The 72,089-nt window shown below is 42.2% G+C and overlaps 2 protein-coding genes across 4 annotated transcripts; both read right to left on the bottom strand.

The window, feature by feature from the left end:
- Positions 1-5,199: 5,199 nt before the first annotated feature.
- On the bottom strand, positions 5,200-7,569 carry LOC308395308 (uncharacterized protein). The gene is made up of 2 exons (XM_080880100.1): positions 6,147-7,569; positions 5,200-5,921 (listed from the first exon to the last, which is right to left on the bottom strand). Exons 1-2 carry the CDS (start codon positions 7,542-7,544, stop codon positions 5,403-5,405), a joined length of 1,917 nt encoding a protein of 638 aa, XP_080736226.1. The 5' UTR covers positions 7,545-7,569; the 3' UTR covers positions 5,200-5,402.
- A 19,839-nt stretch (positions 7,570-27,408) lies between these two features.
- LOC308395692 (atlastin-2) lies at positions 27,409-65,731 on the bottom strand. Of its 3 annotated transcripts, none has more exons than XM_080880628.1 (14): positions 65,653-65,731; positions 52,595-52,881; positions 51,400-51,534; positions 48,257-48,361; positions 48,074-48,124; positions 38,841-38,897; positions 38,462-38,554; positions 38,111-38,249; positions 35,673-35,800; positions 35,488-35,544; positions 35,115-35,186; positions 34,391-34,822; positions 31,483-31,497; positions 27,409-28,031 (listed from the first exon to the last, which is right to left on the bottom strand). In XM_080880628.1, the coding sequence occupies exons 1-14, from the start codon at positions 65,711-65,713 to the stop codon at positions 27,921-27,923; spliced, it is 1,743 nt and encodes a 580-aa protein (XP_080736754.1). In that variant the 5' UTR covers positions 65,714-65,731; the 3' UTR covers positions 27,409-27,920. The 3 variants fall into 3 exon arrangements, with proteins under 3 accessions (XP_080736754.1, XP_080736756.1, XP_080736755.1); XM_080880630.1 differs by lacking the exon at positions 65,653-65,731 and adding an exon at positions 61,446-61,594; XM_080880629.1 differs by lacking the exon at positions 31,483-31,497.
- Between the last annotated feature and the right edge of the window lie 6,358 nt (positions 65,732-72,089).

The raw sequence follows: 72,089 nt of genomic DNA, 5'->3' as shown, positions 1-72,089 counted from the left end.
AGAAAAATAGATGAATACTGTAATCCCAAAGTTAATGAGACTGTCGAGAGATACAGATTTTTTGCACGCAATAAGGCTCCTGGAGAAAATATTGATAAATATGTTACGGACCTGAGAATGCAACTGCAACTTTGGACAATTAAAAGACTCACTGATCAGAGACATGATCATCTGTGGCACGAACAGCTCCAGTTGGAGGGAAAGGTTGCTCAGAGAAGAGAACCTCACATTAGACAGATGTCTAGATATTTGTAGAGCAATGGAGATTTCAAGAGAATACAACAAAACAATAGCGGGACAGGCTGTAGAAGAACTGCATGCAGTAAAACAAAAAGAGAGAAAAAGACTGGATAAAGAGATATCATGATGATGAGATGAGATGAGATAGCCTTTATTTGTCAGTTGCAGGTCTGTCATCTCGGTCCACAACCGAGATGACAGACCTTGCCGACCGTACATACAATACAAACATCACATTGGGGAGACAGGTCAGGCCAGGTAGCGAGGAAAAAAAACATTGAAATGTGCAACACAAAAGGATAATACAGGAATGCACAGGTATCAACACACCATAACACAATAAACACAGACAAGCAACATGGGAAAGAGTTCCAGTGTGTACATCTGATCTGGGACCGCTACAATCTTTCGACTGCGCCTTCAGCTGACCCGATGTCCACATCATGGGGGAGGTAAGCGTTGGAGGTGGTGTTGGATCCAGGGTAGGGAGGGTGATGCGTCAGTGAGTGCGTATCAGTATCAGTATATGTATGTGTGTGCGTGTCCATAGTTCAGCTGAGACAGTGTCCTTCGCCCTGCCAGGCTAAGTAAACAGTCTTTCAGCCAACCCAGGTGGCCTTGTAGGGAATGGGAAGGAACAGACTCAACACAGTCGTTATCAGGGAGTTGTTGTTCGGCTCCAGCCTTGAGCTGGCGCCGAAGGGGTAGCCGGGTTATGATGGTAATTGAGAATTTCAAGCTGTTTTTTAACACTCCGACACTGGTCTCTCAGTCTCCCGTTAATAGCTGCGAGCTTCTCCGTGATGTTATTAGCCGTCGATTCTGTGGTCTTGTCACTCTTTTTGCTCACATAGCAGATTCTGAGACCTCACAACCGCAGCCAACTGATCCGAGGTGTAATCCAGCTCCACCCAGAGATGTTGTTCTGAGTTGATTCTTTCCTGATGTAATCCAACATACATACGCTCAAAGGTGTTATTCTGAGCATTCACTGCAGTCGTAAGCGCCTCCAAGCTCTTAACCATGCTGCCTTCAGTGAGCCCTTTCTGAGAAGTTGCACCTGTCGTTCCAATCCCAGCGGGCACCCGTCCATTGTGTATCCGGCAGGGAAAGTCCCTCCAGGGCACTCGGGTTCTCCCGAGCCCAGACTTCTCATTAAAGGGTGTCAATAGTGTAGCCGGATGGGCTACTCGCCCTTCTTTTTCTCTCTCTCTCGCTCGCTCTACCACCCTCGCTCTCTTTCCGCTGCACTCGCTCCTTGTATCATGTGATTGGGTTAATTAGGAACTGTTGTGTGGTGTTAGTTCAGCAAGTATTACACACACACGCAGGTAGGAACAGAGGATTACCGGAGTTGACTCCTTTCTTTATTTTTCTTTTTTTCTTCTCCAAAACCACAACCAGAACAACATACTCACTAGCGCCCTCTAGCGCTTCTGGTAAATGCATCTACAGAACAAATGCAATAGTATGTGTGGACACAACATCTCCCCCTTTGAACAAGGACTTCTTATGTGAACCTGACTTCATCATTCTGATGTATGTCACCTAATACACTTTTAACATATTTCACATTACTCAGTAACATTCACTTTCCCATGACAAAGTCTTGGGTCCAGCAAGGTGGGTTCCTCATCCTGGTGGGCCTAAGCCTACTATCAGACTCAGAGTTAGATGCTAGATCAGTTCCTGGTTTATGACAGTCCATTGTTGTGTCAGAATCAGTACCTGCGTTCAGCTCTGACAGAGCCGATAAGTGTGAGGCATTCCAGGTCCGTCCATCATCCAGCAAATAAGTGTTTGGTCCTTTCCTTGTCATGACAGTCCTTGGTTTGGAAAACTTTAACTCGCCTTTCTTTACCTTCCACGGCTTCCTAACCCGTACCTTGTCACCAGGCTGAAAGTTGGATGGTTTGGCGTGTCTGCGAGCATCAGTGTATTCTTTCATTTTCATTTGCTTATTCTTAACTCTTTCGCACATGGTATGCCTCTCTGTCTGAGGAACAGGCATATCCATTACCTGTAACTTTGTTCTCATTCGTCGTCCATGGAGCAGTTCTGAAGGGGAAACTCCAGTTGTTGAATGAGGGGTTGCTCTGTAGTCCATCAGGTAAGTTCTCAGGAACGATTTCCAGGGTTGTCCTTGAATCGAGGCAGTCTGTAGGCAGTCTTTAATGCATCTATTGAATCTCTCAACTTCCCCATTAGCTCTTGGGTAATACACTGAGGATCTCAGGTGTTGGATTCCCCTGCTTTTCAGGAAGTCAGTGAACTCAGCAGAGAGAAATTGAGAGCCATTGTCACTTATCAGTGTCTTTGGATTCCCTTCACGAGAGAAAACTACAGAAAGGAATTGAATGATAGTAGCTGCATCAGCTCGGGGAGCAAAAGCTACTTCAGGCCACTTGCTAAAGTAGTCTACCAATGTGATGGCAAATCTACAGTCAGAAGGGGCTATTTCAAAAGGGCCTATGATGTCCACAGACACCTTTTCCCAAGCAGCAGCTGGTAAAGGAATGGGTTGGAGTGGAGCATCATGGGTGACAGCGGACTTGTCATTCTGTCTGCACGTTGCACAGTTCTTTATCAGTGTCTCTATATGACAATCCATTTTGGGCCACCAGTACATTTCCCTCAGGCGTTGTTTGGTACGGACGATGCCTTGGTGAGTTTCATGAGCTATATCAGTGAGTTTTTTCTGCAACGACTCAGGCACTAGCAATCGATGTGTACCTCTGATGATGCACTCGTTCAAGACCGCGAGTTCATGGCGGATTGGGAAGTACGGCTGTAAGTCAGGATCCAGTGACGTCTTCCTAGCAGGCCAGCCTTTCTGTATCTGCACACGGAGCTTTGTGAACACTGGACAGTCTTTGCACCCTGACTGGAAGTCATCCTCAGACACAGCACTCAGATCAGTGAGGATGGCTGCAACTGACTCCACATCCTCTGCACATGCCATGTCTGTCTCGGAAAGTGGAAGCCTAGAAAGACAATCAGCAACATGGTTCAGTGACCCAGTTCTATATTCCACTTCATAATCAAACTCCAACAGGCGAGCTGACCATCTGGCTATGCGTAGACCAGCTCTGTTATTGCCCTTAGTAGTCAGCAGTGTTGTCAGTGCTTGGTGATCTGTTCGTAGGAGGAATTTTCTGCCCCAGAGCCATGTGCGCCATTTTTCAGCAGCCCAGACGCAAGCTAGAGCTTCCTTCTCAACGATTGAGTATTTCCTCTCTGCATCAGACAAGCTGCGAGATGCAAATGCAACAGTATGTTCTGCATCATTTCCGTCAAGTTGAGTCAAAACAGCACCTACACCGTAGTCTGAGGCATCTGTTGAGACTATGGTTGGCTTACTGGGGTCGAACATCACCAGGGCAGGGCTGTGCACGCTTGACTTGATCAAACGCTGCTTGAGCTGCTTCGTTCCAGTGGAATGAACAGTCCTTACGCAGAAGAGCTCTCATAGGTTCAACAACAGTCGCGTAATTTGGCACAAACTTGCTGTACCATGCACTCAAGCCAAGAAATGAGCGCAGGGTTGCAGGATCAGTAGGGGGCGGAGCATGCAGGATGGCAGTGACATGAGAGTCATCTGGCAGCAGACCTTCTGGACCGATCTTTTGACCCAAAAAGCCCCTTTCTGGCCGCGTAGGATTTGTGTCATCATCTTTTGGAAGGCTGCAGGTGCTGAACTCAACCCATAGGGAACTCTGCAGTACTGGTACAGTCCTTCATGTGTAATGAAAGCAGTGAGCCCTCTACTCTCTTCATGTAGTTTCAGCTGATGGTAGGCGGATTTAAGATCCAGGGTGGAGAACATGACAGCCCCACGCAGCTCAGACAGTATGTCCTCTATCAGTGGCAAGGGATGACTGTCAGCGACCACCGCTTTGTTAGGTTCTCTCAAATCAACGCACATGCGTATGCCACCAGTCTTCCTTCTAGTGACTACAATCGGGGAGACCCATTCAGATGCATCAATTTTCTCTATGATGCCATGTTCCTCAAGGTTCTTGAGTTCTGCGGAAACAGCATCACGGACTGACAGGGGTAAGCGTCGAAGTTTCTGCTGTATTGGCTTCACTTCAGGTCGCACCTTCACTTTATGTACAAAGTCCTTTGCACATCCGAATGCAACTGGAGACTCACATTCCTGTTTACATTGAGTGGGCAGAGCCGAGGTTTGCTGGAGTGCAGCACAGACCTTGGGACTGTCAAGAACTAATTGTCCCCCTTTTATGTGTAGCTGGAGGGCAGTCACCAAGTCCATTCCCAGTATGGGTGTTCCTGTTCTCACAATGTAGAGATCTGTGGAGGCACTCTTGCCATTGTAAGTAATGTCAGCTCTAAGACACCCTAATACATCCAGTTTCTCTTTTGAATATGTAATAAGCTGAACAGCTGGATTACTTAACTTAACTGAGCCAAAATTTGGGCTGTAAACATGTTCAGGCAGTATGGAAACACCAGACCCTGTGTCTACCAGTGTTGCCACAGTTACTTTGAAAAAGTAATATATTACGGACTACTGATTACTCCTTCCAAAAGTAACTTAGTTACTTTACTGATTACTTTATTTTTTAAAGTAACTAAGTTAGATTACTAGTTACTTTATTAGTTACTTTCAGAAGCTGCCAATAACACTCCCCACTGCCTCAACATAAAAACATCAACCGATTTTGCCAATACTCACTTTATTGGAAGTGTATTTTAACAGTAATGTCAACAATATATCTCCTGACATTTGAAGTTGAACTTAAAACTTTTTTCCTGACAGAAATACTTGTTTGTATGAAAATAAAGACAGTCTTGTTACTTCACTTAACATAAATACTTTTTATAAAAAAAAACAAACAAACAAACAAACAAAGAGTCTTTCTTGACTTCCCTTAAGATACTTTTTATACCATCCACATGTAAGCACTATTGTCCGCTTTTGTAACTTTGGACTAATCTTATGAAAAAAAAAAAAAGAGACTGCAGGTCCAACTTAAATTGCCTTACTTCCTTGCAGGTAATTGTTTTAAGTTAATCAACTTGAAAACTTTAATAAGTTTATTAAGTGACTTTGATAAACTTAATTCAATTACTTGTAAATAGTTATTTAAATTGGATTCCCCATTCTCTGTTTTTTCAGTATATGTTGTCATCGCATGTTATGGGGGAAACAGTAGAGTGGAGCGAGTAAACCAGTGGTTGTACCTCATTAACAGAAGCTTCTCAAACCTTTTGTCAGAAAGTCGATTTCTTTTAGGCGTGAGCACCAAACCTCCCAGACTAAAAAGTCGCTCCACAGGAGCACTTGATGGGGTTGGAGTGTTATACTTTAAAAAAATTGTCTTTATGCTTGAAAATTTATGCAGAATCTGAAGGTCGTAGCCTGACATCAGGTAGTCCATGACTTCTTTTTCTGCAGAATAGGTCTCCTCCTCTGGCTCTGCCTCAAAAGTGAAAAAGTCCATCTCACCTTGGCTGCTAGATGTAGTAGCACTGGGCACACTGGCAGGGTTTTTTGCCAGAGGAGCAGTGGTGCAACACTCTGCTGTCAGAAGCTGTTTTACTCGCTCCCTCCTTCCTGCATCTCTCAGCCATCGGAGTTTGAATTTTGGACAACTGGCAGCTGCAAGAAGGGCATCTTTGTCATCCAGCACACCGGCGAAACGAGTCTGAATAGCCTAAAAAACATAATTGATATTTTTATGCCTACAATTTATTATGTTATTGAATTATTTGCAAACCATGCCTAATATGAGATCAGTATTATGGATTAATTTTGTTTTAGGTTACTTGTAAACATTTTAATTGTTTTAATCTTATTTTTCAATGATAATTAATATTCTGTTCCATGTTTGTGAATTGTATGAAGCAAAAAATCTGACTAATTTCAAGATAGAGCGTACCTGTACAATGGCATCTGGAAGGCCTGCAGTCATCCTGGAGAGGTCATCTTTCACAGCCTGGGTCTTCTGCATCAGAACTTCAAGTGTTGGTAGTAAAGTTCCATATGGACAGTCGCCTTGTAAAATGTCCAGTGCTGCAGTCAGAGGTTTCATGGCCATGCAGTACTCATGCAGGAACTGGTATTCTTGATCTTTGAAGCACTTCAGTCCTAGCTTTGTGCACAGAGTATTCAGCTCACCCATGGGGATTTCTGCAATTCTCTTTACAGCATCAAAAAAGGAATTCCACCTTGTGGATGTTGGTATTAGGAGCTTTCTTTTGCTGATTTCTTCCACTGTTTCTGATGCAAGTGTAGATCTACTCGATTTGGTCCAAAGAGCTGTGCATTTTGCTGTGCTGCTCCTATACACAGCCCTGCTCTCTGCATTGGTTGTTAAATGTTTCTCCACATCACGTGTGCAAATTATGTTGATGGTGTGCGAAGCACACCTGCGGTGCGGGGGAAGAGACAGCTGACCATCACTTTCATTCTCAGCCGAGAGGATTTCTGACAGATCAGAAAAAGTGACATCATCGTCTTTGGGGCTGGACTCTTCCTCCTCCGTCTCATCATCGGACTCCGTGACAGGATGATAAACTTGAAACGCCTTAACAAAGTTGGATCCATTATCAGTAACTGTTGCAACTACTTTGTTGAGTAATCCATAAGAGGAGTGGATGTTTTCGATTTCTGTACCAATGACATCATACGTGTGTCTACCACGAATTCGCCTACATGCTAATGCAACCTTGTGACGCTCTAATGTGGTTCTACTGATCCAGTGGAGCGTTACTCCCATATAGCTTCTGTTGTTAGCAGTCCAAATATCCGCGGTAGTTGAAACAAAGTCAATCTCATTCAGTGTGGCCTTCAAATTTCTCTCCATTTCTGTAAACTCCTTCTCCAAGTAAGAAGTAAAAGTCGTTCGGTGAGGCAGCTCGGCATTAACAGAAGTAGGGATCTTTTTTATTATGGCACGAAACGAGGGCGAGTCAACAGTGTTTATAGGTAGCATTTCTTCTACAATATACTGCGCGACCAACTTCTTCAATTCTTCATCACTTACTGGTTTTGCACCAAAGTCCAACTTTTGTTGTTTGGGGGGTGTAGGACCTTCTGCGGAAGTCACGGCTCTCTGCTTCGGACCACTTGGTGGGACTCTCTCTGTGAGTTTGACTGTGCTGTGCTGCGACTCCAAATGTTTCTTTAAGTTTGACGTAGTGTTTTTGAAGGTAGATAACACTTTTTCGCCAACACAGAGTGTACAACGAACCTTAATATTTAAATCTTTAGTTGACAGAAACTCAAAATAGTGACCATATTTCCAGCTAAAGAACGAACATCTCTCTCCCTCCATTGTTGTTTACACTTTTTTACGTCGCTGGCTGCGCTTGTGAGCGGGAAACGTGACCTGTCGCTTATGTGACGTTTCACGACACGTATGCGTTTGTCATCCGCTGAGACGAAAAGAAAAAACCAAATCTTTTTGCTTAAAAAAAATAGTAACGCACAGTGGTTTGGACAAGTAACTTTAATCTGACTACTGTTATGGAAATAGTAACGCGTTAGATTAGTCGTTACTGAAAAAGGGGTCATATTCGGAGTAACGCGTTACTAAGCAACGCGTTACCGGCATCACTGGTGTCTACTAGTAGCTTAACAGTGCATGCCTGTGCAGTATTTGGTACAGTGACTGCAACAGTGCACATCAATTTAGCCGGATCACCACTGACACAATTGTCAACAGTTAAAACACACATTTCAGGAACAGTCACTTCATTAACAAGCTTATGAGAAGATTTACACACTCTCGAAAAATGTCCGATTTTCCCACACGTATTACATTTGCAGTCTTTTGCGGGGCAGGATTTATCATTGGCTTTGTGATCAGCTGAACCACAACGGTAGCACGTCGGAGCTGTATCCGTTTTTTTAGCTGCTTTGTATTTTGGCTTGCGCATCTTCTTTTGTACTTGAACAGCGGCAACAGGCTTTGTTTCACCGACAGCAATGGCCTTTGCATCAGCTATTGCAGCCTCTGTACGCCTAGCAATTTCCAAAGCTCGATCGAGCGTCAAATCCTCCTCCATTAGCAGTCTTTCACGTATACGAGCATTATTTGTCTTCTCTACAAGTTGATCCCGCAACATTTCATTCTCCATAGCCCCGAACTTACATTGTTTCACGAGCTCACGTAGTGCTGCAACGTAGTGATCTGTAGACTCACCGACAGCTTGGGCTCGTTGCCTGAAACGGTATCTCTCGGCGACAACATTGACTTTAGGATGAAAGTACGTTTCCAAAGCCTTTACGGATCCCTCGTAATCATCCGTAGCGAGTGGTAAGGCGCTGTAGATTCGTTGTCCCTCCGTTCCCAAGCAGTGAATGAGCAGGGCCCTCTTCCTCTCCGTAGCAAAGTCATTACCCCCGATCGCCAGCAAGTAGTTATCGAACAACTTTTTCCACGCAGCAAATGGAATTTTCGGTTCGCCCGGGCAATCCAGGAACACAGCCGGGGGTTGCAAAGAGAGCAGAGCCATAACTTAATCACCACTACTCTCGTCGCCACTTGTTGTGTGGTGTTAGTTCAGCAAGTATTACACACACACGCAGGTAGGAACAGAGGATTACCGGAGTTGACTCCTTTCTTTATTTTTCTTTTTTTCTTCTCCAAAACCACAACCAGAACAACATACTCACTAGCGCCCTCTAGCGCTTCTGGTAAATGTATCTACAGAACAAATGCAATAGTATGTGTGGACACAACAGGAACCCACCTGCATATTGATTACAGGGTGGTGTTTACCTGTATAAAGGGAAGCCGGTTTTTTTTGTTGGATCATTCCTCCCGAGCTTCTGGTGCGATACAGCAGTAAATGCTGGCCTATTGGTTAATTTACCGATACAATCGGATTGTGTGACTGCTACAGCGCGGCTGTTTCTCTTTCTTTACTCCAGCTGTGGTGGAGAGACGTGTGAGTTGCGTTCACCGTACAGTACAGCGCCTCCAGTCTTGGGGTAAGCCGCTTATATTATAGCTGCTAGTATTTGTAAATTAGAGACGATTAAGGTTATCTTTGCCTGTTTTTGTTTGTAGGGTTTGATTGCTGCCGCACCTTCTCAGGGACCAACTGCCTGATTTTTAAGCAAAGAGTCGAGACGCCTGCCTAGCTGCTGTCTTGTCTTGCCCTGTTTCATCTTGTGTTCCGATCTGTTGGCCGTCCAGTTTTATTCCCGCTGCTGGCCTCGCCTCGCCCCTGGGGGCTTTGGGTTTCATGCTAAGCCCTTTTTGGACTATCGTTTTACTCCAGCTTTCCCGGCTGGTCGGGGCGATCTTCAGCTGCATATTGGGCTGGTGTTACAAAAACCAGTACCGCCTCTCTCTTTCCCTCTCCCAGTTGCGGAGAGCTGCGCGAGACTGAGTAGGGCTATGGACAATCGGAACCAGCACCAGCTGTGGGCTGGCTCGCAGAGCACGAGTGTTTCCAATCTGTGCTCTGTGGTGTGTATGTGGGTGTGTTTTATTACAGGTCTCCGTTTTCCTTTTAATTTCTTTCTTTATTTTAGTATATAGAGCGCCTTTTTATGTCCCATGGTTTTTTTTATCCAGTTTAACGTGTATATCTTGTGCTTTTATTTCAGTGAACTGAGGATTTACCAGCGGCCGTGGGACCTTAGGTGGCGGGTCGTTTTCCACACTTTTGTTGTACAGCACCAGGTGAATAGACTATAGTGGGGTTTTTTTGTGTGGTTTTCTTTTGGTCCACCGCTGCTGGTAAGTCCCAGTTGTATGTTTATTTTGTTGTAATTTGGGACACTATTTTAGACATTTAGTGCGCTGTCTTTGTTGTTTTGTTTTTATTTTTTTAATAAATAAAATGCTGTTAATACATTGAGCCGGCCTCAGTGTGCATCCCTGAACCTGTGCAAACGTTGTTTTTTTTTAATTAAATTCCATTTTTAAAGTTTATATTTCCTGGGGGCTAGAATTCCCCCCAGGTGGCGTTGTCATTTTATCATTTCTTTTATAACCCCGCCGACCACTTGGTCACATACTTGGCGTTGGTCGACAGGATGCACATTTGAGGTAGATGTTTGGTCTTGTAAATTGTTTTATTTTTTTTGCAGAGATCACAGTTCACCTGTTTGAAGGCTCTATTTGTTTTAGAGTGTGATTATAGACAAGACAGCAGTATCCAGGTAGGAGGAAGAGTAATAGGATTTTAGCACCTTGCTGATTTAATTTTCCTTTTTTTGGTCAAAATTTATTATGGAGGAAGAATTGCAGCAACTTAGAGACTTGGTAGCGCAGTTAAAGGCAGATAATGAGCAATTGCGCCGGGATGGGGGCGCTGTGCTCGAGTCTGGTGGTGGTGCCGCGTCGTCCTCCTTCGTACCAGCTGGCTGCATACCAAATGTTGGTAGCCAGGCCGCCGTTACAGAGCGATTGGTGGTGGTATAGCTGAATGGGTCGAAGAGGTTCAAGCATGCATGCGTGCCGGCACCTGTCTGTTGCTGATCAAGCTTTCTTTATTTTTGACCATTTAGAGGGAGAAGCAAGGGAGGAGATCAAATTTCGCCCTAATTTAGAGCGAGGGGATCCTGCTCGGGTGTTGACCATTTTAAAGGAACTGTATGGCAATGCGCAGTCCTATGTCACTCTGCAGCAGGCTTTCTTTTTGAGGAGACAGCGGGAGGGAGAGACTAAGGAGTTTTCCTTAGCGCTAATGGCTCTGATGGAGCAAGTAAAACAAAGATCACCTGATGGTATGCGTAATGCAGAGGTGTTGCTCCGAGACCAGTTTGTAGAACATGTTGTTGACAGTGCTCTCCGCAGAGAGCTTAAACAATACGTTCGCCTTGTGCCTACTGCCACCTTGTTAGAGGTGCGCGGGGAAGCAATTAGATGGGAAAGAGAAGGGTTTTCAGGCGGTGTTCGCGACCGTGGCTATTCTCACCCATCGGCATATGGTTTCCAGTGTGGAGTGCACACTAGCCCTAGGTTCGCTCCTGTTGGTACACCCGAGTCCGAGTGGCGTGAGCTAAAGGAACTCCTAAAGCACCAACAAGAGCAGTTAAATCAGCTCACTGAGACAGTGGTTTCTTTACAGAACCCCCGAAGAAGTGTTCGGCCTTCACGGGCTGGCTCGGTGATTTGTCGCCGGTGTCAGCAGCCAGGACACTTTGCTAGGGAGTGCACTGGGGAGCGGGCTTTACGCCGCACCAGAGCAGGTTCTGATTCAGGCCCTCCCTATACCGCAGTTGGCAATCATCTTCCCGCTACCCAGTCGGAAAACTAAAGCCCTCTGAGCTGCAGAGTCACAGTTCAGGTGGGGAGTTCACTGGCTCACAGAAAGATAGGATTGGCAGGCTAATTTCATCGTGTCCAAAGATGGATGTGCTGATTAGTGGGGTAACTGTCCCTTGTTTGGTGGATACTGGGTCCATGGTTTCCACCATCACAGAAAGTTTCTTTTTGGCACATTTTGCCCCTTGGGGACAAGAACGCCTTCAGTCATGCCATTGGCTACAGCTTCGGGCTGCCAATGGGCTTGCCAACCCATTACATTGGCTATTTGGAGCTCAGTGTACTCCTGTGTGGCAAGGAAATACCCTCTTGTAGGATCCTTATAGTGAAGGACCCTCCTGGGGCTACGCCCTCTGTCCCTGGCATCTTAGGAATGAATGTAATCCGCCGCTGTTATCAAGAACTGTTTGGGGATTTCGGTGGCTCCTTGTTTAATTCTCCTTCCGTGTCACAGGCACCGAGACCAGTTTTGGAGGCCTTACATCAGTGTCACCAGTCTGCAGCCCAAGCCCCAGAGGACCCTGTCGGTACCGTCAAGGTACAGGGCCCGCGGGCCGTGCGGATACCTGGTGGTGTCATGCAGCTGGTGGCCACTACCTGTTTTCAGCAGTTGTCAGGTCAGGCTGTGCTTTTTGAGCCTTCTGAGTCCGGGTTGCCAGTTGGGTTGCTGGCCTCTCCATGTTTGGTCCAGGTGGATAAGGGCGTTGCCTACATCCCAGTCACCAATGTGGGGACAGCGGAAGCTGTTCTCCACCCGCGGACCTGTTTGGGAGTGATAAGCAAAGCTACTGTTGTTAGCCTCCCTGCCGGTGTTAGCGAGGAACACTCTTTTCCCGTTACCGTTTCCTCCCATACAACCAGCAGCCCTGCTCAAGAGATGGTGGATACGATTGACCTGTCTGCTCTCGCTGAGTCAGAGCAACATGAGGTACGGTTACTTTTGCAGAAGTACCGCTCTGTTTTCTCCACTTATGAGGGAGACTTGGGCAGCACAAACCTCATTTCGCACGACATACCGCTGCTCGATGAGGCACCTGTCCGGCAGAGGTAGAGGCGAATTCCTCCTTCTGATTATGAGGCTGTCAGGGCCCATATCAACCAGCTACTGGAGGCCCGGGTAATTAGGGAGAGTAGCAGTCCTTATGCCTCTCCCATCGTGTTGGTCCGCAAGAAGGATGGAAGCCTCCGTCTGTGCGTTGACTATCGTTTGCTGAATAGCAAAACAAGAAAGGACGCCTTCCCCTTACCTCGCATCGAGGAAAGTCTGGATGCCCTAGCTGGCGCACGCTGGTTTTCTACCATCGACCTGGCCAGCGGGTACAACCAGGTGCCAGTTTCTGAGCAGGATAAGCCCAAGACCGCTTTTTGCACGCCGTTTGGCCTGTTCAAGTGGAATCGTATGCCATTCGGGCTGTGCAATGCTCCTGGTACCTTCCAGCGCCTAATGCAGAGGATGTTCGGGGATCAGCAGTGCCAGTCGTTACTGCTGTACCTAGACGACATCATTGTGTTCTCCTCGTCTGTCTCTCAGCACCTGCAACGGCTAGAGATGGTGATGGCAAGGCTGCAGCAACAGGGGCTCAAGGCTAAGTTAGAAAAGTGTGCCTTTTTCCAGCAGAAGGTTAACTACTTGGGCCATGTAATCTCCTGTGAGGGTGTCTCTACCAATCCAGCCAAGGTTGACGCAGTAGCCAAATGGCAGTGTCCTCGTTCCGTGTCAGAGTTGCGATCCTTTTTGGGTTTCGCCAGCTATTACCGGCGCTTTGTGGAGGGGTTTGCCGCGCTGGCGTTGGCGGCTGGCACAAAGACAAAGAAGGGCTCGGGACAGAGTTTGAGTGCTATTTGGACCCCTCAGTGTGAGGAGAGCTTTGAGGCCCTGAAAGCAAAGCTTGTGTCTGCACCTGTGCTAGCATATGCTGACTTTACGCGCCCATTTATCTTGGAGATTGACGCCAGCCACAGTGGTTTGGGTGCAGTTCTCTCCCAAGATGTAGAAGGTGTTGTTAGGCCAGTGGCTTATGCTAGTCGAGGTCTTCGGCCACATGAACGCAATATGGACAATTACAGCTCCATGAAGCTGGAGTTTCTTGCGCTTAAGTGGGCCATGGCCGAGAAGTTCCGGGAGTACCTGCTGGGGCAGAAGTGTGTGGTTTACACCGATAACAATCCACTCGGTTACCTCTCTTCAGCTAAGCTGGGTGCCACCGAGCAGAGGTGGGCCTCCCAGCTGGCGGCATTCGATTTTGAGATCAAGTATCGCTCAGGCCACAGTAATAGGAATGCTGATGCTCTCTCTCGACAGTATGAGACGAGCTCCAGCTTGGCCGAGGGTGTGTTGCCTGGGACTCGTGTCCCAATGTCACTTCAGCAGGCTCAGTGCCCAGCCGTTTTGCCCTCCGTTACTCAGTTGGAGATTGGGGCCTTTCCATCTCACTCCCTGGGGGATATTCGTGCTTTGCAGGAGGCTGACCCCCTCCTCAAGGAGTTCTTGGTATACTGGAGGAGGCACACCCCGCCCTCTTCGGAGGAAAGGAGTCAGGTCCCCAAACCAGTCATGGTTCTGCTGCGTCAGTGGGATCGTCTGGTGGAGAAGGATGGCATCCTTTATCGCCGTATTTTGCGTCCAGGTGGAGGTGAGGAAGCCCTCCAACTTGTTCTCCCAGAGGCTCTGAAGCCTGAGACCTTGAGGCAGCTGCACCAGGACCATGGGCACCAAGGTATTGAGCGTACCACTGAACTGGTCAGGCAGCGTTGCTATTGGCCCGGGATGTCCTCTGACATCAAGTAATGGGTTCAGCGTTGTGAACGCTGTCAGGTCGCAAAGGACTCAGAGTTGGGGTCTCATAGTTATATGGGTCACCTGTTGGCGTCTAGGCCAAATGAAATCCTGGCCATAGACTTCACGGTGTTGGAACCTTCCCGTAGTGGAATTTAAAACGTCTTGGTTATGACTGACGTTTTTAGCAAATACACGGTTGCAGTCCCTACCCGGGACCAGCGGGCCTCTACTGTGGCCCAGGGCCTGTTAACAGAGTGGTTTTTTAAGTTTGGCGTTCCAAGCCGCCTCCACTCTGACCAGGGTAGAAACTTTGAGAGTTTGGTGATGCAACAGTTATGCGAGTTGTATCGGGTAGCAAAGTCCCGTACAACGCCTTACCACCCAGCGGGTAATGGGCAGTGCGAACGGTTTAACCGAACCCTCCACAACCTCCTCCGGACCCTGCCATCATCTTGGAAACGCGACTGGGCTGCATGCTTACCGCATGTGCTCTTTTGCTATAATAGCACGCCGCATCAGGGCACTGGAGAGTCACCGTTTTTCTTGATGTTTGGCAGGGATCCTAGGCTGCCTATTGATTTCCTTCTAGGCCGCGTTCAGGACCCAGTGCCTGGAGAGGTACAGGACTGGGTGGCCGAGCACCAAGCCAGGTTAATGGTGGCTTTTGAGGGAGCTCGGGCACGGTTGTCCGTCGCAAGGAGCGGCATGACCAGAGAGTCCACCCTGTTCCTTTAAAGGTCGGTCAGCTGGTGTATCTTCGAGATCACAGCGCCCGGGGCCGGCACAAGATCCAGGACCTTTGGAGCTCCGTGGTCTATCAGGTGTTGAGGGCACCCCAAGAGAACGGGGCTGTTTATACCATTGCCCCGTGGGAGACTTGGAGAAGGTTCGACATGTCCATCGTGACATGTTGAAGGCACAGGTCAGCCTAGGGCCTCCTACACCTGGTCCACAGGTTCCACCCCCACCTGTGCCTGCTGACTCAGAGCAGACCTCTCTGAGTTCAATTCAATTCAATTCAATTCAATTCAATTCAATTCAATTTTATTTATATAGCGCCAAATCACAACATAAGTCGCCTCAAGGCGCTTCATAGATACAGAGAAAAACCCAACAATCATATGACCCCCTATGAGCGAGCACTTTGGCGACAGTGGGAAGGAAAAACTCCCTTTTAACAGGAAGAAACCTCCGGCAGAACCAGGCTCAGGGAGGGGCGGGGCCATCTGCTGCAACCGGTTGGGGTGAGAGAAGGAAGACAGGATAAAAGACATGCTGTGAAAGAGAGACAGAGATTAATAACAGATATGATTCAATGCAGAGAGGTCTGTTAATACATAGTGAGCGAGAAAGGTGACTGGAAAGGAAAAACTCAATGCATCATGGGAATCCCCTGCCAGCCTATGTCTATTGCAGCATAACTAAGGGAGGATTCAGGGTCACCTGGTCCAGCCCTAACTATATGCTTTAGCAAAAAGGAAAGTTTTAAGCCTAATCTTGAAAGAAGAGATAGTGTCTGTCTCCTGAATCCAAACTGGAAGCTGGTTCCACAGAAGAGGGGCCTGAAAACTGAAGGCTCTCCCTTAGGGCTGCTCAATTAATCGAATTTTAATCACGATTACGATCTGGGCTTTCAACGATCATTAAAAATGACTGAGCCGATTATTAGCCCCTCCCTCATTTATCCGCGACACCTTAAAGGCCGGTCCGTGAAAATATTGTCGGGCATAAACCGGTCCGTGGCGCAAAAAAGGTTGGAGACCGCTGATTAAGAGGACCCGAGGGAAGCTCGGAAAGCTAAGCAGAAGTTATTTGGAGAGTGACTGCCGTTGGTTGAAAAGAGAGTTTAAAAAAAAAAAACTTCAGTGGTGTTGCACACCATTTTATATTATTTTTTTAAAGTCATTGTTAACCCTTTAAAGCCGGTCAGAGCTGCATGCTCCGTGTTGTGTAACTATTTTTAAATCCCTGTAGAACCTGAACCGTGTAAGCTAGTGCAATAATTTGTTTTGCATATGAAACCGGAGGAGTTGTACTTACATCTTATGCCATCAGCTTGTCCTCGGTCACGGTTTCGTTCCACATATAGCTTTGCAAAAATTGCATAAAAAGCGCTTGCAGGAACAAAAACATAATATTCCAGAAACACGCTTTGCCGTTCCTATCAGCTGTTCGTAACACTTCCCACAGTGAAATGATGCACATGCTGTTTTCTTTGCAAATTTGCATCATAGGATTGTTTTTTGTTTTTCCTGCAGTATATAAAAATTGCTGTATCTCCAAAATAAAACTATGAAGACACTCAAAATAAATTTCTTGTTGTTGTAAACTATTTTTTGCAACTTTATTGTATTTAAAGTTTTGAGGGATAAGCCTCTTAAATTTCTCCAAGTAGAAATATATGTAAACAAAACAAAAGCGATTTTCAATTTTTTTTGTAGTTTATTGCACTTTTTTGCAATTTATGTAATTACTATGGACTTAATGCATACATATTATTAAAATATGGGCTATAACAGTTGTATTGATGTATAGCAACTTGAAATGCTCCCACAAATGGCACTACAGCATGTAAAAAAATAATATAAGCTCTGGTGGACTTGGTTCTATAGTAGGTCTTAAAGGGTTAAATAAATATCGTCAAATAATCGTGATCTCAATTTCAGTGAAAATAATCGTGATTATCATTTTTGCCATAATCGAGCAGCCCTACTCTGCCTCCCATTCTACTTTTAAATACTCTAGGAACAACAAGTAGGCCTGCAGAGCGAGAGCGAAGTGCTCTAATAGGGTGATATGGTACTACAAGGTCATTAAGATAAGATGGGGCCTGATTATTTAAGACCTTGTATGTGAGGAGCAGGATTTTGAATTCAATTCTGGATTTAACAGGAAGCCAATGAAGGGAAACCAAAACAGGAGAAATATGCTCTCTCTTTCTAGTCCCTGTCAGGACTCTTGCTGCAGCATTTTGGATTAGCTGAAGGCTTTTCAGTGAGTTTTTTGGACATCCTGATAATAATGAATTACAGTAGTCCAGCCTGGAAGTAATAAATGCATGAACTAGTTTTTCAGCGTCACTCTGAGACAGGATATTTCTAATTTTAGAGATGTTGCGCAAATGGAAGAAAGCAGTCTTACATATTTGTTTAATATGTGCGTTGAAGGACATGTCCTGGTCAAAAATGACAAAAATGAGTGACGACGAGTTGTGGCTCCTTGTCCCTGAGGTACCCTCACACCCTGTAGCACCTGTGGTGTCACTTCCCGATGCCTCTAGAGTTCCATCGGTGGAGCTCAGGTCTACTCCCAGTGTGATTGTAGCACCCTCGACCTCTGCTCCCCCAGGTTCTTCCTCAGGCTCTGTTGAACAGTCTGAGGTGAGTGGGCCACACTTGCGGAGAACAGCACGTTCGACAGCAGGTCAGCACTCGAATGTACATCACTTGCCACGTCCTGTTCAGTCTGTACCGGTCGCCAGTGCTCAGCTTGCCATATTCAGGCCATGGTGTTAGGTTTCTTGAGTCATTGTCGGGGCGCCAATGCAAAAAAGGGGGGGTAGATGTAGCCGGATGGGCTACTCGCCCTTCTTTTTCTCTCTCTCTCGCTCGCTCTACCACCCTCGCTCTCTTTCCGCTGCACTCGCTCCTTGTATCATGTGATTGGGTTAATTAGGAACCCACCTGCATATTGATTACAAGGTGGTGTTTACCTGTATAAAGGGAAGCCGGTTTTTTTTGTTGGATCATTCCTCCCGAGCTTCTGGTGCGATACAGCAGTAAATGCTGGCCTATTGGTTAATTTACCGATACAATCGGATTGTGTGACTGCTACAGCGCGGCTGTTTCTCTTTCTTTACTCCAGCTGTGGTGGAGAGACGTGTGAGTTGCGTTCACCGTACAGTACAGCGCCTCCAGTCTTGGGGTAAGCCGCTTATATTATAGCTGCTAGTATTTGTAAATTAGAGACGATTAAGGTTATCTTTGCCTGTTTTTGTTTGTAGGGTTTGATTGCTGCCGCACCTTCTCAGGGACCAACTGCCTGATTTTTAAGCAAAGAGTCGAGACGCCTGCCTAGCTGCTGTCTTGTCTTGCCCTGTTTCATCTTGTGTTCCGATCTGTTGGCCGTCCAGTTTTATTCCCGCTGCTGGCCTCGCCTCGCCCCTGGGGGCTTTGGGTTTCATGCTAAGCCCTTTTTGGACTATCGTTTTACTCCAGCTTTCCCGGCTGGTCGGGGCGATCTTCAGCTGCATATTGGGCTGGTGTTACAAAAACCAGTACCGCCTCTCTCTTTCCCTCTCCCAGTTGCGGAGAGCTGCGCGAGACTGAGTAGGGCTATGGACAATCGGAACCAGCACCAGCTGTGGGCTGGCTCGCAGAGCACGAGTGTTTCCAATCTGTGCTCTGTGGTGTGTATGTGGGTGTGTTTTATTACAGGTCTCCGTTTTCCTTTTAATTTCTTTCTTTATTTTAGTATATAGAGCGCCTTTTTATGTCCCATGGTTTTTTTTATCCTGTTTAACGTGTATATCTTGTGCTTTTATTTCAGTGAACTGAGGATTTACCAGCGGCCGTGGGACCTTAGGTGGCGGGTCGTTTTCCACACTTTTGTTGTACAGCACCAGGTGAATAGACTATAGTGGGGGTTTTTGTGTGGTTTTCTTTTGGTCCACCGCTGCTGGTAAGTCCCAGTTGTATGTTTATTTTGTTGTAATTTGGGACACTATTTTAGACATTTAGTGCGCTGTCTTTGTTGTTTTGTTTTTATTTTTTTAATAAATAAAATGCTGTTAATACATTGAGCCGGCCTCAGTGTGCATCCCTGAACCTGTGCAAACGTTGTTTTTTTAAATTAAATTCCATTTTTAAAGTTTATATTTCCTGGGGGCTAGAATTCCCCCCAGGTGGTGTTGTCATTTTATCATTTCTTTTATAACCCCGCCGACCACTTGGTCACAATAGCATTCAGAGACCATGCAGATTTTGTGGAAGAGCACATGAAATACTCAAATCAAAATGCCCAGCATATGCAAAAAATGTAACAAAGAAAATCATTTTGCTATAGCATGCAGGAGTAAAAGCAGACAGAGTGAAAATGGAAAAAAGGTCCACACAGTGACGGAGCAGGTCTCGGATTCCTGTGAGGACATAATGACTGTCACAGCTATGACACAGACTGCAGTAGAAGTGAACCAGATCAAAGCATCAGACATGAAAAAACGAGAGCAGCTGTTTGCAGGCATGATGATTGGCAACAGCCTGGTCAAGTTTCAAGTTGACTGTGGTGCAACCTGCAACGTTATTCCCATCAACCTGTTGAACCCGAACATCAAAATGGAGCACACAGACAAGGTTCTTGTGATGTACAATAAGTCAAGGCTGTGTCCATTAGGAAAGTGTAAGGTCAAGCTGACAAACCCAAGAAACAACAAAAAGTACAGAGTCGAGTTCCAAGTGGTAGAGGAGGATTGTAAAACACCTCTACTTGGGAGAACAGCTAGTGAAGCGATGAAGCTAATACAAGTTAAATATGATAACATATGTGCTCTGGACAGCTCAGTGACAACAGCTCCATCAGAGAAAAACATGTAGTTGTTGGAAGAGATAAAGACCGAGTTTCAGGATGTGTTTACAGGAGATGGATGTTTGCAAGGTGAATATGAGCTGGAAATCGACACAACAGTGCAGCCCGTCAAACTGCCAAAACGCAGAGTCCCAGTGTCGATGATGAAACCACTGAAAGAGGAACTGATGAGCCTTGCAGACAGACAAATAATAGCACTAGTGGAATGTAGTACTGATTGAATCAGTGGGATGGTGACAGTGCAATGGCAAATGGCAAACCCAGGATATGTATTGACCCGAGACCGCTCAACAAAGCTTTGAAGCATAGTCACTTCCCATTACCAACAACAGATGACATCTTGCCAGATGTGTCAAAAGCGAAAGTTTTCACAATTTGTGATGTGAAACATGGCTTTTGGCATGTGAAGCTTACAGAAGAGTCAAGCTATCTCATGACATTCGCAACACCATTTGGTCGCTTTCGTTGGCTGAGAATGCCGATGGGGATCAGCCCAGCGCCAGAGGTCTTTCAGCGCAAACTGATGCAAGCGTTAGAGAACCTGCCAGGCACATACATCATTGCTGATGACATCCTGATCACTGGAAAATGAGAGACAACTGAGTTGGCAGAAATGGATCATGACAGAAACCTGAGACTTTTCCTGGAACGCTGCAGAGAGAGAGGAACATCAAATTAAATGTGGAAAAACTCAAGCTTAGAAGACAGGAAGTACCATACATCGGACATCTACTCACGGCAGAGGGGCTGAGAGCTGACCCAGAGAAGGTACGGGCCATCACAGAGATGCCAGCACCAACTGAGATAAAAGGGGTGCAGAGACTAGTTGGAATGGTCAACTATTTATCCAAGTTCTACAAGCATCTGTCAGACGACTGTGAGCCTCTCAGACAACTGACGCACAGAGACAGCCTATGGACAGACTTGCAGGAAGATGCATTTAAAAGACTGAAAGAAAAACTAACACAAGTCCCAGTTTTGAAATATTACAGCCATGAAGAAGAGCTGACACTGCAGTGTGATGCCAGCGAAACAGGACTGGGAGCAGCTCTGACTCAACATGGAAAACCAGTGGCATTTGCAAGTCGTGCACTGACGCTCACTGAAAGAGGTTATGCACAAATTGAAAAGGAATGTTTAGCTATTGTGTTTGGGATGGAGAAATTCCACCAATATACATATGGTTGTCTTGTGAGATTGCAATCAGACCACAAGCCACTCGAGAACATTATTAAAAAGCCACTGTTACATGCACCTAAGAGACTGCAAAGGATGTTATTAAGGCTGCAAAAATATGATATAACCATAACATATGTTCCAGGCTGCGACATGCTACTCGCTGATACGCTGAGTAGGGCCTACCTGCAGGACAGCATCAAAAGCCAGATGGAGTTGGAGACAGAATGTGTCAACATGGTGGACTATGTACCTGTTTCAACAGAAAGCATGGACAGAATACGAGCAGGGACAAGAACCGACCACACACTACAAACGCTGATAAAAACAATACAAAAGGGGTGGCCGGTCTGTAAGAAAGATGTACCTGTTGAAATAACTCAGTTCCAATCTTTGCAGGATGAACTGAGCACACAGGATGGACTGGTCTTCAAGGGAGAGAGAGTGGTGATTCCAGAAGCACTCCAGGCAGATATAACACAGCGAATTCACTCAACACACATCAGCACAGAAGGGTGCCTCAGGAGAGCTAGAGACTGTGTCTACTGGCATGGTGTGAACGACCACATCAAAAAGTACATCGCTACATGTGACATATGTCGGTCTGTGGATGCAAAACAACAGAAAGAGACACTAAAACCACACGAGCTGACCACTAGACCATGGACCAAGGTTGGGACAGATTTATTCAACTTTGAGGGTAGGGACTACCTAATAACTGTTGATTATTACTCCAACTTTTGGGAGATAGATTATCTACCTGATACCAAGTCGAATACTGTGATTAGGAAACTAAAGGCTCATTTCGCACGTCAGGGAATCCCAAATATTGTTTTTTCTGACAACGGGCCCCAGTACAGCTCGACAGAGTTTGCCAACTTCAGCCGGAAATGGGAATTTCGACACCATACCTCATCACCTGGCTATCCGCAGAGCAACGGCAAAGCTGAGTATCAAGGTGACCCTGAATCCTCCCTTAGTTGTGCTGCAATAGACGTAGGCTGCCGGGGGATTCCCATGATGCACTTGATTTTCACCTTTCTCACTCACTATGTGTTAATAGACCTCTCTGCATTAAATCATACCTGTTAGTAATCTCTGTCTCTCTTCCACACCATGCCTTTATCCTGTCTTCCTTCTCTCACCACAACTGGTTGCAGCAGATGGCCCCGCCCCTCCCTGAGCCTGGTTCTGCTGGAGGTTTCTTCCTGTTAAAAGGGAGTTTTTCCTTCCCACTGTCACCAAAGTGCTTGCTCATAGGGGGTCATATGATTGTTGGGTTTTTCTCTGTATCTATTATTGTATGATCTACTGTGCAATATAAAGTGCCTTTAGACGACTGTTGTTGTGACTTGGCGCTATATAAATAAAATTGAATTGAAATCATTGATCCTACGCACATCAGTCGATTTAACGTTTTTCTTTTTTAACATTTGTTGTTCTTCTCCCCCCAGTTGCTCTTCCACCTTTCTCAACTGGTTCACACTAAGCAGCAAAACCATTCTTTTTTTTTTTGCCATTTCTCAACATATCTGATACTATCAAGTCCAAACTTTTTTACCATGGAATCAAAAATGGAGTTTTCACCCAGACCACCTAGAGGAATGCCTCCCACAGCCCCACTGGCCATTTTACTGGGCCACTTTCCCATAATGTAACGGAGCGTCCTCCGCTCAGCCTTTCTGCCTTTTTTCACTGGTGCAAAAGTGCTAAAAAAACATACACTAGAACGCCTAACTTGTTGAGCTCCTAAGATCCTGCACTTACTACCGCAACAGGGCGCAATTTCTCACACTAGAATACTCAAACTCATTGAGTTTCTAGGACCCTGCACCCACTTGTTGCAATAATAAGGAGCCGAGGCTCTTCCCGTTGGTCTTGAATCTTGAATGAAAATGCACTCAACAGGCGAGCGTGCCTTTTGAAGTGAGGTAAATGGCCTATATTTGTATAGCACTTTACTTAGTCCCTAGGGACCCCAAAGCGCTTTACACTACATTCAGTCATCCACCCAGTCACACACAGGTGATGGCAGCTACATTGTAGCCACAGCCACCCTGGGGCACACTGACAGAGGCGAGGCTGCCAGACACTGCCGCCACCGGGCCCTCTGATCACCAGCAGTAGGCAACAGGTGAAGTGTCTTGCCCAAGGACACAACGACCGAGACTGTCGGAGCCGGGGCTTGAACCGGCAACCTTCCGATTACAAGACGAACTGCCAACTCTTGAGCCATGATATTAAAAAAGAAAAGAAAAACTGCAGGGGTTAGGAGTGACACTCCTAACCCGTTTTTCTGAGGGAAAGACATCACCCTGAACCCTTTTATACCTCCCAAACAAAGAACATTCCACAGCAGATCAATTATTAGCAGATCCTTATCTCTTCAGTCTAGGAACAGTTCCGACCAACCGTCATCTCCTCTGCAATAAGATGTCCAGAGCCCTCAATAGGAAAATGAGTCTGCTTGCGAAGGTGCAATAAAACTTGGGCCCCACTTGTGATCACATTCCACAGGAGTACAACTGATGTCAAGAGTGAGCTTTCTATACTGAGTACAGAAAGTGTTACTACTATTACTAAAATGATGTGATTAATACACAAACGAAAGAAATTTCCAGTACATCCCAAACTTTTGAGCGGTCGTGCGTATGTGCAAAAAAAAAAAAAAAATCTGTGTAAAATTTACACAAGGGGAAATGTCTGAGACATTTGCTAAACATATGACTTTGTAATGTTAATACTGAAAAAACAATTCACATTCTCTTAAACTCAAATGAAATTTCCTTCATAAAACAAAATGTAAGTATAGAAACATACATATAATCTTCTGGTTGCTAAAGTCAGCATGGACATTAAGCTAATAAACGACAGCAGACGTTTTATCATCTAACAAATATGTTAAGTGATTATGTTACAAATAATGCAGAATCTGGACATGGAAGTACTCTATGGTTTTTATATTTTCTTCTCTACTTTAGACAAAAGTAGTCTATGGTTTAGGTAATTTGATGAAAATGGTATTTTATTGTGCATTTAGTTTGAGTTACAACAGCATTCAGATATCAGTCCAGCTTTTCCATGTTGGCATTGGTTGTGCCAACCTAGAATACCATTAGCATTTTCAGTGTTACCTCTTCATTAAAGGAAAAAAAATGTAAAGACAGAACACCACCGGTATGTGTGTTGAAGAAGTCTGATTTAATAGTGTATTGAAAAATAAGTTAACTTAAATAACTTTAAATACAACATAATGGGGAAAAACAACAGATTATAAACATTCTTTGCCAGCAAGGGGTGAAATTGCAGTGCTCATGTAAGATAAATTTACACACACACACACACACACACACACACATATATATATACATATACACACACACACATATATATACATATATATACGTAGCATTCCTTTACATCTAGTGATTTGAAATGAGGTTTACCACCCAAACGTTCTGCCAGCTAAAAAAGTCTAGAAAATTTATGTTTATAAAGGTTTATATTTCATACACATAGCCTGTGTGTGTGTGTGGCAGTAAAAAGAAGTACACTGTAAAAAAACAAAGAGCACACAGTGGTGACGTTGTGGATGGAATGGTTACAAAAGAAAACTGATCAGTAAAGCAAAGTTTTATGACCTCTGACCCTGAGATCAATGCCAACACTTGGAATGAACCTGCCATTCAATTTACAGATTTTGGCTTTGAAAATAGAAACACTGGACCCACCAATCTGGACCCACAAAGTGTTGTGTTACATATATGCGATGCAACAGATCGAATGGCAAACAATTCAATTTTTTGGTGTTTTACTATGTGGTCTTGGGTGGTTTAGAAACAAGAGGAGCTGACTCAGTCCATCAGATCTGCCAAGATAAAGAGGACAACGAGGAATGATGAAGGGAAGAGAGCTTAAGTTTAATAATAAACCCCCCCAAAGCTAAATAATAAAAATACTCTACATTGCTAACCTGAGCTACACTGGAGAATAAAAATGAAAGTTTTACTCAAATACTGGCAGTCAGGTTAAGAGGACCAAGTAGCAGAAAATGTATAGAAGCTGGAGATCCAGACATAGATAAACTTAATAGCTGAACATTTAGTAAGACATCTTTCTTGGTAGGTCAAGTAGAGAGCTGGAAATGTCTCAGATCTGTTGAACAAATATTTTGGTCACTCTATGCTAGTCTGCACTGCAAACATACATGAGTCTGATACCTCATATCTTGCTGTTGGAAAGCAAGCAGGACTCTGACAAAGCCGAGTATTAAAAATAAAGAGTATCTGGAGGTAAACACGTCAAGTCATAATCCACTTAAAACAGTAAAAAAAAAAAAAAAAAAAAAAAGAACTGACAGACACTGTCTTTTGTCAATCAGTACAATACACCTGCAGATCATTCTACTAAGGTGAATACTTAAGTGCTGAGCTGGTTTTATCAAAACTTTGCTTCCTTTACTTTCAGCTCTTTCCCAGATCCAGACAAACTAATTAAGGTAACTATAGATTACTATCTGAACTAGCTTGATAATAAAATTAAAATCCTTTCTTAACCTCAGAAAATAACAAAAACAAAAAAACAAACAAATTGCTGCATAACTGTCATTTCCATCTTTTTCAGAAAAGGTTCAATTGAAGTAAGACTTTAAAAATCACTTAATAATGAAGAGAACTGGTTGGAGCCCTGACCTGAAATCATGTTTGTTCATGTCACAGGGTTATTTTATTGTATACACCCTACATAATGTGGATTGAAAGTTTTTATGGCTGATATACAGCGGGGAAAATAAGTATTTGACACATCAGCATTTTTATCAGTAAGGGGATTTCCAAGTGGACCATTGACACAACATTTCCACCAGATGTTGCCATCAAGCCAAATATTGAAGTCATACAAACAAATCAGAACATATAAGTATACAAGTTAAACCACAATAAATAAAGTGAAATGACACAGGGAATAAGTATTGAATACATGGAGATAACAAGGGGCAAAATGACATAGAAAGCCAGGAGATCACCTGAAATCTGTCAGTATTGATAGAGAAATCCTGTCCCCTATCAGTACTAATTGATATCAGCTGCTTTAGTCCTAATTGATGGCCTATAAAGGCTCCTCATTACCCAGAAGGCACACAGGAAAGACTTCATGATGGGTAAAAGCAAAGAACTCTCTCAAGATCTTCGTAATCTTATCGTTGAAAAGCATTTTGATGGGAATGGTTATAGGTGCATTTCCAGAATGCTGAATGTTCCTGTGAGCACTGTGGGGGCCATTATCCGGAAATGGAAAGTGCATCAGTTCACCATAAACCTGCCACGATCAGGTGCTCCACGCAAGATCCCTGTCCGAGGAGTCCAAAGAATAATCAGGAGGGTTCTCCAAGAGCCAAGAACCACTCGGACAGAACTTCAGGAAGACCTTGCATCAGCAGGTACTGTTGTTTCAAAGAAAACTATAAGCAATGCACTGAACCGCCATGGCATCCATGCACGCTCACCACGCAAGACTCCATTGCTGAACAAAAAGCATGTCAAGGCTCGGTTAAAATTTGCGCAACAGCATTTGGAGAAGCCTGTGGATTATTGGACGACTATAGTATGGTCAGATGAAAGCAAAATTGAACTTTTTGGCAGTCATTCTACACACCATGTTTGGAGAAGAAATGGCACTGCTCACCACCCCAAGAACACCATACCAACAGTCAAGTTTGGGGGTGGAAGCATCATGGTTTGGGGCTGCTTTTCAGCAAGGGGTACTGGCAGACTTCATATTATTGAAGGCAGGATGAATGGAGAGATGTACCGGGACATTCTGGATAAAAATCTGCTGCCATCTACCAGGAAGCTAAAAATGAAAAGAGGGTGGACATTTCAGCAAGACAATGATCCCAAACACAAGGCCAAGGAAACAATGAAGTGGTTTCAAAGAAAGAAAATCAAGTTGCTTGAATGGCCCAGTCAATCACCTGACCTAAATCCCATAGAAAATCTATGGAGAGAACTGAAGATTAAAGTTCATAAAAGAGGCCCAAGGAACCTTCAAGATTTAAAGACCGTTTGTGTGGAAGAATGGGCCAGAATCACTCCTGAGCAATGCAGACGACTGGTCTATCCATACAAGAGGCGTCTAGAAGCTGTAATCACCAACAAAGGCTTTTCTACAAAGTATTGAATAAAGTGTGTTCAATACTTATTCCCTGTGTCATTTCACTTTATTTATTATGGTTTAACTTGTATACTTATATGTTCTGATTTGATTGTATGACTTCAATATTTGGCTTGATGGCAACATCTGGTGGAAATGTTGTGTCAATAGTCCACTTGGAAATCCCCTTACTGATAAAAATGCTGATGTGTCAAATACTTATTTTCCCCGCTGTATGTTCAGCAGAGTCACAAGAAACACTAAGAGAGTTTCTACGAGTAACACTGTAAACTTTGGTTGTGACAACTATTTGTATTGCCGCCCAGCGACACAGAAACCTGATGAAGACAAGAGGAAGTACCGCAAAGAGAGAAGTGAGGAGGGTCTGGTGACATGCTCTTCATACATACATTCAGATAAACGGGGATTAATAATGTGCAGTCATTATTTGACAGGTAACCACACCTGGTATAATGGTGTAAGAATGGCCACCCACACTAAGAATCATAACCCTCGTTGAGAATAAAATACATCATACCACTTTGTTCAGAACTACAGCGTGCCCTTAAACCCACAGCCAGCATGGCGAGGAACCATCATCTATATCCAAAAAACCAATCTATTTATACATTTCAAATCATTTTAAAACAGGGCAGAAGGTGGATGTGACAGGAAAAGGGAAGAGAGAGGGGGAGAGGAAAAAAAACCCAACATGACAGGGAAAACATGGTGTGCTGCTAATTTTTCTTCTTGATGTTGTTGTTGGAGGTGAGCCGGGGCCGTGGTGTTGGGATAAAGCTTCCAAACAGGACTCGACTTCGGGCCACCTCAAAGACTTTGGAGAAGATCTGGAGGAAAAGGAGAAGGAAGAGGTCACATCAGACTTGAAGTTCTCTATGCATTGGGTAACACAATCTCCACTTTGACCAACTCTGCTCGAGCTCAAAATCCCATCCTCAACGCTGCAGTAATTATTCATCTTTTATCCCATTACAGTTTAATATTTATTTACCAATCACATACAGCCAGCTCTGGCTCATTTTACAGCAGCCTTGATGTCAAAATGTGTGCAAATAATCATGTTGCTAGGCAACCTGGTATGCCACAATAGCTGCTTTATACTGTTATATTGTTTCTATGGTGTGAAAATGATGTCCTGGGTTGTTTTAATTTTTTCTTCTTTTGAACCCTCACCCCTCAAAAATCAGTATTTGATGAATAAGCCCATTTCAGTTTCACTCAACACATAACGTAATGAAATCAAAGCTACTAATTATTACTCCTGTACTGTATGCGCAATCAAAACCGTTTACTTTTGTTAAATTTTATTAGGCTAACTGGACTTGTTTGGAGAGGAGGTAGCTGCTGTCTCAATATAGCAGGATCACTTGAGGCTGGGTCTAAAGGTGAATATTTTAAAAGTGTTATGGACTGTTAAAATGCTGCACAGCATTAAAGAGCATTTTTAGAACCTGGTACAAAGAATGGTGTTAGCCTCTTGCTCCATAACAGCTGTTTTCCAAGTTATCTTGGAGTAATATAGGTAAAGCTTTATGTTGGGTGTGTAGTAGTTTGACAGGTGTGCCACCAAATGGAGCTATAGTCAGCATCTATCTACAAGGATTTTTATACATTATTAAAAAAGGAATTATATGATGCATATTATGGCTCGAGTTTTGGGCAAATCCCCAAGGAAGGCATCACCAAGAAGTGATGACTGTACGTTACAAAGGTTAAAGACTGTTGCAAATATATAATTGGTGGTCAGCGTGACGGATATACTGGCATAAATGCCACGGAATGTCAGGAGAGGAGATCGGAAGAAATTCCAGATGATGAGAGAACTGGAACACTGAGCTCTAGTGAAGCATGCTGTGATTTCTAGCATTGGAGGTAATAAGTTTAGTTTATTTCACTGGATCAACATCGTCCCGTGCCCTTCCCTCCTGCTGCTACTCCTCCCCCTCTCCCTGAATTGTACAGTTTGATGGCTCAGGGAACAAAGAATTTTTAGCCCTGCTGGTTCTGCTGCTGGGGAGGAGCAGCCCGTCGCTGATCCGGTTTCTCTGTGGTTTGATGACAGTTAGCAGAGGAAATTTCCAGAGTACTTTTCTCTGCCACTGTTACCAGAGAGTCAGTCTAGCTTCATGCCAACCACAGAGCCAGCCTACCTTCGCCAGCCTGGAGGAATCCTTTTTGGATGTACCACCCCTCCAGCACGCCACCACGTAAAAGATCAAGCTGGCAACCACTAACTGGTAGAACATCCACAGGAGTTTCCTGCAGATGTTTAAGGAGTGCAGAGACATGCATGACACATCTCTGAGTTGTTAAGTCTAAAGTGCATAGGGTGAAGGGAAGAGGGGCCAGCACTGTGCCCTACGGTGCACCAGTGCTGCTCAGTCCTTCAGCTTGACATACTGTGGTGTCTCAGTGAGGTAGCTGCTTATCCAGGTCACCAGGCAGGGGTCCACTTCAATCCGTTCAAGTTTTTCCTGGAACATAATTGGCTGGATGATATTGAAAGCACTAGAGAAGTCCAGGAAAAGTATCCTGACTGTGCAGCAGCCATGGACACAGCAGGCCCAAAGGCAGGGGGACTTCCTGGGTCAAAGCCAGTTCTCTCCTCACTTGGTCTGCAGTTATGCAGGGAGAGGACTGTGGGGAGGGGAGGAGGAGAGGTATGTCCTCTGTGTCAGGTGAGGGTGCCAGTGAGGGAGAGAGACTGCGATGAGCAGGGTGTGGAGTGTGCAGCAATGTCATGTGGAGAAAGGAGTTGGGGGAGGGCACTGTAGTGAGGTGGGACAGTTGGTTGTTGGTCATACCGATTGAAGAAGGTTACCAAGAGTTACTTGGCTCCTCCAATGTCTCCTCTATTGTACCACCCCTCGTCTTGTGTCCTATCCTTTATTCTGTAGGCCACCTTCTTCCCGTTGAGGATAGCCTTGACCTCCTGTGTTATTCAGGAGGTGTTGTTAGGATAACAGCGTACTGTCTTGACAGGTGAGACCGCGTCCACACTGACAGCCTGCAATCCCTTCACTGTCCTCATCATGTGGATCCAGCAGCATATCCCAGTCAGTGGATTCAAACAGTCTCTCAGGGCACGCTCCACTTTTGGAGACCTATTTCCTGATGCAGTGTGTTGAAGCCGACGGCCTTTTAAACAGGAGGTAGGTGTAACTGTGAGGATTTTCTCCAAGACACATACATCAGTCACGTGGTAGTGCTCTGTCTTTACACTCCCCCGAGTGCAGATGTGAACTCCCTCAGCAGATATCTGTTAGCCTGCGGTCATCCTAAGAGTTTTAGATACCTGCATTCTATGAAGGAGGACTACAGAACAACCCAGCATTCCTTTGGCAGCTGTGCAGTAAAATGGTAATGGAGGAGCAGCTAAAGATGGAACTGCAACTATTTTTCAGCAGGACATGAAATGACGGTAATAGACAGGTTCGAGGAATGATGGACAAGGCTAAACAACTATTATTCACTAGAAGTTGATTCCAAGAAGTTGATTCTGTGTATCTGGCCATGAGTACAATTTACAGAGAGTTAAGGAATGGCTGCAATCACGGAATTGTAAGGTGGAGAAAGATCACCATCTTTGCCATGGTGCTGATGGCCATTGATCAATGGTTATTGATCAATAGTTATGACAATTTGCATATTAACGATCATTAAAACTGGTCTTGACAGCCCATTGTTTGTCACTGGTGCTAATTTCAGTGATTATACAAATGTTGGGGAAACCTGCAGGTAGGTGAGACTGAAGAAGTCACTTGGATGAGTGACAAAACATTTCTCATGCTGAAAATGACATGTCCAGAATAACAGAATGAACCTTTAGAGATTTCCTTTTCTGGATGATTGAGCATGCATCAAGACATTAGTTATTATTGTCACTGGTCAGTACCAGACTTACTAGTTGTTTAATCTAATTGTTAACATTTTAATTGATGCTCAATGCTAGTAAACTGTTATGTCCTAAATGTTATGCCTCCCTACCTCCTTCACATCAAAAACACACAATAGGTGTCAATGGGTGTTTTGACAAAAATGAGAACACAACCAATTCGTAGTGCAGGGGGTCAATTATAGACAGAGAACAGGAAGGGGAGTGTATGAGATGTGGCCAAGCTCCTGAAATTCAAATAATTATCTAAATAAAAAGTTCATTGATAAGTCTTAGTGGTTTTGATTGTGATTAAAAATAAATAAATAAATAAAATCTAACATATCTCCCTAGTCCTGCAACTATTAAAAAAAAGGAAAGATATACGTGAAGCAAGGGCTCACCTTTCGTGGAGTCCTCTGGAAGCATTAAGGGGCAAATATGAAAGATTAATCAAAAAAGCAAGAACAGAAAAACCAAAAATGTCAGAACTATGGTAGTGAAGCTAATTTGGGGAAGGTGGGTTGGAGCACCATGTCAATGTTTCTTTGACAGAAAGCACTTACTTGGAAAAAAGAAAAAAGCGCCTGTATAAATAGCCGCGAATGGGTGAATGAGGCAAGTTGTATAAAATGCTTTGAGTGCTTAGGAACAGTAGAAAAGCACCATATATGAACCAGTCCATTTACGATGTAAATGTACCAGTTTACCATGTACCAGTGTCAGTCACACTTGCGACTAATGCTTCAACTTGTTTAAAAAAAGCAAGCTGTTGCTGCTCCCATTCACAGCCATTTGTTTTTGACTGCGACAAATCTACAGCAAAGCTACAGAAGAATTAATTTTATTCTTTATTGGGGCTGCTACTGAACTATTATTAATATTAATAATTAAAGTTAATAATTAAATAACTATAAATAAATCTACATCCTCAGAACATCTTTTCTGCAGCAGGAAACATTACATCGAAGTACAAAGAAAAACCTCACTTTTGCATACATTTTTTCTTCAAGGTCCTTTAAAGCCTTACAGAAACAGTCACTTATTTAATAGCACACGTACACACACAAAATATACCTCATCTGGGAGTCAAAGCTGTCAGAACCTTCATTGAAGTTCTACGTATACCTTGCACCTTATTGTGTACTGTTCTTGTGTTCTATGCTTAAAGATTGAAAAATAAAATATTCAGTAAATTAACCTCCAAGGACCTGGCATCCACATATGTGGACATCACATTTTGGGATGTCTAGACCAAAATACTTAATTTTTCTCTACAAGGGCCTGATATTCACTTACGAGGACAGTATACTGCCACTGTTCTATCAAAATTCAAAACAAATATCGTCATATATGGATCTCATTTTTCTTAGAAACAAAAATTAGGTTAAAAAAAAATCTGGTAATTCTTTGTTTTTACATTCATCAGGTCCCAATCAGCCCAAATAGCAAAGAAAAATTAAAAATGCATGCCATGAAAGAGTTCGGGTCTTAGGAGGTTAAACTCCTGACAAATAGAGGTACTTGAATTTTAAATAATAAAATTTAGACAGTTGATGATGGCAATCACCTCTCACTTTTGAAAACTTTTGAGTGAAGCATAAAAGGTGGGGAGAAAACATTGATATACCATGACCTAAATGAGAACCTACATAAAAATACTGATATACAGTGATGGGAATAACGGGGTTACAAGTAACGGCGTTACTAAGGGCGTCACTTTTTTCCAGTAACAAGTTATCTAACTAATAATTCCTATTGTTACAACGCCGTTACTGTTACTAAGAAGAAAATACGGTGCGGTTGCGTTACTATTTTTCAACAAGCAGACGGTTGAAGCTGTCATCAGCTTACCACATCTTATATCAGTTGTACGAAAGTAGCTGTAAGTAATCTGGGCGCTACAGCTTCAAGCAGCTGCGTGCGCTCTCGCAGGCGGCAATCACTTTCTGGCAGACGATGACTTTTTGGCACAACACCTGGAGCTAAGGGGGCAAAACAATCGCATGAGTGCTGCTGTTTGACTGAGGAAGAATAAAGTAGTCGTGGTAAGCCAATCACACGACCACTTCAAGATGACAAAGCAACAAGGTGCCAGTTTTTAAATTGTACTGATAGACCACGTAAAACCAGAGTCATGATAAACAATATATACGTGGCGTTTTTTCCTCAACAGTTTTGTAACGTTTACTGTCTAAGGACAGCGCAGCGAGCACTCTCTGCTTATGACCAAAAAACAAAAAAAACAAGAAACAGCCCTTTGGTGTTGGTGGAAAAATGCACCATGACGACCAATCAAAAATGATATGGCAACATGACATTTGGCTGTTTAGGAAGAGGGGGACGTTTTAGGAGTGACGGCGAGAGAGAGAGAAAGACAGCAGAAAAAGAGAGAGAGCGAGTTTTGAGATGTGAGAGATTTGTGACGTTTAGCGTGTTTGGAGTGTGTAGTTAATGTGTTGTCTTGTGCAGTTAGCGTGTAGCGTTTTGAATATTTTTGCGTTGTGTGTCAGAACAATGAGGCGACTGCGGTCTCCAGGTAGAAAACAGGAGGAGTGATATACCTCCTGCTGTCAGACCTGCAGGTATCAGGCTGTGATGTTCTCCTTTATAGTGGACAGACATTTTTGGAGTGGCACAAATAATTTGTGTGGCATCTTATTGAATGCAGAACAGCTGATTGTTATGTAAATAGTTTGAAATGGTTATTTGAAAAAGGGTAAAAGGTAAATGGACACAAATAACTTTGTTGTTTGCAAAACTTGCATAGGATTTTGAAATTGACCATTTATATTTGCATTTAAAGTTATGAAATATGATTCAATAAACATGTTTGAGGTTGTTACAGTAAAAAATATAACCTTCTCTACTTTTTTGTCTGATTTTAGATCAACTGGGTTAATACAGAATGTCAAAATGAAAACATAACTGTAAATTCAGACACGTGAGGTTGTGCTGAAAAGAATGATACCAAACAAGGCAAAGTAAATAGTTTTTAAAGGTAAAATGTGGAGGTAAAATCAAAAGTAGTTAAAAATGGCCAATTATACCCTGGACCCCAGAGGGTTAAACATTTTTTAAAGTAACGCAATAGTTACTTTTCAAGTAATTAATTACTTTTAGAATCTTGTAACTCAGTTACTAACTCAGTTACTTTTTTAAAGAAGTAACTAGTAACTATAATTAATTACTTTTTCAAAGTAACTTGCCCAACACTGCTGATATACTCAATCAATCAGTTAATCAATCATTCACTGACATAAAGATTAGAAGAAATTTGCACCACTTGTAATGCAAAGATTGTCCTCTCACCTGTTCCCAGAGGGTTTCAGCCACCTGGTCAATGAATCCTCCGACCTCGCGAAACTCTCCAGAGTATTTAACATAGGCCCAGATGCAGAGTGCTGTCAGAGCCAATCCCATCACCAGGTTGCACAGCGTGGCCACAGAGCTAATGCCCACAAAGCCGGTGACAACTGACACTATGTACATGACAAACATGACAGCAAAGAGTGTGGCGGGCGTCCGTGCAGCGTAGAAGATGTTCTTTCCATCATTCTGCTTGCTGAAGTTGGCATAGGCCTCATCGAGTTCTGCCTCCAGCTTCTCCTGGTAGCGCCGGCAGAAATCTTCTCCGCCCATCTTCTTGACAGAGCGGAAGCACCGCACGGAAGCCTGCCGTAGCTCCACATGACGGCGCTCTAACTCTGCTGGGGAAATGTATGGTTTGTCTCCACCACAGATCTGAGACCAGGACAGGAAATACAACAAAAAAATTTACTGAATTCATCAAACAAAACCTGGATCTCTGATTAAATGAACAGGAAGTAACAGTGTTTAGACAATGATCAAACTTCTGGCACAAACTCATGTTAACCACATATTTTGTGGTTATATGTGTACTCTTCACAAATCAATCAGAATTGAGAGTCAGGAGTTACATCACTTTAGTCTGACATCCAAGTTCTGAGGTGTCTGGATCTCAAACTCTCCAGATCAGCTTAAATCCATGTCCCTCAAAATGCCATATGTTTACCTGCTCCATGCTTTTGTTGTATATGTCTTTGGATCCTGCTACAGCTGCAAGGTTATTTGCTTCAGCTGTTGCCTAAAAACCAGAGGACAAAACATTGTGCAGAAACAATCTTTATCACACATTAATCAATACAGAAAGTTTTTAATTAAACTGAGATTGAGTGCAGCCTGATCTGAGGCATGTGGTGTTGTTGTTTTCCTTTAAAGCAAATGTATCAACTTGATACTTGATTGAAGATGTAAAATCTTCATAATAAACAGACGCCATTCACTTCTTAACCTCAGAGACACTTACTCTTCTGATTACAGATCATAATGTAAACTGTCCAGGAGATGGAGCCATCTAACAGTGAAACTGAAGGAGCTGAACCAACCTGGAGCATTGATTTGGGATGAGGGAGTTCCTCTCCCTGATAGATCTTCATGTAGGCCTGCAAATACAGCAGTAGGGTAGGGAACATTTTTAGAAATTTGACAATACAATCAACCAAAACGGATAGCTTTTTCTGTGGCTTTCAACCAAGTCTTACATAGATGACTTACTGACGAGTAAACTCACTTTGAAATAGTGCAGCAGATCTCTGCAGGTAATTTTGACTCCTCCAATCTCTTTTTCCACTAGATTTTCTGGAGCAAGCAGCGCTGGAACGAGGTTCAGCAGCTCCTTCTGGAAGTCCCCATCAATATCTGAGTGACACACCAAAAACATATTTACCCCCCACCCCAAAAAAAGTGTATAATAGCTTCTCCTGGTGGAGAAGCACTGAGTTGTGTGCATTCCATGTTTATCCCTGAGGGGTCAATTAGATCCCTCCTGCAAATAAATAATTTCCTGAGCAAGCCAAGTTGTTCCTTTATATCCATATTTTCGCATTTTAAGTAAGACTTGACCAAATATAGGTTTTTAGGTGTTATATTAATTAGATCGTCACAGTCTGTAAATTGAAATTCACATTAGAATAAACAAACAAACAAAGGGTACAACAAATGACACATAATAGCTAACACATCTAAAAAAAATTAACATTACAGAAAAACATGGTGAAAAGTTATAAACTATTTTTGGGTTGTAATATTTGGTTGCACTGACACAAAGATGGCATATAAACATGCACTCCCTGCCAAACAGATTCAAGAGCTGATCATCGACATTTTAAATATTGATCTTACAGCTGGCTACAAAAACGTATACAAAACACTTTGAATAATTATTCTAAAAAGCAGAACAGTCAAAGCTCATCATTATATTCATATCTGCCCCTGATTACCATACCTACACCCTCTTACCCAGGGTCATTTCACTCTTTATTTGCTTTGATTAGTTCAGTACAATCTTCACCACAAAATTCAAGAAGAATTATCCCAAAATACTGTTGATGGCTACCAAAAGCATCTGGTTGAGTTGCAAAAAACAAAAAAAAAATCGATCCAGGATGAGGTCAGTCTGGTCTTGAAGTTTTGTGCGACTGCTCTATCTACTAGAAGGTGATGTTTCACCCCTCTAGTGTTCCTACCAATATATAATAAATGGTAAATGGCCTGTATTTGTATAGCGCTTTACACTACATTCAGTCATCCACCCAGTCACACACACATTCACACACTGGTGATGGCAAGCTACATTGCAGCCACAGCTGCCCTGGGGCGCGCTGACAGAGGCGAGGCTGCCGGACACTGGCGCCACCGGGCCAATATATTATATTATTACATACAAAAACAGAAACAAACTGTCTGTCCTTTAAGCTCAGGTCGGGCCTAGGAGCCCGAGGATCCTATGCACTATCCTAACTATCCTAGGACTGCGCTCTTCTGGACACAGAAACCTGATATAATTCCTGGAATGTGCTAGAGCCGCTCCCCAAATTTGGGGGTCACTGCTCTGAGTGTTTCGATTACCTTCACCTTCAGTGTCTTCTATAGGTCTTCTCTCAGCGTGTTTCCTTTCTCGAGCTTCTTCTGTTCATTCTTCCTGAAGTTGCTTTTGCTACATCTATCACACGGCATTTTTTCTCTGTTTGTTCACTACTACTATATGCATGCATAGTTACATATTATAACATGTAACATAACATTACATTACATATTCCTCCACTCGCATAAATTCAACAAACTGCACACATAGAACTCAGCAGCCATGGATAAAAAAGGAAGAGTTTCTACTTTCCAAGACATCCTGCATGTTTGTGCCCTTGCAAGTACCTCTGCTCTGAGAGATTTTCAGGATTAAAGCATTAAAATACTGACACCTATGACACTTTTCACTACTTCCACTGCTACACTACAAACAATAACTGCTGATAGTTAATTTGGCAAAAGTCATTTTCAAAATCGTAAATGGTACATAGACAGTGGTTTAAAACAGTTCTTGTGTTGCTTCCACAGTGTAATTTAACACAATAACCTTAACTGTCCAAAGTGAACAATCACTTTTCTTTTGGGCTTCCATACAGTCAAAACTCAGGTGATTTGAGCGAGCTTGATTTGGTTTCAAGAACAAAGAGTTACCATCAAGAGCATAATGGAGCAGCCCTCATAAACTAGCCACTTGTGTGAGATGCCGTCTTTGTGCACAAGTTCTGTGCACGAAAATATACTTGCACAAGTGATCATCAATACCTGCACAGATGGACAGATTTACTTGTGATTATGCTATTTCTCGCACAGCTTTTGATGTAAATATCAATCTATAGCGCAGAACATTCAGAGGCTACAGCACAGCTGGAATAATAAGGTGGCCACGCTATTGATGTCAAAACACAAAAACTCCTCACAATGTTCAGGTCTCCACCCAAAGCTAAGCATCCTGAGGGTCGATGAGCAATAAAAAAAGGGAGGGCAAGGATTAGTTAGTGCCAGAGCAACAATCCAGGAGCATCCATAATCGGGAGAGGGCCCAGCTTGAGGAACAGAGAAATACCACCCTCCAAGGGGTGAGGAAGAGAACATACACACGAAAAGAAGATGAACTGACCTTTGCTATTACAAGTTCTGTTATACCTGTGAGCCGCCCATCGAAATGAGGATTGGTGGCCACCTTGAGGCCAGGGTGAGGCAACAAGAAACAGCTGATTTTGGAGAAGCAGGAGTGGATGTGTCTGCGGACATTCTGGAGCTCCTCGTGTTGGTTCTGTTTCACCTGAACACAAGCCAGGCACTTCAGTTAATATCTGATTTACTGCACTTAAAACAAATTAAAACAATGTGAAATGTAAAAAACCGTGGAGATGTTCGACAGAAGATTGCCTCTATATATAGTAGGTAGGCAGTTTCCACCTGCTTTACATCCACTGCCACGTGACTTTGTTGATCTATTAAGTCAGGCTGTTAGGGTTTAATTATTCAACTCACCTGCAATCGTTTATCCAAGAAGCCCCGCCCTCCCTCCAGGCCGTATGGATGTTCATATGGGTAACTCCAATCTCTGATTAGGAACATCAGTCTCTTAAAAAACAACATTTAAATTATTATTCAGCATGGACATCAATGTGTGACTTTCAGGTGAAGAACATCTAGAAATGGATAAGAGTGTGCAACAGTTAAAACTCAAGCAGTATGTGCTGGTATGAAGAAAAAGATTGTTAGAAGCTTTGACCAGGAACAGACATGAAGACAAAATGTTTTCCTTTCATGACTTTACAAGTACTGATACAACAAGACAAAGCTTGTTTTAAAATTAAAAGAAACCTCCCTTATATATTTTAAGGACAATGACCATAGTATGGCAGACCTGAAAGGGTTTCTCATAGACTTCCTCCATGGCCAGTCGTCCATATTCAGTGAAGAGCTGAGGAGACAAAACAAGCAAAAAAAGCCTAGAAAACAGAAGCAGCTATAAAATATCAAGAAGTACAAGAACAATTGTTTGCATATCTGATTGTTCGATAAGCAATGCTTAATGCTATTTGTCAGGGTCTGTTTTAACATCAAGAATAACAATCTGAAGAAGAAACTGTGTCCCAGAATTCATAGCGTGGCCCTGCTCAGTTTCCAACAATGGCGGCAGCTAGTTAGTTTAATATTACTCTTATTATTCTTTCTGGGTCACAAAATAAACGTTTAACATATTTTCAGGCGAGAATGTAGCTGTGTAAACTTCAAATATCTGCTCAGTTTATCAGGACACCACATATTTTCAAAAGTGCTCCGACGTTTTCGGAGACATCTGATACCCACCAGCTCGATAGCTAGCCGGGGTTCAAGGCTCACTAGAGCCCGTGAGAACACCGGACTCCCGGCAAATCGTTTTCAAACCCACCGCCATCTTTCGCTACTCAGGTTAAACATGATATATAAGCCACTTAGATAACTTAAAAATGTTGTTTGGCTTTTTTTAGTATTTTATTTGTTCCTGAGTAAATCGGTTTGGCTGAGATTAAAGTTATAGTTTTTACACAGCTGAATAAATGTCAAGCAGACAACTGATTATCAGAAGTGTGAGATGCTCCAGAATATACTCCGGTGTCCTGTTATATTTTAGATAGCAAGGAGCAGACGGCTGAGTTTATTAAACTCCACTGAAACAATCTGCAGATTTCATCAAAATTTAATAAACTATCATCTTGTCTTTATTTTTAGTTAGCACATACCTTACACACTTAAAGCTGTAAGCTAATGATAGTTATATAAGAGCATGCTGGTGCAATAAGCTGTACGTTTTACGTCCAATGAATGCATGATCTGATTAGTCGACTAATCGCAAAAATAATCGGTGACTAGTCAACTATCAAAATAATCGTTTGTGGCAGCCCTAATGCAGAGATGCGCAAGATTCTGAAAGAGCAGCAGATCCCCTTCCAGACTCTCTTCCCAGCCCTGCTTAAGGTGAAATATACAGGGAGTGCAGAATTATTAGGCAAATGAGTATTTTGTCCACATCATCCTCTTCATGCATGTTGTCTTACTCCAAGCTGTATAGGCTCGAAAGCCTACTACCAATTAAGCATATTAGGTGATGTGCATCTCTGTAATGAGAAGGGGTGTGGTCTAATGACATCAACACCCTATATCAGGTGTGCATAATTATTAGGCAACGTCCTTTCCTTTGGCAAAATGGGTCAAAAGAAGGACTTGACAGGCTCAGAAAAGTCAAAAATAGTGAGATATCTTGCAGAGGGATGCAGCAGTCTCAAAATTGCAAAGCTTCTGAAGCGTGATCATCGAACAATCAAGCGTTTCATTCAAAATAGTCAACAGGGTCGCAAGAAGCGTGTGGAAAAACCAAGGCGCAAAATAACTGCCCATGAACTGAGAAAAGTCAAGCGTGCAGCTGCCAAGATGCCACTTGCCACCAGTTTGGCCATATTTCAGAGCTGCAACATCACTGGAGCACCCAAAAGCACAAGGTGTGCAATACTCAGAGACATGGCCAAGGTAAGAAAGGCTGAAAGACGACCACCACTGAACAAGACACACAAGCTGAAACGTCAAGACTGGGCCAAGAAATATCTCAAGACTGGTTTTTCTAAGGTTTTATGGACTGATGAAATGAGAGTGAGTCTTGATGGGCCAGATGGATGGGCCCGTGGCTGGATTGGTAAAGGGCAGAGAGCTCCAGTCCGACTCAGACGCCAGCAAGGTGGAGGTGGAGTACTGGTTTGGGCTGGTATCATCAAAGATGAGCTTGTGGGGCTTTTTCGGGTTGAGGATGGAGTCAAGCTCAACTCCCAGTCCTACTGCCAGTTTCTGGAAGACACCTTCATCAAGCAGTGGTACAGGAAGAAGTCTGCATCCTTCAAGAAAAACATGATTTTCATGCAGGACAATGCTCCATCACATGCGTCCAAGTACTCCACAGCGTGGCTGGCAAGAAAGGGTATAAAAGAAGGAAAACTAATGACATGGCCTCCTTGTTCACCTGATCTGAACCCCATTGAGAACCTGTGGTCCATCATCAAATGTGAGATTTACAAGGAGGGAAAACAGTACACCTCTCTGAACAGTGTCTGGGAGGCTGTGGTTGCTGCTGCACGCAATGTTGATGGTGAACAGATCAAAACACTGACAGAATCCATGGATGGCAGGCTTTTGAGTGTCCTTGCAAAGAAAGGTGGCTATATTGGTCGCTGATTTGTTGTTGTTTTGTTTTTGAATGTCAGAAATGTATATTTGTGAATGTGGAGATGTTATATTGGTTTCACTGGTAAAAATAAATAATTGAAATGGGTATATATTTGTTTTTTGTTAAGTTGCCTAATAATTATGCACAGTAATAGTCACCTGCACACACAGATATCCCCCTAAAATAGCTAAAACTAAAAACAAACTAAAAACTACTTCCAAAAACATTCAGCTTTGATATTAATGAGTTTTTTGGGTTCATTGAGAACATGGTTGTTGTTCAATAATAAAATTATTCGTCAAAAATACAACTTGCCTAATAGTTCTGCACTCCCTGTACTGATAAAACAAAAATTTACAACACTGCAGCTGAAGCCACCGAAGATATGGCCAGTAGAGGTTATGCTGTAAACGTCGTTATAACACCTGAAATAGTTCTGGAAGAACTGAAGCAGCTAACATGGAGTAAGGTCAGCAGAGAACCAGTGAGCGCAGCGGCAAACAAGAAACGCGATCCCGGTTACAAAGAAAAACTCTGAGCCTTCAGGAGGACGGTACCTTCTTCCTCGGAAAATTGAGGTCTACTTACTTTGTTTCCCTTTACAATTAAGTTTACTATATGGTGTACAATACATAAATAAATAGGTTCTCTCATGAATGCTCTTTATGGTGAGGCCTAAGCCATCGAGAGCCTCCTTCATAGACTGATGAGGAAGTTGCCTCTCGAGGTGAAGCAGGGTCCATTTCAGGGACCTCTACCTCGGAAGTTAAGATTTTATTTTGATTTCTGTTCCTTTCTGATGAAACTTTTTTTCATATGTTTTATGTTTAGTTTTTACAAGGGTGTGCAGATAATAATCACAGAAAATTACAATTTAGACGAGTAGCAGGTTAATAAAAATTTTGTCAATTAATATTAATGGCTTACATAGTCCAGTGAAAAGGTGGAAAGCCCTATCTAAGTTTAAAAGGGACAAAGCCCAAATTGTTCTGATGCAGGAAACACATCTAGCTGACAAAGACCAGGCAAAACTTAACAAACAAGGTTTCAAACATGCCTTCTATTCTTCTCATAGTTATGGGAGGCGAAGGGGGGTGGCGATTCTGTTATCCTCAGCTTTGAATTATGAACATATAAGGTAGATATATATTGGTAACAGGTAAGACTGAGGGTACCATGATTACTCTCTTAAATGTGTATATTCCCCCAGGCAGTGACTAGTCCTTATATAGGCAGATTTTGAAATTGGCAACAACAAGGAGTCAGGGAATTTTCATTTGCTTTAATGTCACATTAAATGTCAAACTAGATTCTTCAAACGGAAAAGGTGATCAGAGGAATACTGGAAGAAGAATGGTGCATTTTATGGACGATTTTGGACTACTAGATGTGTGGAGAGATTTTCATCCAAATGATAGAAAGTACACCCATTTCTCAATTCCGCACAACGTATATTCTAGGCTAGATTATATTCTCGTGTTTAAGAACTATGTATTTAGAATTAAAAGCTGTGAAATAGCCGCTTGTACCATCTCAGATCATAAGCCGGTTTATCTTGATATCTGCCTGAATAGCAAAAATAGATTAACCTTATGGAGGTTGAATTCAAACATTTTAAATTATCCAAATATTAAAGAGAGTTTGAAAAAAGAAATAGAAACTTACTTAGAGTATAATGAAAAAGAGGCGGTATCTCCGGGAATATTATGGGATGCATTGAAGGCAGTGATTAGAGGAAAAATAATTAGTATATCCGCTTACATTATAAAATCAAGGTGGGAAAACCGTTGTCAATTAGAAGACAAATTGTTAGAGCTACAACATCTACACTCTGTGACGCTGAATGATGATATTAAATCTGATATAATAAAAAAAAAGAAAGATAATCTAAACACAATGGACATACAGAAAAAAGGTCTTTTTATTAAACAACAGCAATGCGAGGTAGGGAGGAAATCATTAAGACTCCTGTTTCTTAAACTTAGGAAGCAACAAGCAGAGAGGACTATACATAGAATAAAGAACCATTTCACAACTGCTTTTTGCTTTGTTTATAGAACCATTAAGTCAATGGATCAGGCAGAGACAGGATATAACTGGAGTAAGAACGGCAGGAGGGGAACAGAAATTAGCACTACTTGCTGACGACTTACTTTTAACAATATCCTTTCCCTTACAGGCACTCCCCCAAATCATGGACATGCTATCAGAGTATGGCTCTTTTTCGGGATATAAGGTTAATGTAAATAAAATGCAGGTATTAACTGTAAACTATGAACCACCAGTCAAAATTAAGAATTGCTATAAATGGAAATGGGATGCAGATAGCATTAGGTATCTAGGGTTGGTAATACACCGTGACTTCACCAAAATGTTCAGTGCCAACTATGCCCAGATAAATGAATCTATAAAATCAGATATACAAAGATGGAATACCATTCCGTTTCTGGACCTACACTCCAGGATCGAATCAATCAGATTAAATATTCTTCCCCGACTGCTGTATTTGTTTCAGTCTTTACCAATTGCCATACCACAAAAACAGTTTGTGGCATGTCAAAATACTGGATTGTCAAAATCTGGAACGGGAAAAAAGCTAAAGTTAAATATAAAACACTCAAACTAAAGAAAGAAAAGGGAGGTCGTGGGCTTCCTTGTCTACGAGAATATTATTGTGCAGCTCAGTTAAGACCATGGATATGTCTCTGTTGTCCAGATTACACGCCGGATGGAAAGATGTTGAAGGAACAATAGTCAAAGGAATACCAGTTACAGCTTTAATATCGGACATAAACGTGGCAGACGAACCTATACTACAAATAATGATATCTGCTTGGAAAGAAGTAATAAGAATTCGCGGTTTGGAAAAGGGCTCCAAGGTTTTAAGATGGTGTGCATATGATTCAGATTTTACCCCAAATCATTACGATAATAGATTCAAGAACTGGGTTTCAAAAGGTATAACTAATTATTATTCATTTGTCCACAAGGGGGCATTCCAAAGCTTTGAGCTTTTTTTTTTTTTTTTTAGCTTTTTAAGACGTAAACATGATTTAGGTTCAGACAACTTCTTTAGATATCTACAGGTCAGAAATTATTTTAATCAAAAATTAAAAGTGAACCTAAACGAATTACAATTTGTAGAAACATTTTTATTATTAACCAAATCTGGAGCGCAAAGCAAAATCATTTCCAAATTATATAACAGCATCCTGCGGTGTAAAAACGACAGCACTGTGTATATTAAAGCAATGTGGGAAAAAGAAGGTAATTTGTCAATTACAGAGGAGTGTTGGGACCACACATGCAAGATATAGTGGGCTACCACTGGGTCTAATGTTTGGCGTGAATTTTGCTGGAAAAGAATTATGAGATTTTTCATCACCCCTGCTTAACAAAGATATTGGGGAACTGGTGACACATGTTAGAGATGTGGGGGAGATGGAGCTAACCATTTCCAAATCTTTTTGGGATTGCACAGTTATTCGCCAGTATTGGTCTCTAATCCATGAACATCTACAAAATGTGTTTTCATTTGTTTTTCCTTTAACCTTTGAGACCATATTTTTGTGTAATGTACCAGTGGATAAATTGAATTCCAATGATAATAGACTCTTGTATATCCTACTGGCCGCAAGTAAAAAGCCTCTTACAAGGGAATGGCTTAAGCTTGAACCACCAACGATGGAAGATTGGATACATTCTGTACAAGAGATCTATACGATGGAAAAATTGTCATTTTCTCTTAAACTTCAGAGGGATACTTCAGTGGGAGGCAGAGGGTCAGAGAAAAGAAGCACATAAAAAACTAACCTTTCTGGGCCATTTCCTATGCTGTTGTAGTGATTTTTAAAAAGAGTGCTAAACAATTATTTTTTCATTTGGTGTTTGTTTTTTTCTTTGATTCTTGTCACAGAAAAATTTGACCTTATCTTGTTTGGAGAGACTGCAGCTTTCATAAACTGCTTGTCCATTTCATGCGTGGATATGATGTAGGGCTGCAGCTATTGATTATCTTAGTAATCGAGTAATCTCTTGATTATTCCATCTTTTAATCAGAGTTCTGAAAGGCAGCTTTGAAAAAAAAGAGCTCTGAAAGGGTGTGTGTGCATATTATGAGTTTTTGTGCATGTGTGTCTGCAAGTTTAAGTGTGCAGGGAATGAGTGAGTTTGTGTCTTCAAGCCTTTAAAAGACTTTAAAGGAATGTGGTGGCTGCTATGAAGAAAACTGAGCATTCTGAAGTCTACCCTGTGCTTTCCCACATAACAGACAGGTCTGGCCCAGATCTGGTCCAGATCCGGCATCAAGCTGGCACTTCTGACTGACTGGTGTCATGGGTGGGTGTATGTCAACTAGATGTGGGCCAGGTCTGGCAATGGTGGCACTATTTATGTTCCTATTTTCCCATTTTAGTAAGAAGACCCAAATGCCATGTTGCAATACTATACTGCTATGGTAATAGAGCAGGGCGATATGACCAAAAATATTATCATGATATACATTTGAAAATTTGCGATAACGATATAACTGACAATATAATTGACACTAGACAAAACACTTTACAACTCCACAACTTTATTAGTGCAAAAAAACAAACAAACATCAATGTATTTTCACTTAAACAAGCAGCTGTTTTTTATATGCATTAAAGTTATATAAAAATTTTACAGAGCAAATGCAAATTCCTTGCTGACAATTTAACCAAAAGGCATTTCAAGTGGAAATTGGCCAACATATCCTCAGCATAACCATGTATAATATCCACAAAACATAAAAAGACGTTATACACACAGCGCAGAACGTATCACTCCGCGAGGCGCCTGCCTATGATAGCCGTAATGCTCCGACAATCCATCAAGCGGTGTGGGTTTGTAGCTTAGCAAAGTCGTACTAAAACATTTGACAGATTTTCGAGCACCGTGTGCATAAAATCATTTCGAGGTCAGTAAACACAACCAGAATTCATACATAAGGCACACGGGATTATAAGGGCACTGTCGATTTTCAGAAAAATCAAAGGATTGATTTTAAGTGTGCCATATTTTCCAAAAAAAAAAAAAACGGTAATAACGACGGCCCGCTAGCATGCTCTACCAAAAATAGTGCTTTGTTGTGTATGTGACGGATGAAAGCTAAACCAGTTACACACCACTGAAGTTGCAGCATTTTTACAAACCAATTCTGGTTCATCTGTTTCATTTTCAACGATCCACTTTCGCCCTTCTCATACTCCGTCGCCACCATGCTTTTTCCGCCATGTGCATATGAAAACAAAGGCACTGCGCATGCGCGTTTTACCCATATTCTATCGCGATATTTCATTTTCTTATCATTGCCCAACGTTATACCGGTATTACCGTGAACAATATGATATGGCCCAGCACTATATGGTAGCAAACGTTTCAAATGCAGATTTGACAGGTTTGTGAGTATACACTTTATCCAAAACCTAGTGAGGTTTAAAGAAGAAAGAAGAAAGAAGAAAGTGTACTTTATTGATCCCCGTGGGGAAATTCCTCTCTGTATTTAACCCATTCACTCAGTGAAGCAGTGGGCAGCCATTGGGCGCCCGGGGAGCAGTGTGTAGGGACGGTACCTTGCTCAGGGGTACCTCAGGGTAGCTGTTCAGTGGAATCGAACCCCCGACCTTCCGATCATGGTGCCACCACTCTACCTACTGAGCTATCCCTGCCCCCCCTGCCCTTTACTCATGTTTCCCACTGGGTGGCTGTAGCTCATGAGGTAGAGCAGATCACCTACTGACATCTGGGGCAAGAGCTGAAACTGTTCTGGGCCAGCACTGGGCTAGTAGTGTGTCTGCAACTGGCCCATGGCTGCACACAACTTACACACAGCCCACATACCACAAAGAATGGTGCCCCAGATCAGGTTTGCCAGAGGTAACACATGGGCCAGCACAGGACCTCCAGTGTGTCTCTAACTGGCCTTGTGCTGGCCCATGTGTGGTTCACCTCTGGCAAACCAGGTCTGGGCCACCAAAGGGCCGTCATTCTTTGCGGTATGTGGGCCATGTGTAAGCACATTGTGTGGGCCAGATCCGGGCCATACAAATTTTGCTATGTGGGTTGATGCAAGGTTTTTGTGCTGCTGATGTGTAGATGTTAAATTATATTAATAACAGTTCAGTGTCCAATCTAACGACCCTCAGGTTTACTGAACCATACTTTTTTATTGGCTTGTGAAAAAGCTTATATATGTTTAAATATTAACGCAATTAAAATGACAACAACATTTGATATTATTTCACTTTCAACGTAAAACGTTTTTAATGAAAGCCTAAATAAATATGGTCTAGTACAACCCACGCTCGCATTTACATCGTTTAACACATTAGCACACAACAGAGCTGTGTGTTAAATGACACATCATTTAACACACAGCTCTGTCAAGTATTTTTTTATAATCAAATTATTTGAATTACTCAAATCATTACAACCCTAATTTGATGCATTTAATTGTTGCTGAAATAACGTAACATAAGAAATAACCTAAATAATTGGGTTCATGGGGTCTTGATGCATTCTCAATCATCTAGGAAAGTAAATCTCCAAAAAGTTTATTCTGTTCATCTGGACGTAGCGTTTTGTGGGAGAAACGTTTCGTCACTCATCCAAGTGACTTCTTCAGTCTCAGCTGACTGACCTCTCAGCCCATTGTTCCTTCAGTGGGCTGGTTTCAGTCATTATGCAAATGTACTGTTTATAAGGTTGGGGAAACCTGCAGTCAGTTGAGACTGAAGAAGTCACTTGGATGAGTGACGAAACGTTTCTCTCACAAAACGCTATGTCCAGATGAACAGAATCAACTTTTTGGAGAATTGGGTTTATGCTATAGGATTCAGTCTAGAAATAGTAAAGCTGTCTTGCAGGCTGATACTGACCTGGAGATGCTGAAGGTCATCTTCCTGAACATTCTGGGAAAGGTTGTACACCTGAAACACACATAATGTTGATGCCATAATTTCTAGATAAAAATGTATATTCTATTGTTATACTATCACAATGAATTAAAGAGTTTCTTATGTGACAACTAGAATATACTAGAAATAAAAAAGATGACTGACCTGCACAGAGCTGGTCATGGTGCTCAAGGCAAATAGTGTGGCACAGTCTTTAACGGTAGACTGGCTGTCAAACGCTCCCTGCGTGTCTATTAGTAGAACTGCAACCTGTGGAAAAATGATGTAAAAATAAAAACATCACACCACATACATACAAATAAATATATATATTTTTTAAATTTCCCTCTCCCCCGAGGGCGTTATTTATCCTTCAAGCTTGGGTCCTCTACCAGAGGCCTGTGCGCTTAAGGATGTTGTTCCTGTGATCTGTTGGAGTCACTTGCCCAGCTGGGGGGGGGGGGGGGGGGGGGGGGGGGGGTAACGAGAGTACTCCGATTACCACTAGGACCACTGTTGCCTTCATCTTCGACATCTTCTTGAGTTCTTCTCTCAGCCCCCTGGTATCACTTGGTATACCTACATCTAGGGCTGCTCAATTAATCGAATTTTAATCACGATTACGATCTGGGCTTTCAACGATCATTAAAAATGACTGAGCCGATTATTAGCCCCTCCCTCATGCTTTACTCTCGCGCTGCTCCATGTGGCAAATCAAGCGCACTGCTCTGCATTTCGAACACGCGTCACAACAATTAAGAGGACCCGAGGGAAGCTCGGAAAGCTAAGCAGAAGTTATTTGGAGAGGAGTGGACTGCCGTTGGTTGAAAAGAGAGGTAAAAAAAAAAAAACTTAAGTGGTGTGGAAACATTATGGCTTCGCGGAGTCAGACGTGGATCAAGTAGACACAGTGTGTAAACTTTGCTATGGTGTCGTAGCTGCACCACAGAGCAACACTGCAAAGTTCACATTTTTCATTTATTTCTTATATTGCAAACATTTGCGCTGTTATCAGTATTTGCACACTATTTTATATTATTTTTTAAAGTCATTATTCAATACATTGTTATTGTTAAACCTTTAAAGCCGGTCAGAGCAGCATGCTCGTTTTGTGTAACTATTTTTAAATCCCTGTAGAACCTGAACGCTAAGCTAGCACAATAAATTTTTTTCCATATGAAACCAGAGGAGTTGTACGTACTTCTTATGCCATCAGCTTGTCCTCGGTCACGGTTTCCTTCCACATATAGCTTTGCAAAAATTGCATAAAAAGAGCTTGCAGGAACAAAAACATAATATTCCAGAAACACGCTTTGCCGATCCGATCATGAACTTCCCACATTGAACAAGACGTCAACGCGAACTATCGCAAGTGACGTCATTTTTGCGGAAAATGTAGTTTTTTACTTGTAGGCCTTAGAACTCGAATTGCACTGCTGGAAATAGTTTATTTTGATGCACATGCACATTCTTTGCAAATTTGCATCATAGGATTGTTTTTTTGTTTTTCCTGCAGTATATAAAAATTGCTGTATCTCCAAAAATAAAACTATGAAGACACTCAAAATAAATTTCCTGTTGTTGTAAACTATTTTTTGCAACTTTTTTGTATTTAAAGTTTTGAGGGATAAACCTCTTAAATTTCTCCAAGTAGAAATATATGTAAAAACAAAAACGATTTTCAATTTTTTTGTAGTTTATTGCACTTTTTTGCAATTAATGTAGTTACTATGGACTTAATGCATACACATTTTTAAAATATGGGCTATAACAGTTGTATTGATGTATAGCAACTTGAAATGCTCCCACAAATGGCACTACAGCATGTAAAAAAATAATATAAGCTCTGGCGGACGAAATAAATATCGTCAAATAATCGTGATCTCAATTTCAGTGAAAATAATCGTGATTATCATTTTTGCCATAATCGAGCAGCCCTACCTACATCAATCACTACAGCTGTCTTCCTCTGCTTGTCCACGACTATCATGTACGGTTGGTTAGCCATCACCAGTTTGGCTGTCTGTATCTGGCAGTCCCACATGATCTTAGGTCTCGACGACCCTAGTGGGCATGTCTCATTTTGACCTTGAGACTTCCAGGTCATTCTCAGCCCAGGTGTTCCTGTATAATATGCCTGCTGGGTTGTAGCATTACATGCATGCCCTGTCTGCTAGCATCTTGAACCCTGCTGTTATGTGCTGGATTGTCTCAGGGGCATCTTCACACATTCTGCACCTGAGGTCTTGCCTAGTGTGTTAGACCCTAGCCTCTATGGATCGTGTACTTATGGCTTGTTACTGTGCTGCCATGATTAGCGTCTCTGTGCTGTCTTTCAGTCCAGTTTTGTCCACCCACTGACAGGATGTCAGACACTTCTTCTGACAGTGGCCAAGTAGTGGCCTGCCGTTCCATCATCCTTACTTCTTCTCCTTACTCCTCTTCCGTCTTCGGTTTCTGATGCTACTAATCACTGGCAGGGCGTAAGTGTAGATTGCCGGGATCTTGATCTTCATATGAAGCTTACTCCTCAGAACTTGCTTTACACTCTGCTGGTACTTGGTGGTTGCAGCTTTCCTAGCGGCCTCTTCGTGGTTCCCATTTCCCATTTGCCTATGAGATTCCCAGGTGCCTGTAGCTGCCCTCGATGTCTGCAATGCTGCCTTCTGGTAATGCAATCCCATCAGTTTGGAATACCTTCCCTCTCTTTGTTACCATCCGCCTATGCTACACTACAGACATCAGAATGTCATTCAGGTAGATCCAAGTTGTGTGGTAGGTAGATTAGGTGGTTGACAATTGCTCCATTCCATAGTCGGTATCACTGACAGTAACTGAGGCAAGTCAGACCTACTTTGGATGTTGTGCTGGAGTCTTTTGTGAGTCGTCACTGAGCTCTTAGAGCAATTTTGTTCAGTTCTTGTCCAGCCACTCCTGGGAAGGTTTACCAATGTTCCATTTTTCACCATTTGTCACAAGTGTGGCAGTAATCAGGCCTGGGTGTGGCTAGAGAAATTAAACTCAGCTTTACAAAGATGGCATAGGAGGAATTACTTTTACAGACAGGGCTATATAGGTCTGTATTTTCACCTGAATAATAAACGCCTTCACTTAAAAAACCCATTTCTGTTTTTACATGTGTCAACTTTGTCAAATATTTAAATTTGTTTGATGATCTGACAAATTTAAGTTAACAAAAAATAAATAAATCAGTACGGGGTGAAACATTTTTTCACGCTATACACATATACACACATACCCACACCACATTTTAAAAGGAACAGCCTAGAAGATGCTGTGACACAGACCTTGCTGTGATCTGGTTTCTCCACTACAAACACATCGCTCCACGCCTGGATGCCCGTGGTCTCCCGTTCACAACCACCCCGCCAAGTGAAGCCGGTCAGAGGTTCCTCCACACCGCCGAGCCACGAATCAGATGACTGGAAGATCACAAGAGTATAGCTAACAAACTGCATTCCAAACTCACACGCAAACATGTGGAAAGCCTTGTGTTTATGGGGGGGGGGGGTGTCCAGTCAATTGTTACAAGCTAGTCTGTCTGTCTGTGTATAACTGTTACAAGTGTTTGTTTTGTATTGCCAGCAATGAGTTGGACTTATTTTTGATGGGACCCCGCCAAGGCTGCTCTGTCCTCCGGCTCTCTTTATAATGTTTTATGAACAGAATTTCTAGGGGTAGCCAAGCGGCAGAAAGCTTTCACCTTGGTGGCCTTATAATCTCTTCTGAGCAGGTGACCTCCAGCTCATACTGGAGAAGTTTGTAGCTGAGTGAAGTGGCAGGAATGAGTATTGGCACCTCCAAGTTACAGGTTATGGTCCTCAATAAGAAAAGGGCCACTTCGAGTGAGAGACAAGCTGATGCCCCAAGTGCAGGAGTTTAAGTATCTCGGGGTCTTCTTCACCAGCAAGGGGAAAGAGGAGCAGTCTGATGGATTGGGCTGCATCTGCAGTGATATGAACACTGCAGTATAAGCTTAACATAAAATCATAAATACTGACTGTTCCAGTTGCTCCTAGTAAACCAAATTTCCCAATCTTCATCGTCAGTGTGGATTAGACTTCAAACAGTATGTTGACAGAAACTGCTTCAAAGAGCAGCACTCATCTGCTTGACATAGCACCCAGTGATGGTTATGAACATTAACTGTTAATGGACACAGAAACTGCTACCGCAGTTAATAGTAGCCACACTCAGATAAATCAAATATGTGTACAGCATTATTCACAGCGTTACAACTTTCAACATTTTGAAACAAGCCAATTCTGAAATTAATGATTAATTCAGGAAAACCAGATTCCATAAGCTCATTATCGTGGTGTATAGTTTGCATTTGTATTTTGCCAGAGTGGGGCCATTCAGTGGTTCTTTTGACTGCTCCACCAAGACGAGAGTTGAGGTCAATGGATATATTTGGTGATGTTTGTCAGCAGGATTATGATGAAACTAACAATTTGAATTTCACAGAACTTGACAGGTTACCTGTTTGTACATGTAACGAAGCATAAAGTCGAGCAGGAAGGATTTGCCCTTGCGAAAAGCTCCAGCCACAGAGACGACGACCACATGGAGGTCCTGGACCTTCTTCTGCAGCAGCAGTTGCTCCAGCACCTGCTCCTGCAGGAAGAATGAATGCTCCTCCTCATTTGCCACTACAATCTGCACAGGCTGGGGCCTGCCCACTTTCTCCTCCTCTTCCTCCTCCAGCAGGTCATAGTCCTCCTCTTCACACCTCATCTGGGATGCGCATGATTTAAAACTGTGGCCACCTGAGAGGGGGAAAGTAAGCTTAAAATGTGTCTGAAGGCTCAGAATGCAGAAATGATTGGTCATGACTGTTCACTGGTACAAAGCAATAACTAGCCAATTAAAGGGATTTACAGCCTGTGTTCTTATTATCAATTATCATTTGTAGCAAAAAAATATCGTTTTCAGTTGTCTCAACATTCATGAACATTGCTGTTAAATATAACATGACTTTCTAGCAATTTAATTTTGGCAACTCTACATATAACAACCACTTGTGAAACAGTTGGTTGTGAGTGCTTAGATAAATTACACTCACTTCCAGATTCTTTAAAAATCAGTGTGGAGTTTGGAGGGGTGGGTGGCAGCTACATTGATCCTGTTATTATATGGGAGACCATTTCTATTATTTTTGACTTGGATAATTCAATTCAATTCAATTTCATTTATATAGCGCCAAATCACAACAAGAGTCGCCTCAAGGCGCTTTATATTGTACAGTAGATCCTACAGTAATAGATACAGAGAAAAACCCAACAATCATATGACCCCCTATGAGCAAGAACTTTGGCGACAGTGGGAAGGAAAAAACTTCCTTTTAACAGGAAGAAACCTCCGGCAGAACCAGGCTCAGGGAGGGGCGGCCATCTGCTGCGACCGGTTGGGGTGATAATGAAACTCATCTCTCAATGCAAAGTCGAGCCAAATGTATTTATAAAGCAAATAAATAAGAAATAGAAAGGAATATATAGATTAGGAATAGATTAAATAGATGTTAGTGGGTGCTAAACATATATAATAATGACTGAAAAAATACACAGGAGAGACAATAGGTTTTCAGACAGACTCAAATGCCACTACATCCTTACAGATTTATTTCACCAGTAGGCAAATAAAGAGTCCAGAGTGTGTACTGAGGGCACAAAGAACAGAGGTGAGCCAATTAATACCTCCTTTAACCTCCTAGGACCTGGCATCCACATATGTGGACATCACATTTTGAGTTATTTAGACTTCAATACTAAATTTTGCTCTACAAGGGTCTGATATCCACTTACGAGGACATTATACTGCTACTGTTCTATCAAGATTTTAGACGAATACCCTCATTTGTGGCTCTTATTTTTCTTAAAAACAAAAATAAGGTAAAAAAAAAAAAAAATCAGGTAATTCTTTGTTTTTACATTCATCAGGCCCCAATATGCCCAAATAAAAAAAATGCATGCTGTGGAAGAGTTCGGGTCTTAGGAGGTTAATTCAGTTCTTATTTAATAGAACCATAAGCATGAAGAGTAAGAGTAATAAAGATGCACATGTTATAACTTAATATAATAAGCTCATTATAGTCTACTTAATTTTCTATTATGCTGGAAGTCAGAAACTCCCCGATCTGTGTGTTACCAGTATTAGTGAAATGGCCTGCAAAACTACAGTTAGAGTACAGTAACTGTACAGTTACATTAAGGTAGCCCTGTCATTACAGGGCTACCTTAATGGTTCACACCAACTTTACAAGCAATTGTCACAAGGTAACAGTACAAAGATTATGACGCAAATCACACAATCTTAATCAGTAATAGTAATAATAATAATGGATTGGATTTATATAGCGCTTTTCAAGGCACCCAAAGCGCTTTACAATGCCACTATTCATTCACTCTCACATTCACACACTGGTGGAGGCAAGCTACGGTTGTAGCCACAGCTGCAGTAACATCCTTTTTACAGCTAACTGTTGATCTGACACAGCTACACATTGTCATCGATAACAATGACTAGGAAAATTGCTCAACATCTAATTTTATTGATGTGTCATATTACAGAAACACTTATATGGTTTAAGAACTACAATATACTACAGAAATACATTGGAGAGTATCGCCTTGACTGCCTGCCAAGACTACACTCAGTACTAACAAAGAAAAATGTAGTGTGACCATTAAAACACAGCATAACAGGAGGGTGGAGAAGATGGAAGAAAGATGAAAGGGAGACTTTGAAAAGTGTGTGAGAATATCACAGTCGTCCTGCGACTGCAACGCACAAGTACTTAAAAGATCAGTGCCCTGGAGCTGTGACGTCAACTCTGAATAGGTACATTTGAGGAAGTTAAATTACTGTGAAATTTTTATTAAATGGGAGGTCTGGATTTTCCAATAATATGCGACTTTGATAATACAAAGTTGTCTGTAAACCTAGCCAAAATCCACAAACAAATACTTTATTAGTGGAAGATGATATTTACCCATAACTTTACATGGTTCTACTCAATGGAACAAGAGAACCATTATCAGAAATAGAAAAAACACTGGATATAGAAAGTTTCATGATAATGGTATTTTTATTAATCACCATGACAATGGTAAATTTTTACAATTGGAAGCATTCCAAGACAAATTTTACATACAATATTCTTATTGTCATTACAAATTGTCAATGCAATTACAAATTGATCAAATACATGACTTCTCACGAGAAAGAAAGAAAGAAAGAAAGAAAGAAAGAAAGAAACAAAGAAAGAAACCAAAAAAAAAAAAAGGGGGGGGGGGGGGGTCGGTGACAACAATATAATCTCTAATAAATATTATAAATATGAGAAATGGCCAATACCTCCAAAACACAGACACTTTTCCAATTTCAATTCAGTTTTATTCATATAGTTCCAAATCAAAGAAGCAGTTGCCTTATTGTAAGGTAAAGATCCCACAACCCTATAATAATACAACAGAGAAAACCCCAAAAAGCTTGCTCATCAACCCCTTATGAGCAAGTGCTTTGACAACAGTAGGAAGGGAAAAAAAACTCCCTTTTAACAGGAAGACACCTCCAGCAGAACCAGGCTCACAGGGGGCAGCCATCTGGCCCCCTGACCAGTTAGGGTAAGGGGAAGAAGACAGGGAAAGGACAAGCTATTGAAGAGAGCCAGAGATTTATAATAAATAATAACGAAATGCAGAGGTGTATAAACAAAGTGAAAGGGGCAACTGAAGAAGAAACACTCAGTTTCTTCTACAATTTTGACTGCATTTGCTCATGGGAACCTCCCAGCAGCCTGGACCTTGCAATGTAACTAAGGAAATATTTAGGATCACCTGATCCAGCCCTAACAATATGTTTATTAAAAAAAGGAAAAAATATATATTTTGAGTCTAATCTTAAAAGTAGAAATAGTGTCTGTCTCCTGAATCCACAGAAGAGGGGCCTGAAAACTGAAGGCTCTGCCTCCCATTCTACTTTTAAATACTGAAGGAACCACAAGTAAGCAGTCTGAGAGCAAAGTGCTCTAATGGGGTGATATGGTGCTATAAGGCCATTAAGATGGGACCTGATTATTCAGGACCTTGTGTAAATTCAATTCTAGGTTCATTTTAAAATAATCTTAATAACTGTTATTCAGCTGCTGAGACTCTAAAAAATGTGGTTTAAAGTTTGTTTTTTTTGTTTTTTTACTGTTAATGCTATCCTTTCAGATTTTAACATAAGACTTAGGTGTTATAAAACTGAAGATTTAAACAGTTTTAGATACATTATACACTCTCAAAGCACTTTGTTTGAATAAAATGTTAGATTGAAAAACACAGCAGCAGAAGGTTTCACAGAAGTGTGATTACTTCTTCTAATTTCATAACATGATCCAGAGTCCACATAATCAACAGATTCACCCTGGAGGCAGGGCCAAGGCGGTTCTCTGGGTCCAAAGGTTAGGAGAAGCTTCATGCTTATTTTTTTATTTTTATTTTATAAATTACACCTGTCCTGTGCCAGATGTTCTGTTGACCCACTGAGAAAGACATTATTTTTGTGACATCAGGAGGACTGACGGTCATCGCAGGGATCAAACAGGACTCATAATCTTCACCAGCAGCTCCCTCAGAGGGAAGTCTTCAGACCTCCACTATCCGCTCGGCCAATAAGATGGACAAACCCAACATGTCATGAACAGTGTGTTCATCAAGAGTGAACACATAACATGATTTTTCTGTTGTTGTTTTCTGGGTGGTGCTGAGGGCGGCTCCTGTAATCAAAAGGAGAAAAGAATCATTACAAACTGTAAAATGTGAAGTGTATCTCTCAAATCTGAAATAAAGTGGTCAGAATTCAATGGTGGTCACCTGCAGGAAAACAAGAGACAAACACACATCATTAGCATTGTTTGAGCTGCTGCCCGAGTACTGGACAACATATTAACCTCCTAGGACCTGGCGTCCACATATGTGGACATCACATTTTGGGTTATTTAGACCAAAATATTTAATTTTGCTCTACAAGGGCCTGATATCCACTTACGAGGACATTATACTGCTACTGTTCTATCAACATTTTAAACGAATATCCTCATATGTGGCTCTCATTTTTCTTAGGAACAAAAATCTGGTTAAAAAAAATAAAATCTGGTAATTCTTTGTTTTTACATTCATGAGAACCCAATCAGCCCAAATATCAAAGAGAAATTAAAAATGCCTGCCGTGGAAGAGTTCGGGTCTTAGGAGGTTAATGCTTCACATCATTTCTCTCTAGCGATATAACATGTACAGAGTATTGAACATTTAACTTTGTGAACAACACCTAATTAAGAACCTAATTTTGCCCTTTTAAACAAGAACACTTGAAACAAACTCAGTTGAGGAAAAAAAAAAAAAAAAAACTCACTCTCTCTCTCTCTCCCCCTTTCAAACCTGTGGCCGGTCTTTATCCTTCAAGCTCAGGTCATCTACCAGAGGCTTATGAGCTTGGGGGTCCTGCAGAGTATCTTTGCCGTTCCTAGGACTGCTCTCTTCTGGACAGAGATATTAGATGTTGTTCCAGGGATCTGCTGGAGCCACTCACCTAATTCCTGACAATTGCTGCATTCCGTAGTCAGTATCCGTAATGATCTCACTGAGGGGGTTCAGGCCTATGCAGAACAGCAGTGGGTAGATCCCACACTTGATGGTGACTTGCGCTATAGATTTGAAGTTGGCCTCTAGTGTTGTTTGCCACATCACCAGTGAGTTCCTGATGAAGGCTGTTAGGGTCCTGTTGATCTTGTACAATTCTAGGAATTCCAGGATCCAAGTGTGAGCCATCAAGTCATAGGCCTTCTTATAATCAATCCAGGCAGTGCACAGGTTAGTCAGCCTAGTCTAGCAGTCTTGGGCAACTGCTCTGTCAACCAGTAGCTGGTGTTTTGCTCCTCTGATACTCCTACCAATTCCTTTATGTGCCCCGCTGATGTATTGACCCATGTGCCTGCCAGAAGCCTCCACGTGGTACTGACGCAAGTTATTAGCCGGTGGTTGGATGGGACTGATCCTTTGGTTCATTTGTGTAGTTAGGCGCTCACTGACAACCTACTGGCTTCTTCAGCCAGTGGGTGTGAACCATGCTGGGGCCTGGTGGCAGTCCAACTCTTCATACTGGAGACCTTTTTCTTAAATGTCTGCCACTGTGATGGTTACTGGACCCTGTTCAGGGTTAGTGCAGTGGTCTGCTTTTAGATTTACAAGCCACTGAGCATCGCCGTTATGTGTTGCGTCCTTCTCTCGTATGCTCTTCCAGTATTACTCAGTCTCCAGCCTTGGTGGTGCTGTTCTCATATTGTTCCCCTGCCACTGAGAGTACACCTTGGATTGTTCCTTTGGGAACAGCTAGTTTATTCTCCTGCCTTCTATTTCTCAGCTGCTCGGCATGTAACATGCAGCAACATAGAGGAAGTGGCTGACTTCCAAATGACATAGCATTTGGGTGGTACCTCATTAATCTCTAGCCGTGAGAGCAGTTCCTTCTTCCAAATGTTGGAACACTGAGCTACTAGTTTCGCCATCAATCTGGATGCTGGGTATGGAAAATTCCATAGGTCCCTCATCCATTCATGCAACTATTTCCGCTGGGGTTACTTATGTAGCAGCTTCCAACAGCGCCCTATTTTTGTCTCTTGCCCACTTATTTTGTCTTGTTCCACTTGTCATCTGTGTGTCCTGGTTACTCAACACCTGACGCGGACCTTGTTAATCCAGGCGACAGATCAAAGACGTGCGGAAGGTGGTTGGCCAACTATCGGAGCTACAGAAAGGGGAAATTAAGAAGCTGCCCAAGAAGTATAGCAAGCTGCCCATAACCGAGGCCTTAGAAACTGCCAAGCAAAAACTGAGCCTTTTCCAGCCGCTTCAAGAGGGTTAGGGTTAGAGAAATAGAAGGCAGGAGAATAAACCAATGTCAGTGTCAGGGGAACAGTATGAGAACAGCAGCAAGGCTTGAGACCGAGCAATACTGGAAGAGCATATGGGAAAAGGACGCAACACATAATGGCAATGCTCAGTGGCTGGTGGATATAAGAGCAGACCACAAAACCCTGCCTGAACAGGGTTCAGTAACAATCACAGTGGCAGACATCCAAGAAAGGGTCTCCAATGTAAAGAGTTAGACAGCACCAGGCCCTAACATGATTCACTCTTACTGGCTGAAGAAACTGACTGCACTCTATGAGAATCTAACAGTGCAAATGAAGCAGCTGCTAGTCAAGACACTTACAATGGTTAACTGAAGGCCGGACAGTCCTGTTCCCCAAGGATCCTTAGAAGGGTCCAGTTCCATCAAACTACGGGCCAATACCCTACCTCAGTACCCCATGGAAGCTCCTGTCAGGTATAGGGCTGGGCCATATTATACAGTTCACGGTAATACTGGTATAATGTTGGGCAACGGTAAGAAAATGAAATATTGCGATAGGTATATGGGTAAAACGCGCATGAGCAGTGCCTTTGTTTTCATACGCACAAGGCGATTATGCCTTGGTTATGCTGAGGATATGTCGGCCAATTTCCACTGGAAATGCCTTTTGGTTAAACTGTCAGCAAGGAATTTGCATTTGCACTGTTAAATTTTTAATAAAAAACAGCTGCTTGTTTAAGTAAAAATACATTGATGTTTGTTTGGTCTTTTTTGCACTAATAAAGTTGTGGAGTTGTAAAATATTTTGTCTAGTGTCAATTATATCATCAGTTATATCGTTATCGCAAATTTTCAAATGTATATCGTGATAAATATTTTTGGTCATATCGCCCTGCTCTAGTCAGGTATCATAGTAGCTAAAATGAATAGGCATATGGCTCAACACATGAGAGGGGGCACATAAAGGAATTGGCAAAGCTACTGGCAGACAGAACAGTTGTGCTAGACTCCAAGACCAGGTTCACCAACCTGTGCACTGCCTGGATTTATTATAAGAAGGCCTATGACTCGATGCACCACAAATGGATCCTGGCATGCCTAGAACTGTACAAGATCAACGGGTCCCTAACAGCCTTCATCAGGAACCCAATGCAGATGTGGTAAACAATGCTAGAGGCCAACTTCAAGCCCATAGCCCAAGTCACCATCAAGTGCGGGATCTACCAAGGAGATGTTCCAGTTCTGCATAGGCCTGAACCCCCTCAGTGAGATCATTATGGATACTGACTACAGAATGCAGCAATTGTCAGGAATTAGGCGAGTGGCTCCAGCAGATCCCAGGAACAGCATCCAATATCTCTGTCCAGAAGAGCGAAGTCCTAGAAACGGCAAAGATACTCCGCAGGACCCTCAAGCTCCCAGGCCTCTGGTAGACTATGGAATGCAGCAATAGCAATGCAGACATAGAAGCCACTGTCATCAAGACATGGAAGCTCCTTACCATGCATGTAGGGTTTCACCCCAAATCTAGCACCCTGAGACTGTACGCCTAAATAGAAGGAAGGTATGCCTAAGAAGGAAGGAGGCCGGGGACTAGTGAGTGTCAGTACCACAGTCCAGGACGAGACAACGAATATCCACAACTACACCAGAAAGATGGCCACCACCAATGTGCTCAGTGAATACCTCAGGCAACAGAAACCTAAGAAATGGGAGCAAGAGGAGGAACTATCATGGAGTCTCTAACACAACAAGCAAGCCCCCAGGTACAAGGCTGTGTATAGATACCCCTGCTTTCCTATTATAATCCTGTTTCTTTTAGTTTGTGAACATCAGCTGTGTAAGACACAAACGGAAATCAGAAACTGGGACTGATTTTACAGGCTGTATTGTGAGAACATTTTCGATCTTCAGTAATTCTTCTTCTGTTAAAACTGAATGAAATCCATCAATGAGGGTTTAAAGTGCATTTTCTTTTATTAATTTGGTGTTACTGTCATTACAGATGTAAGGGAGACACAAAAATGCTGCCATTTGCATATATTTTATAATCAGCTCTCCAAAAGAACTGAAGGAGAGTCTAACTTGTTGCTCTTACAGAATAATACTCATAAAAAGTACAGTAACTGTCATGTTAGTTAGTGACTGAGCAGCTAGAGTGGCATTTTTCCATTGCTCTTATAAACAGTTTTAGTGCCTGATCTTCAACTGCAGGTCTGAACATCTTTCCATTGAGTACAGCAGCAGAGCTCTGACTGTACAGCACTGACTTTAATGTACATTCAAGCTCAGAGTGACTTGTTTAGTCAAGGTATATTCATTCACATGCACGGATTAGCTACCAAACACGGCTTTCCCCAACAGATGACTGCTCAACTAAGCTAGCTATCTCAGGATGTTAATTTCTGATTATCTTACAAACACACATTCAACTTACCGAAAAAGTGCAGTTAGGCCTCTGGTCCTTCTGTCGGTTAATCCAGTTTACTGCAGAACACCTCATGCTGTCAGTTTGAAACAGTCGTGGTTTTGGAAAGTAAATCCTGGCCCTCCTCTCCGCGTCCTGGCTCTATCAGCCATTCCAGATTAGATATAGGCAAGTTTCTCTGTAACAACAGTTGCCAGTCAAAGCTGTCATGATGACGTTGACCCCAATAACAGCATTAAGTTATTAACTAGAATCCAACCTGTGAGAAAGGAGACCCCTTGAACAATGAGAATTGCTAATAATGGCATAAAGCATATTTGTGAAAAATCTGATAACATGGAGGAGCCGGGGTTTATGACCTATACTGGAGCCAGACACCAGGGGACAAGCTGTTAGGTCGTCCATGTTTTCTACAGTTATTGGTTGAAAACACTGACTTCAAATTCATATGTTTCATGGGTCATTATTTTAATTGGCTGGAGAAGAGACAGCAGGGTGACATTTATAGCTGGGCAACTTGAACAGGTAAAGCAAATATGCACTGTAGCCTGGAACAAGAGGTATGCCTACAGGAAGCAAAGATTAAAGGAGTGAATAAATAATCGTTGACTAATAAAAATTAACTGACAGATTAGCCACAAACTGACTACCAAAATAATCTTTACGTGAATATTAGAGAATATAGAATATTAGAGTATTTAGAGAATAAAATAATTAATTGCCTTTTATTTATGGGAAAATGCTGACAGTTCTAAACAAATGCAATACCATTATTGCCATTTTCAAATAAATGCATTAAACTAAGCACTCTTTACAGTGTGAATATGTTCTATATAGCATGGCTGTAGTCTTGAAGGTTGAGTCTCCTTGCAGGAATCAATAAACTGGCAGTCGAAGTGAAAGTCTGCTGGATGGGGGAAAAAAACCCAGTCTAATTCTAGAAGCCTCAGCTTTCCTCTTGATTATAGTCCTCTAAGAGGAATTATTGCCATTACGGAACTGCAGGCCTGACCTGAAGTGTATAGTAAATAAAACCACTATTTACAAAAGTCAGTTTTAACCTTTGGATGAGTAAAGCTCCTTGTATGGCAGCAGTGATGCTTCACTGACCTACAGAGCCACTTAGATTGAATAGAGACATGTAACCAGGACAGATTTAACTCTTTGGGTGACCTGGTCCCCATTCAATTTGTCATAGAAGCAGTGATGTTGCTTATGCTATGATGTTGCTTATGCTATATGAAAAAGACAGTCCGTGCTTTAACGTTCTACTTACGAGGGCCAGCAAATCAGAATAAAGTTAACTGAAAGGGAGGAAGACATCTAGAAACTCTTTGTTTCAGATATTTGATAAACTCAGAGGGGTCACTGAGGTACACCATTAGACAAATGAAGATCATCTGAACTGTGAATAATGCAAAGCTATTAATGTATCCAAGCATAAACATACTGTACTCTTCTGGATGAAGATTTCAAAGAGATCCATCTATTAATATCTATCATCCATCTCCCTCATACTGTATTTATAATCTAAAACTTCAGTTATGTTTTACTAATTTTAGATTTATAGATAGATAGTAAAGTGGAGTAAGAAAGTAAAGTAAGATTACAAAGAAAAGGAAATTGAGTAAATGCATTTTGTTAAAAGTCAAAGTTTATGTAAAATGACTAAAAACATATTTACATTGTTTAAAAAAAAAAAAAAAAGGTTCTTTCAGTTATTGTGAACTGCTTGTGAAAAATGTAATTTCCTGCATATGATGGGTGAAGGTAGCACAAGGTGGGAGAGAAGAGGAAAAGTAAAAAGAGCGCAAAGAGACAGTGTGCGATGACACAGAGCAGGTGGAGAAGTTAGCTTGTTTTCAAGTATTTTCAGTGAGTGAGTTCAGACTTTTCGTCACGAGAAGTCACAGTTTGTGTCTGTACCCATGTTGGCAAGACACGGTAAAGTTTCAGCGTGAAGCTGCTGGACAGGACAGTGTATTTTGTTTTCTGCTGCTGGTGTAATTATTAAGATGGAGCAAGGCTAACACAGCCATTTGCTAAAAAGGACTACTGTAGACTGCCAACTTTGCCACCAGACTGCTCATGGTTTTTGGGAAATGCAGTAAATCTATTAATCTAGGCCTGATTTGTAAAAGGTGGATGGGCTCTGCCTCGAAAAGGTGGATGGATGGGTTCAGTCATTCGGGAGGGGTTCAGAGTAGAGCTGCTACTCCTCCACATCAAAAGCAGATAGGTAAGGCTGTCATGTCATAGGTAGGACAGGGCATTAAATTTAAATCTAAAATAAATAACGCTATGGAACCCTGAAAATAAACAGTCTACATGCCACGCCCCCTTTAGATTCACCCTTTCAGCAAGTTGCCCAATTTAAACATTTCTCCAGTGTCTGTCCTTTGCTATTAAAACACATTAGAAACTATATTCAGTCAAAATTCTGCTAATCTGTCTTAAAGTGCTTCTATGAAGAAGCCCAGGGCTTATCAGAGAATTGCAAAACCAATAACCACGCCCTAAGAATTCCCATTAGGATCAGGCTAATAAGTACAGGTCTATAAGCATCAGTGCTGTTGCAATATTCAGTCTGAACTTGAATCTGTCAAGATAATAAACATACCAGCACAAATACATACAAATCCCATGACATCTTTAACAGCAAACATTTCCAGCTTCTTCTTCAATGACATAAGAAACTCTGTGCTTAAAAACAGGGTAAAGAACAGTGAAGGCTTTTTGATATTACAGTCCACCAACACTCCCCAAACAGACTAAGGAGTTAGTAAACTTTAAAAATCCAAGATTTCCTAAACAGCCAGCTCAGGGAAACCAACACAGCTGTCCTGGTATCCTTGAGAACCTTGTAAGCAGATTATTATGAACTACTCTAACCTGATACTGGGTGTCTTTCACGAAAACCACGATAGCATTGCTTAGGGGCGATCGTGGCTCAAGAGTTGGGCGTTCGCCTTGTAATCGGAAGGTTGCCGGTTCGAGCCCCGGCTTGGACAGTCTCGGTCGTTGTGTCCTTGGGCAAGACACTTCACCCGTTGCCTACTGGTGGTGGTCAGAGGGCCCGGTGGCGCCAGTGTCCGGCAGCCTCGCCTCTGTCAGTGCACCCCAGGGTGGCTGTGGCTACAATGTAGCTTGCCATCACCAGTGTGTGAATGTGTGTGTGAATGGGTGGATGACTGGATATGTAAAGCGCTTTGGGGTCCTTAGGGACTAGTAAAGCACTATATAAATACAGGCCATTTACCATTTATGCGTTTTATTTTTTCCAGTGACAGGTAACAACTACTGGCAAGTAATTCTTTGAAGCTCCACAGCTAAATAGTAGAGCATTCCAGTATTAAGGTAAACTTACCTCACTGCTTATTCCTTCTGACCTCTGTCCATTAAATCGTTGACTTACATTTGAGATCAAGGGTGCACAATCAGAGCTCTTGCAAAAATAATACAAGTTTCGTCGATACTAGAGAATTAAAAAGCTGAATTTTTCAATTCAGATCTTCATTTACAAATGTTAATTTCATGAATTTCTTAATAAGAGAGGAAAGCCATTCAACTGGCAATTTTAACTTTAGTTGGAATTCGAAGTTAATTTGTAATGTGTGTACCCTAAGGCCTAAGGCATAAAGCTATATTACATTTGTAACGGTGTCCGCTGTTATAGCGCCTCGTTATCCAGTGCGTCGTACATTAGCCTAGCTAAAATTACACAGCAAGTTAAGTTAGCTAGTTGCTAGATAATAGACGAATACAGGCTTCTATTTACTGTACATTGACAGATCGGTTCAGCGGCTGTTATAATGACATGTTCTACAAGAAGGAACATCAGCTCAAGGGGTAAGCAGTAGCAGGAAAAACAAACAGATTCAGCTGCAGGTGAGGAGAGCTGAGTGGCTTCACACCGGCTTTATTGTAACAACACACTGCACAGCGAGAATGAGTCGTCCCCGGCTCAAAGAACGCACGCTCAGTGTCATAATCAAAACAATCTTTTCAGTGATATTTTATCGGTCGAACACAGCGGGAAGCTCAAATTCGCAATAATATGCGAAACAACGGCTGAGGCGAATATTTGGCGAAGCGGAGCGCTGCATTGTCATTTCATAACCGTTGTTATCTATCAAACGCGCACAAACACACTGCGGTTAAAACCACACAAAAACTCTTCTTACTAGAATCTTTCAAGTCTCAGAGCATTAATTACCTTCTTTAAATATGCTGCTTTTATGACTCCGCTGTTTCAACCTGCTCTTCTCAGCCGCCATCTTTCTTAACCCGCAAATATCGGCAGACCGCTCTGACGTCACCGAACTCAGAGCGGCAGTAATGTCCGTGGGGTCCTAAAATACACAACCGGCCTGTTCCTCGTGTAAGTTGGCTTCTGTTCTGCAGCCCTCACTTTCCATGGTTTTATGGCAATATTACTAGGTAAATACCAGAGGTAGGAATTAGACACCTTTGAGAAGGGAAGTGGACTCAACAGTACCTCAAAATTCGGTTTCTTTAAATGGTCAAAAAAGTGGATCCAAAAGCAGAGGTGGGTCGAGTATCCAAAAATTGTACTCAAGTAAGAGTAGCATTACTTTAAAATATTACTCAAGTAAAAGTGAAAAGTAGTCTTCAAAAAAGTTACTCGAGTAAGAGTAAACAAGTACTTCGTGAAAAGACTACTCAAGTAGCGAGTAACCGTTTGAAATGTCTGATTTATTTTATAAATAAATGCTATCAGACAAACCAAAAAAAATAAATATACAAATTTTAGTATTTTCAAACGGAATATATGTAAAAACATGAACAAAATAAGGCACAACAATTCTAATTTCAAGATTTCAGATTTTCAACAAGCTTTTTTCACCAATACCTACAGTAAATAATATAAATATATAAACAGTGCAAACAATTTCCACTGACAAGATATGCTGTAAACTTTATATTCATTTTTGTTCCAAATGGCACAGCAGCCTCAGAGAAAACAGAACGAGACATCTTCCTCATGAAGGGTTCTCCCAAAGACAAGAACTAACAGACTTAAAAACTCCTTTGTCCCACACGCCATCAGACTGTTTAACTCCTCCCTGGAGGGGAGAGGGAGGGGAAACAGGAGGACAAAGGAGGGGGGAACAACTAAGCTGTAGTGCCTCTTCACCTCACTGTGCAATACCTTTTGTGCAATACTTTTGTAAATAGTCAACGGTGCAATAGACTCAATACTTGAAATGTGCAATTCACTTGTATTTTTATTTTTATTCCTATTTATTCTATTTATCCCCTTCGTATATTTTATTTATATTGTCTCTGTATTTATATATATATATGTGTGTGTGTGTGTGTATTATATATATATATATAAACACCCAGCACGCCCCTGCGGGCGGTTTATCCCTCAAGCTCGGGTCCTCTACCAGAGGCCTGGGAGCTTGAGGGTCCTGCGCAGTATCTTAGCTGTTCCCAGGACTGCGCTCTTCTGGACAGAGATCTCCGATGTTGTTCCCGGGATCTGCTGGAGCCACTCGCCTAGCTTGGGAGTCACCGCACCTAGTGCTCCGATTACCACGGGGACCACCGTTACCTTCACCCTCCACATCCTCTCGAGCTCTTCTCTGAGCCCTTGGTATTTCTCCAGCTTCTCGTGTTCCTTCTTCCTGATATTGCTGTCATTCGGAACCGCTACATCGATCACTACGGCCGTCTTCTTCTGTTTGTCTACCACCACTATGTCCGGTTGGTTAGCCACCACCATTTTGTCCGTCTGTATCTGGAAGTCCCACAGGATCTTAGCTCGGTCATTCTCCACCACCCTTGGGGGCATCTCCCATTTTGACCTCGGGACTTCCAGGTTATACTCCGCACAGATGTTCCTGTACACTATGCCGGCCACTTGGTTATGGCGTTCCATGTATGCCTTGCCTGCTAGCATCTTGCACCCTGCTGTTATGTGCTGGATTGTCTCTGGGGCATCTTTACACAGCCTGCACCTGGGGTCTTGCCTGGTGTGATAGACCCCAGCCTCTATGGATCTTGTGCTCAGAGCTTGTTCTTGTGCTGCCATGATTAGTGCCTCTGTGCTGTCTTTCAGTCCAGCTTTGTCCAGCCACTGGTAGGATTTCTGGATATCAGCCACCTCCTCTATCTGCCGGTGGTACATACCGTGCAGGGCTCTGTCCTTCCATGATGGTTCCTCGTCTCCCTCCTCTTTCTTGGGTTTCTGCTGCCTGAGGTATTCACTGAGCACTCGGTCAGTTGGGGCCATCTTGTCTCATCCTGGACTGTGGTGCTGACACTCACCAGTCCCCGGCCCCCTTCCTTCCGCTTAGCGTACAGCCTCAGGGTGCTGGACTTGGGGTGAAACCCTCCATGCATGGTAACAGCAGGGTACCTGATCACGGGCAGGGCGTACGTGTTGATGGCCCGGATCTTGTTCTTACCATTCAGCTGACTCCTCAGGACTTGCCTGACCCTCTGCAGGTACTTGGTGGTTGCAGCTTTTCTAGCGGCCTCTTCATGGTTCCCATTCGCCTGCGGGATCCCCAAGTACTTGTAACTGTCCTCTATGTCTGCAATGTTGCCTTCTGGTAGTTCAATCCCCTCAGTTCTGACTACCTTCCCTCTCTTTGTTACCATCCGACTACACTTCTCCAGTCCGAACGACATTCCAATGTCATTGCTGTATAGCCTGGTAGTGTGGATCAGTGAATCGATGTCTCGTTCACTCTTGGCATACAGCTTGATGTCATCCATGTACAGGAGGTGGCTGATATATATATATATATATATATATATATATATATATATATATATATATATATATATATATATATATATATATATATAATATTCTGTAACTCTGTAACTTCTGTCGGTGCTGTGCTTTTTTGGAAATCGAATTTCCCAGAGGAACCCACCCGAGGGATTAATAAAGTTCTATCTAATCTAATCTAATCTAATGTACATACAAGGGAGCTCAGTTTACCATACATTGTATGGGTGTGCATTTATTTCTGCATATTTAGCAAAAATGTGCCATTTCTTGACTCAGTAAGGTGATGGTTAAGCTTCAGCAGCAGTTTGCTCTCAAGGTTCTTTCTGTGAAGCTTCAACTGTTTAGCAGTAAACAGGAGTCCTGCATGACTGAGAAGTCCTTCACAAGCTCCAGATGCAGGAAGAGCAGTATTGATTTTGATCAACAGCTTCTTGATGTGAGGGACGCTATGCAATAGATCCACACCTCCAGTGAATGGACATGAAAGGTACCTCTCCAGCCCTGCTTCTGGCTTTTTTGACCCCATGGGTCCATCATCTTAGTCGAATAGGCCGCTGTTTGCCCTAGCATCATCCAGCTCTGTGTCTAGGTGATGTCTGATGAAGTTGAGACCTGTGGAAAGATGTATGGTTTTCAAAAGAATTAGGTCTGGTCATTATAGTGCTGTATACACTGCCAAGCTGTGGATGTTTGGCAAGAAGATTTGATCACACTGGAGATGTTTTTTACTAACTCTTGTAGAAAAACAAAATCTTGTCATTCATATTCCGCACAAACAGTTTGCAATGAATTCCAGATTAAGTTTAAAATAAGAATGCGTGCAAGGCTAAGCAGGGCTCGCAAAATTTCAAATTCCCTGGTAGCCCTTCGGGCAGGGACTCTACGGTTTTTGGTAGCCCAAAATAAATTTAAGTAGCCCGAATAAAAAAGAGAGCAATTTTTTGATTTATGTTTTGTTTCCTGTTTTGTTTCCTTTACAATATTATACATTAAAGTATATTATTGTAACGGAAACAAAACATTAATCAAAAAATTGTTGAAACGCAAATTACAACATTGAATAAAAATTACAATCATCAACTCAAATACTTGATTCTAATTGAACAGAAATTTCTATGAACTTGTAAGAACTGTGTAGGACATGAATCAGTCTGTGTCAGATCCTGAATTTGAAATTTCCACTGAAGTCACGGGTAAGAGGCAAGTGGAACCAAGATCGAGGCCCTTTGCTTTTTGAAGTTTGCAAAGACTGCTAAATTGTGCCAGTGGTAGTTCACTCTTTGCAACATAGTAGCTGTTCTAAACAGATCTTTCAGGTTTATTTTTAGTATGTTATTTGCAATTGGTGTTTGTTCCGGGAAAGATATTGCAGACTGAGCAATAATGCATTTCTTGCATTTTTCATGGGTTCTAATGGGGGCCTTTCTTAAAATTACTGGTCCCAGTAACAAAGACACTTGTCGACTCAGAAATCGAATGAAACTCACAACACACCCGGCAGAACATTATGTTATTTACACGGGTGCACATAAGTGGTCCGCATGTGCGCATTCGCTGTCAAAATAAAAGACGCGCACCAGATAAGAAGTTGCAACGTGCGTTTGCGTCCATATAAAAAGCTGTTTTTGTCCGCTAGAGTGGGATTTTCAGGGCACATTCTGCACCACATCTGTGCGTTCATCATTTGTTTGAAGCCAGCTCACCTCCTGCAACCACTTTTCCGAGAATATGCGCTTCTTTTGCGGTTCGGACTCCTTCTGACATTTCTTTGGAGGTGGAGGAACACCAAAGTAATTGCTTAAAGGAGCTTGCTTCTTCGACATCTTTAAGAGTTCTAAACAAATGTCTGTCCTCCTCCAGAAAATCTTATGTACGCAAACACGCATTGCAACTTCTTATCTTTTGCGCGTTTTTTATTTTGACAGCGAATGCGCACCTGCGGACCACTTATATGCAGCCCTGGTTATTTAGCTCGTCATATTGCAGCCACGGAAATTCTTTTGTCCATGAAACCATAAAGCTGCACTTTCTTTTTGCCTTATAGTCTGATTTGTCATAACTTTTCCGTTTCGTGGTAAGCTTTTCTTTGGCTGTCACTTCTTCACCCTGACCTGTCTTATTTGGCTCAGCAGAACTAAAATATATATCCTGCTGCTTTTACACACGCACTCACATAACGCTCAGCGATTCTCTGCGCGATCAACCTCTCACATGTTTAAGCTTGCTGCGGGAGATTTCACTTGTCATGTTTGCATAGTAAGCTAACGATTGATAAGACGATGTCAGAGGAATTGGTACGCAAATTATCGTCACTCACCAATCAGTGCTGTCGCTCTCTATACACAGTTCACGTGATTGCAAAGTGAAAGCAAAAAACAAGCGCAAATTCAAACGCGATTTCAATTTGTTGCATATTGACAGTGGCTCACCGATGCCAATGACATAATTACCCAGCTACATTTCCGAAAGAATGCAAAAGCATTGACATATATTTTTCCTTCCTATGATAGCCCAACAGGCAGGGCAGCGATAGATTTTGGTAACCCAACTGGAAAAATCGCTAGCCCCGGGACGTCGGGCTAGCAATTTTGCGAGCCCTGCTAAGCAGTGCTAGCCAATAGATCCTCCTGTTTGGCTGTTACTCTGGGAAAAGACAGGAAAGACTGTGATGGAAGCCGTGACTGGAGCTGCAATGTAGCCTATATAATATTTATATTGTACGAACGTGATAATTCTGTATATTGTAATAACGTGATATTATATTGTTCAAATGTGAAAGGTATATTGTTAGAACAATATACTTTTCCCTTTTCTATTTTTCTTTTGCCTTTGTGGCAGCTCTACGCTTCCGTATCCAAGTCTTTTCAATGTGGCCTCACAAAATTATCACGACTACAACAACCATGAAAAGAGTTGGATGGACATTGCTGCTCAATCACAGCTGCCTGGTCAATGTTTTTCATTAGTAATTTAGCAAAGTTGACGGTGGTGGTGTGTGTGTGCCTGTGTGAGTGAGTAAAAGACAGAGAGGGAGAGCCAGAGACAGATTTTATATGATAAGCTTCATGTTATGAATGCACAGTTTGAGCACTCAGGTCGCATCAGAGCATCAGGCCGTATAGTGTGAGACCCTGCATCGTGACCTATGAACTTCTAACCCCTGAGATTCAATTGTACAGTTTGAGCAGGAGCTGAATAAAGCGACTGAAAAAAATCGCAGTGTTTGCCCAGCTTAATGCAGACTGTTTAACCCTTTAAGACCTACCATAGAACCAAGTCCGCCAGAGCTTATATTATATTTTTACATGCTGTGGAGCCATTTTTGGGAGCATTTCAAGTTGCTATACATCAATACAACCATTATAGCCCAGATTTTAATAATATGTATTCATTAAGTGCATAGTAATTACATAAATTGCAAAAAAGTGCAATAAACTACAAAAAAATTGAAAATCGTTTTTGCTTTTTTAACATATATTTGTAGTTAGAGAAATTTAAGAGGCTTATCCCTCAAAACTGTAAATACAAAAAAGTTGCACAAAATAGTTTCCCACCACAGGAAATTTATTTTGAGTGTCTTCATAGTTTTATTTTTGAAATACACCAATTTTTATACACTGCAGGAAAAACGAAAGTAAATATTATACTGCAAATTTGCAAAAAAGCAGCATATGCATAAAAAAAACCTATTTCCAGCAGTGCAATATGAGTCCTAAACATCCCAGAAACGACACAGAAAGTCATAAAGTCAAAGATAACTTTTGAAAAGACAAGTACAGGCCCTAAGGCCCTCATGGTAAAAAAGACTACATTTCCGGGAAAATGACGTCACTTCCGGGCAGGTAATGGCGGAAATGCAAAAGTTCGCGCTGACGTCTAGT

Source organism: Rhamphochromis sp. 'chilingali' (assembly GCF_963969265.1).
Source record: "Rhamphochromis sp. 'chilingali' genome assembly, chromosome: 4".
NCBI classification, from domain to species: Eukaryota; Metazoa; Chordata; class Actinopteri; order Cichliformes; family Cichlidae; genus Rhamphochromis; species Rhamphochromis sp. 'chilingali'.
This window is presented reverse-complemented; position numbering and strand designations above follow the sequence as displayed.

Bases quoted from the DNA above. Each gene is read 5' to 3' on its own strand.
- LOC308395692 (XM_080880628.1), bottom strand. From the start codon at position 65,713: ATGGCGGCTGAGAAGAGCAGGTTGAAACAGCGGAGTCATAAAAGCAGC. The intron at 38,898-48,073 runs GTCAGTATCAGC...TTGTCTCCTCAG, and splicing joins ATGACCTTCAGCATCTCCAG to CTCTTCACTGAATATGGACG. The intron at 38,555-38,840 runs GTCTGCCATACT...TTGTTTTTTAAG, and splicing joins TCTATGAGAAACCCTTTCAG to AGACTGATGTTCCTAATCAG.
- LOC308395308 (XM_080880100.1), bottom strand. From the start codon at position 7,544: ATGGAGGGAGAGAGATGTTCGTTCTTTAGCTGGAAATATGGTCACTAT. The intron at 5,922-6,146 runs GTACGCTCTATC...TATGTTTTTTAG, and splicing joins TTCCAGATGCCATTGTACAG to GCTATTCAGACTCGTTTCGC.